This window comes from Cupressus sempervirens, chromosome 7 (assembly GCF_028749045.1).
Source record: "Cupressus sempervirens isolate cs-2001-9-10 chromosome 7, ASM2874904v1, whole genome shotgun sequence".
Classification (NCBI taxonomy): domain Eukaryota; kingdom Viridiplantae; phylum Streptophyta; class Pinopsida; order Cupressales; family Cupressaceae; genus Cupressus; species Cupressus sempervirens.
The window spans coordinates 751,860,573-751,932,661 of NC_143124.1; the positions used below are offsets into that span (position 1 = coordinate 751,860,573).

General features: G+C 34.5%; 1 protein-coding gene across 1 annotated transcript; it reads right to left on the bottom strand.

The window, feature by feature from the left end:
- Nucleotides 1-30,585: 30,585 nt before the first annotated feature.
- Nucleotides 30,586-32,942, bottom strand: LOC149549443 (uncharacterized). Its single transcript, XM_089792820.1, has one exon. It carries the CDS (start codon nt 31,633-31,635, stop codon nt 31,063-31,065), a length of 573 nt encoding a protein of 190 aa, XP_089648946.1. The 5' UTR covers nt 31,636-32,942; the 3' UTR covers nt 30,586-31,062.
- Nucleotides 32,943-72,089: the final 39,147 nt, after the last annotated feature.

Here is a 72,089-nt window from a genome sequence, read left to right on the forward strand (position 1 = left end):
AAATCCCTTTACACCAAGGAAACACATATATTCGAGAATTCCCCTTGTATTTTTTATTAGTTCTATGCTAATTATTTTAGTTGGGCCATTTCTCGTGGCCCTCACTTTTATACTATTCCCCTCACTCAAGTTAAATATAAACTTGATCTAACACATTTGAGACTTTATCGAATGGGGAGAAATTAAGACCTTCTTTAGGGCAAACATATGAGGCACCGTTGACCAAATTGTGGGGTACCATACCCTACAATTTTGGGGTACCCTACACTTGAACTTCACATAATGAGGACCGTTTGTATGATTAGGCTACCGTTTACATAAATGTTAGAAAGGGAAAAGATATTTTTGCCCGACAAACATTACCTTCCTCAAAATTAAATATTGAGGCTTTTAATATTGTTATTAAGAAAATGCAATGCTTAGTTATTTTATAATAAAAAATATTTTCATTAGTACTATTATATCAATGATTTCTTTATTATTTTGAGCAATTTAGATAAATTAAGTGGTATGAAGGTTTTAAAGAACTAATTTGAAGAAACTAAGTGTTATTATGAATAATAAATATTGTATAAGATAAAAGATATATTCAATAATAACAATCATAATAATAAGTTGAAGACTTTTTGAAATTGATGGTCAACATTCAATGTATGTATTTTTATTCACAATGTAATATTTGACTTGGAGTTGGTTATTATTAGTTCCTACCATGGCAGGATATTGCATCCATTAGATGCCATATTAGTTGCTATAACTTTTTAACTAGCCAATGAGAGTCAAGAATTTTTAACACATATGTCTATCAACTATAGTTTGAAATTTTTCATCTATTTAAATGATTTAAACAAAATAATTTATCTCTTCTTTGATTGGCTTAGAGCAAAAATAGTAGGGAGTAAAATTAATTTTCTTCATAGAAAATTAGCATATTTTGTACACTCTACTTTTCATACATTAATTATATCTTATGTCATCTTTGCATTAATTATTCATACAAATCTTCTTTTGCCATAGAAAATCATTTTTACAACTATTGTAAACATAAAGTAATTATATCAATGGCATGACATGTTGACTATTTTCTTTATATAAGAAATAAAACTTAAATCTTAATATTTTTCAATATAGTTTTTATTTTATTTTTAGTATTTTATATTATTATGTTCAATTTTACTTTTTGAATTATTGATTGTGAACTAGAATACTTATATAAATATTTAATCACAATCATTTAATATAAATATATGAGATTTTATTATATTCATAATTATTTATTTATTAAAGTTTATTTAAGAACATTATAAAAACTCGAATTTGGTGCTAATATACTGGGGCACCATCTTATCTCAAGCTAGATTTTCTATCTAATGCCAGTAAGCTATTTTACGCTCTTCAAACCATAGCAAGTAATTATCAATGTTTCAATGGGAACATTGCTTCTTCTATTTTGTTTAACCTAAAAATTCAAATGGCAGGAACTATGACACTTGCGTCACTTGTTATGTATTATGTAATGTTATTCTTGTAATTTGATTTAAGGTGATAGCATGTGTATTTAACATTATTTATAATTGACAAGATGATGGTGTACTCTATAAGAATATGTTATAGAAAATATTTTTGTTGTATTTTTATATTTTAAAAAAAAAAATCATAAGTATTATGATATTAATAATTTCTTTATTCTCTTGAGCGATATCAAATTTAGATAAATTAAGTGGTTATGAAGGTTTTAAACAAATGATTTGAAGAAACTAAGTGTTAATATGAATAAATGTTTTATAAGATAAAGATATATTTAATAATAATAATAATAAGTTCAAGACTTCTTCTTGAAATTGAAAGTCAACATTCAATGTATATCTTTTTATTCACAATGTAATATTTGACTTGGAGTTGGTTATTCTGTAATGTTATTCTTGTAATTTGAATTAATGTGATATCATGTGTATTTAACATTATCTAAATTGACAAGATGATGGTGTAATCTACAAGAATATTATATAGAAAATATTTTTGTTGTGTTTTTATAATAGTTATATCATATAGAATTATTTATAAGATGATAGGACTATTAAAAGTGTATTTAAACATGTTATAAGAGGAATAAGGATTTTAATATAATAAAATTTGAAATAAATTGCAATTGAGAGAAGAAAATGTTAATCTCATATTGGTTTTGACATATGAGTGACAATGTACTTAAGTCATTTACTTAGTTCATATTGAACAAGTAATACATATCGAGTATAACTTGTCAGATAGTATATGTCAAGCGACGAATATCTAGTGTGAGACGAGTAACTAGTAAGTGTCGAGTTACTCAAGTGCTGAGAAAATGATATGTGTCAAACTATTTAGATGCCGAGTGATCAGTCGATGTTGAGTCATTCAGAAGCCGAGTTATAGAATTGAAATTGTAGTTGATGTCGAGCATCAAGGACTTCAAGCATCGAGTTACATAGTTTTGACATAGTTGTTTGTAATGGCACAAACTTCTATGTAAACTATTTTTAGGCTGACTTAAGGATTGATTTATGATCTTTGTTGATAAGAATGAATCTTAATTGTGAATCTGTATGCATTACATGCAACCAATCAAAAAAAGGGAAGGTTTAAGCAGTAATATGGGTGAATCACTACCATTGATTCATACCTAACCCTAAGTCATCTAGGTCTTCTTAAGGAAGACAAACCCTAAGCTTTCTATGGAATGCTAAGAAAAATTAAAGTGAGTTTTCATGTGCAAATAGAGCATTCATGGTGATTAAGGTGTTGTGAATTGAATTACATTGCAAAATCGGTTAAAGGAGGACAAAGGAAAGGAATCAGAGGATAGCAGAGATACATCTGATCAAAAAGGATCAAGTACATATCAGTATAGATTTGATCTAACATCAAGCAATAGAGTGCTTACCACAGGATCATTGCTGAGACATTCTAATAGGTGAATCAATTAAATCTCTTAATAGGGTATTCTTAATAGGCTATTGTAAATCCTTTAACAGGGTGCTTACTTCATTGTAAGTTAAAGTCCTTTTACCAAACACACTTTTAGCAGGGTGTTTGAATCCTTTAACAAGGTAAGATCTAACAATCTTGTAAGCCTTTAACAAGGAAGACCTTTCATAGGGTAGATCATGTTTCATGGTCAAATATTGTAACATTCATTAGATACATTTTATTACTGCATTAGTGAAGATTTGTGGGTGTTATCCCCAACCTAGTTCTATCTTTTTCTTGGAGGGTTTCTAGGTAACCAAATATCTTGTGGCATACATGTGTTGAATATTTCACTTTCATGCTATGGATGTATATGTTTATTTTGGTATTTCAGTTTATATGCATAGATTTGGAGATGGATGTGTGGTGAATAGTTTTACAAGTTGAAGCTTTTAAGTGTTGATTCACCACCCCACCCCCCTCCCTGAGTTTACTTCCCTATTGTATTTCCAACAATTGGTATAAGAGTTGAGCTCTCTAAAAGTAAAGCTTTACATCTTTGAGGAAAGATCTTGGAGATGGAAGTCTACATATTGAGAAAGACTATTCAGAATCAAAAGATTGAAATACAACTTGCCTTACATTAGCTGAATGAAGCAAGAAATGATTTGAAGATATCACTAAAAAGAAGGAAGGAAATTGCTATTGAAGAGAATGACACACAATACCAAGAGATTGACACTATTGAATTGTTTATTAATGGAAACACAAAAGAATTTGATGTAGCAGTTGTAGATCTAATGAAAAAGAATGGAATCCTAACTGAAGAAGCTAGAAATCTAAAGAGAGAAGAAGAAGTCCAATCAATATTGCTATGTGAGGTGACCGAGCAGAAAAAGAAAGTTGAAGACAACAAAGACATGATTGAAAATGACAAAAGGATTTTGACCAACATACTGGAAAAGAAAAAATTAGAGATAACTAGGATTCCTAACGTGCAATTGGAAACTTTGGGTCAAATGATGATTGTTAATCATGAACTAAATGCAAAGCATATTGAGATCACAACACTAAAGTTGCAGAATGAGCAATTGAAAAATGATCTGAAAAAAGAAAAGGAGTTTGCTGATAGTTTTAACAAACCTAGTAAAGCCATCAAATACTTTGAACAATTTATGAGATCCCCTAGATCCAACAATGATACTTCTAGATTGGGACACACTAGTACTAAAAAAGAAGAATCATCAAAAAGTGGTGAAGAAAGAAGTAACAAAGGTAAGAACTCCAAAACTACTTGTCATAATTGTGGTAAGATAGGTCATATTGCTAATGTTTGCAGGAGCAAGATTGCAAATCAAAATCTTAAGCAAAAGTTCATGGGTCATTGTTATGAATGCAACAAACAAGGACATCAAGCACATGAATGTAGAACCAAGACCATAAGCACACAAAGATTTGAAGGATACTATTATAACTATCAGAAGTATGGACATAGAGCATATGAGTGCAAATCCAAGCCTAAATGGTCATCAAACAAGAAAACAAAGGTAAAGCACAATGATAGCTCTTATAATTGAGATTATAATACAAGGCATAGTTGTCACTACTATCAAGAGTATGGACATGTTACTGGAAATTACATAATAACACATTTTAGAAGTGTTTACAATAGATGGTTAAGTCAAACCACATGTTTTAGTTGTTTGAAAACTAGTCACATAAGCAGAAATTGTCTAAGAAGGTCAAAGGCACCAAGTAGTGAGTTCAACAAAGGTAAAGGATAGGTGGATGTTGAGAATGTCAGAAATGAGATGAACAAAACATGGAAGAGAAAGGAAGATTGCAGCACATAAAGTTCATAATGGATCACTTCACCCAATGGGTCAGGTGATCACACCTCCTCCAATTAAGCAATCAAGAGGTATGTGGGACTGATATCTAAAAGATATACTATACATCAATTCCAAGGATTTAGCTATGAAAAGATTACATATGCATGAATAAAGATGCAAGGTGTTGTTAAAAATCTAGAAGAAATTTTTAAGTTTTGCTAGTTTTCATGTTACTGTCGAGAATGAAAAGTTTCACTATGGTTGCCAAGTGAAATGTTAGTCCATGTCGAGCCATCAAAGTTGTTAGTGTTGATCGAGATCGTAATGGTTTCCAAGTGGAATAGGAACTTCATGGAATTCAAGTGAGTCAAAGTATTTATTGAAGTTGAGCTTACAACAGTGTAAGCACTAAGCATTAAATGCAAGGTTTTGAGATCTCTATGATCAATTTCTACTCATTTGACATCATTTGAATTTGAAGAAGAGCACAAAGAGTGAAAGACAAAATTGAAAGAGATTATACTAGCATTTGCAAGCTGAATTCAATAATCTCTTGACACCATCACAGTAGATTCACAGAGGTATTTATCTTGAGTCGAGCTACGTAGTTTTGATTTTTGCAAACCCTAGTTTGCATTATGGCATCTAGTTCTTAAGTTTCTAATGTTAAAGAGGGTAAAGAAGTTTTGAATGTGTAATTGATAAGTAATGAGATCAAACAACCAAACTTTAGAGCCATAACTGATATCACTTACAAGCAAGATCCGTCTAATGTGTTGTCAATGATACCACTCAGAATTTTGATGATTCAAGACATAAGATGTTGTTATACATGAAAATTTTGTAGCATAGGAGACATAGAAATTAGGGAAACCTATGAAAAATTATGTGAAAATGGATCATTGAAAGATGAATTCAAAATTGTAGAGAGGAAGGGGTTGATCTGTGCCCTAGATTTCCCCAATGTTTTCAAGATTGAATGGATTAAGATAGTCCTAAGTAGAATTCACGATAATTCTATATGGTTGGATAATGGACAAGTGAAGATCACCAAGAAAATTTTACATAGAGTAATAGGGTATCCAACACTTGGCTGACCTAAAACAATGAGAAGTGAATCTAAAGAGGTCATTGAGAAGAATATAAGGACAATGTGGAACAAATGAGGGATGACAATTGATACTATTTCAGATCCCCTACTTTCATTTGTAGTGAGGATAATAGCACATAAATTCTATCAATCTAGTAGGCTTAATAGTGTACCATGTATTGTTAATGACATGGACTATAAGATAGTCATGAAGGATCATGCCTATGACCTTGCTGAGTTGTAGATGCAATAATTGTCAAAAAATTTGGGAGCTATAAGGAAGACCAAAAGTGCACAATGTAAATTTTCCTCAATTCTTGTATGTATGTTCTTTTATGTACAGAATACATTCCCCACATTTGGTAAAGTGTTATGGAAAAAAAATAGATCTATTGCAGTGCAGATAGGAGAGTTTATTGAGCAACTTGGGAATAATTTTGAGTCAGTTATGACCAGCTATTTCAAGGACTTCAAACAATCAATGAAGAAGAGATTGAGGATACCAGTTTCACTAGTTGAGAAACATTTCAATGGTGTTTTCTTTCTAGTTGATATAGATTTTACATATGTTCAAGCTATTGTTCCAAGGGTTAGGTGGCTAACACCACTAGGCTATGAAATCAATGTTCATGAAGCCTTTGTAGCAATAACAACATTACTTGTAGAAGATATAGATGCTAAGGCTACTACCTTTGGAAACTATGATGTGGCTAAATCTAAGGTAACAATGGATTTGAAGATTGCCTCAGTCATTAGGAAGAAGAACAAATTTGTGAAGAAATTAAAAGAAAAATTTGGTGAAGGAATAGATGTAGAAGAAGAAGAGGAGGAAGAAGATGAACAAGAAGAGGATATGCTAGCTCAAGCACCATAGGCCTTAACTCAAGGTCAAGGAGAAGATCAAGCAAAAGAAGTGGAAATTGAAGAAAGTGTCAAGCAAGAAGAATCCAATGAAGCACCTGAGAAAAAGAAGAGGAAAGTTAAGACACCAACTACTAGAAAACTAAAGCAGGTTGCAAAACATAGGCCTATAGTTCTATCTACAAGAGCAAGCACAAGGGCTACTACAAAGAAGGCTCAAGAAGTAGTCAAGCCAAAAGAGAAGAGGGCTATACTAGTTAGAAATGAAGAGGAACCTGAGAAGAGACCAAGGAGAAAATATGTTTCTCTAGTTGAATCTGATGACAACAACCAATTTCAAGTGGTAAGCCATAGTCCTTCTTCAAATATAGACAATATATGTGAGAATATAAAGAAAAATGTTGATTTATCTGGCCTCTCACATATTTAATTTGATACACTTGGAAAAGTTGAGATGAACCAAGTAGAGGAGTTGATTTATGCCATGATGGAAAATTTTAAACAAACTCCAATTGAGATTGCCAACTCTCTACCAAAGGAATTATCTGATAGAGTTGAGCAAAAGTGGCAATATAGTCTAAACATAGAAAGATAGATCAAAGAGACTAAACTTACCAGAGTGATGTTAGAAATGGATAGAGAGACAATAGCCAAGGCATTGAAGAAGCATACTAGAAAATTTGCACCAAAATATAGGGCATTCAACATATTGCAGAACAAGATTGAGGATGTTATACAAAAGACCACTTTGATTTGGAAATCACTATATGGTTTGACAACACCCAAGGAAATAATGTAGACACCTATTAAGGTAGGTAAGGACAAAGAAGAGAAACAATAGGTAACTAGGGTAATCATAGTTGATACTAAGCTAGTTACACAAGAGGAAGACACTGAAACAAATATAGATACACAGGCACCAGTTGAGGATGAGCAACCAATAGAACAAAGTGTACCAGATACACTAGTGTCAAGTGCCAGTCCTACACATGAAATGTGTTGACAATTAGCTAATAGTGATATGTAATTATTTTCATTTATGGAAACACATGATGTACATGTTCACAGGAAACCTCAGAAATAAAGGTACTTAGTGTTTGGTAATCAAAAAATTGTCTATGTATAGAATTTGGTTTACAGTAGTGTAGTGTTTTGTATTTTACATCTTGCTAACGCCATATTATGACTACCAAAATTACATGGAGATAGTATACATGTTGGTGAAGACATGTATAACCTTGGAAGTTTGTACAAACTGTACATAATAGAGATAATCATGTTTTGATGAAGCTGAAAAGTAGAATTGAAGGAAACAATTGTTTTTTTAATAAAACAATTACTTGTCCAATTAGGGCCAAAATCCTAGATGTTTAATCTAACTTGGAAAAGTAAATTTTGGTCTTAGCTGACCCAACAGTAATTTGTGTAAAGGCATAGTATTTATGCAAAGGACTTCTTGTGATAAGAAGTGTGTTATCTTGTAAGATTGTATAATTATGAATTACGAATTGTGGTGAGAAAACTTTTGTGAAAGTGATATATACGAAGTTTTATATGAGCTATTTAGTGATCTGAGATCAAGCCAAAGATCAAAGATCAAACAAGGAAGGAAAATAATAGTAAATTACTTGTTTAAGTAGTGAGCTCTTCTTGTAGTTGAAATTACATATTTGGGCAGTGGGCTCTTCTTGCATACTTTATACCACAACTCCTAAAAAGGTTGGAATCTCCTAATAGGGATTCAAAGTCTCCTAATAGGGACCACTTATATTGAATTTTCTCATTGACTCCTAACAGGGTCCATCCTCTAACACAAAACTTATATATCAGTATACTATCTAGTAGGTATCATCCCCACCAGGGTTTTCCCTTGGCTAGGGTTTACCTAGTTAACAAAATATGGTGTTATGAGTTATCTTTGTGCATTTTTACTATTACTATTCAGCATTACTTTATTGCTTTATTATTCTTGGTTTAAGTAATTAATAATATCCAATTGGCAACTAAAGTTTGTAGATTACTGATTGACCCCCCCTCCCCAGTAATCCCTATTTCTAACAATTGGTATCAGAGCTTAGTTACTTTGAAGAGGCTCAGCAGCTTAAGTAAGATCCCTAAGGATATGGAATAGTTGATGAAAAACCTTGAAGAAACTCTTAAACAAATTGATCTCCTTATTAAAGAAAGAGATAAGCTGAAGGATAGATATGAAGACTCCAAAGTATATATTGGTCAATTGAAGGAAAATATTGAACATCTCAAATCAAAGCTTGAATCTATAGAATCTAGAGGGAGTGATGATGATTATTCAAAACTAAAGATAGAGTATAAGATCTTGAAGCATGAGTTGAAGATTACAAATCTAAAGTTGACTTTGACAAATGATCCTAGCAAAGTTGAATCTGATTTGAAGAATGAAAATGTAGATCTGATAGCAAGTTTGGTAAAGAAAACATCTAAGATTGGAACATTGAAAGAAGATCATGAAGGACTCCATAAGTACAATACTATTGTGAAAGGTGAATTGACATAGTGCAAACAACAGCTTGAGAAGCTTCATTCTAGCAAAGAAAAACTTGATGATTCAATGTCAATACAGAGACCAACTTATGATAAGATTGGTCTTGGTTACCTAATTAACACGTTTGCAAAGAAACTTGAGTTTAGATCATATCTGAAAGAAAAAGACAAATCTAATGATAAGATTAAATCCAGTCAATCTTTTGAAAAACAAGGAAGTTGAAATTGTGGATGAATCAAAGCAAGTGAAAACTCCTAAGGTAACCAGGTATGAATTTAGAGGTAAGTTATTTTTATGTAATGAAATAGGTCATATGAAAAGAGATTGTACAAATAAGTCATTTAATCATGGTAAGGACATTTATTGTCATATTTTTCATGGTATGGGTCATAATGCAATTGATTGTAGGAAACTTAAGTATGATAATGATAGAAGAAATAGTAGAATGTATAGAAATATTAACCCTACAGATAGAAAAAGATCTAATGAAAGAACATCAAGAGAAGGAAGATCTTATGAAGATAGAAGACAGATCATGTGTTATAAGTGTAACAATTTAGGAAATATTGTTTGAAATTGTCATGCACCTGATGATCAGCGGAATCCTAGAAGCAGAGCACCTATATGTCAATTATGCAACAACTTTGGACACATAGTGAAGTACAATAAAATGGATAGAAACTTTGGAGATAGAAGGGACAAAGGAAGAAACTTCAGGAACATAAGGAATGATAGAAGGAACCAGGAAAGGAACTCTAGAATTAGCAGAGACAATGAAGAACAAAGAAACATTATGAGTGAACTTTGAGAAGAACTTAGTGAAGCATTTTTGAAAGGAAGAAATATCTCAAAAGAAAAGATAGATGATCATGGGACAGGAAGATTGAATTCAGTTGTTGAGTTTGATTCAATTAAGTTGAATTAAGCTTGTTCACAGCATTAGAATTTGAGAACTTCAGTCAAAAGCCACATTAGAGGTAGTGAAGTTTGGAAAAGGTGTATTTAGTTATGTTTAGATGGTACCTAAGCTCACTTGTAATTTGGAGCTCATCTAAACAAGTTACGAAGGAATTTAGAGTTACTAGTATTACAGTAAAGGTTGATTCTGTAACAGAATATGAAAAGTATGTTTTTGAAAATAATTTCGTGATGCAAAGACTTGAGGATGTTTATCATGATGAAAGGGCACTATAGTAAACCTCAAGAGATATCTAAAGATTGGATAGGTGATTCTGTATAGTTATTTGATTGCAAAACATAACTGACAAATTTTTCATATTTGCAAAGTACACAATTAATGCAAGTTCAAGTTGATGGAATAAACAGAGTACAAAATTGATTTTCACCTCATTATGAACACAAACAAAGTGAAGAGCATTCAAAAGAGACTTATCAAAGCGATTTTGTAGAAAACTCTATTTTTTGAAAGAGGTATTTTATCATTTTCTCTACAAATTTGTTCAGTAAAAGTTCATAATTGATAAGATCATGGATACTTTAGTAGTACACAGTGTTGAGAATGAGGATAGACCTAAGATTAAGATAGTTTCCATAGAACCTAATGAAGGAAACCCTATCTTAGCATTGTCTATCACTCTGAACAATGTATTTTATCTTTAGGATGTAGAAAGTTATTTGAATAGCAAGTTTGAGTCGATTGTTAGTGAATTCATGAACAAAGATATGGAATTGGTTTTCATCTACGACATGACTGTAAAGCCTAGATTTGAACATGTAAGGGAATTAAACTTGTTTAAGTATCATTTCCACCATGAGTTAAACACAAATGAATGGACTCAAATCACACTGAGTAGGATATATGATGGTAAACTGTGGATGCAAGATAATGTAGTTGACATTTTTGCCAACCTTATTCATGAGGTAATTGGTCTTAGCAAACAAGGCAGTGTACCTATAGGTGATAAAATGGTCAAGAAGAAAGTTGAAAGTTATACTAAGGCAATGTACAATGGTAAGGATGTGGTGATCATCACCATCAAGAAAGATGATGTGAGATTTATAAGTAGAATTATTGCTTATTCTATTTGTGCAAGTTCAAAGATTGATGAACTTTCAACAAGATTCATATATGCAGCATATAAGATATGTATAGAGAAAGAACAAGTGAATTTGAGTGAAATACTGAGAAAGCAACTCCTAGAAAACCTAGTAAAGATTAAGAGAACAAAGAATGGTGTGTTTAGGTTCCAATCATTGATAAATCACATATTCTTTCATGTACTTAAGAGATTTCCTTACTTATCATTCATAGACATAATGAGTAGTGAAAAATGTGCAATGGACAAGATTCTAAAGGTATGCAAAAGGCATCATGTAGACAAGATATTGGACAATGGCAACCTAATAATGAGGACATTTTAGAATGAGATGAAACAGAGATTTAGAATTGCACCTGTGATTGTGGATAGATTCAAGGAAGACATTTGTATATTAGTTGATACAGATCATACATATATTCAAGCAATGGAACTTTGGGAGATATTTCTTGATCCCTTAAGCTATGAATTGAATGATGATGTAGCAGTTGGTTACAGTGATTTGTTACTAAATTCAGATAGAGATAAAGTAGAGTATAGATTTGGCACATATGATAAGATCACATAGCAAGCTCATCAAGAAACCTTGGAGAAGGCATCACATAGGAAGGTTGAATCTATAATGAAGAAGGCACTATCAAAGGCCAGAATGATAGAGAGTGAATCTGAGGCTATAAGATAGACGATGAAGCAAGGTGTACTAAACATTCAGCCCTTGTTAGTATCAGTTGCTGAGACATTTTTGGAATAGAGCATTCTGTATGCAACACTTTCCAATGTTCAACCCAGTAAACCAAACAGAAAGTCTAAAAGATTGGTGGAAGCAGTGTCTACAAAGACAAAGAGAGTCAAATAGTTGGCCAATAGACTAGGAAAGAGACAGAAAACATTTTTGACAATTGAATTAACTGATGAAGAGGATAAGCAACATGAAACTAAGCAAGCAGAAAAGGTGACTCCACCTAAGCAAGTAGTAGGCAAAGCTTGGCAACCTTGGAAGCCAAAGATTGAAAATATTAATATAGCTATTGCAAATGAAGGTAATTTTGTTCAAATGAACAAGTTTTATGATTTGTACAACAATTTTGAGAAAGATCAGATAGATATGTCTACTGTGAGATATATTGTATCAAATAATCTAAAATTAAAGGATCTTGAGAACATTATAAACCAAAAAATCTATGAGAGACTCATTGAGAAGAAGGCTCTTTCAAGGGAAGAAGACCTTAAACTTTGGTAGTCTATGCTAAGGAATATTTGAAAGACTAATGACGAAGATGAAATTAAGAGACTGTTGAATAACCTCGCTCCATACTTGAGGAAATTGATGTCATTCCTATTTATGATTGGTGAAAAGGATAAGTTAAGAAGTGAGACTACGGAAGAAATTAGTCAAATGTTTATAGAGATATCATCTCCTCTAGCTTCTAGATCCTTGGAAGTGTCAAGAAGTGGTGACACCATGCAGATTGATCAACCCAATGTTACCATTAACATTGATGATACCAATCTATTTGGTGTTTCTGAACCAAATGAACTAGACACCAAAGATATTAAGGATAAGTTGAGATAGATTGAGGAACAAAAGATGCTACTAGAAGAAGAAAAGAAGAAAATAGAGGAAGCCAAGAAGAAATTTCTTGAGGAAGATAAGAAAAGAAAGGAAGAAGAAGAAAAGAGAAGAGTTGTAGAAGAAGAGAGGAAAAATAAAATTGAGGAAGAAGAGAAGAAAACATTGGAGGAAAAGAGAGAAAGAGAGGAAAAGGAAAATAAAAAAGAAGAAGAGAGAAAAGCAAAAGAAGCAGTGAAGAAATAGAGGGAGGATGAGACTAAACCATCTAGTTCATCTACTCTTCTCTCTCTTACTAGGTTGGCTATTGATGATGATGATCAAATAGATTTGATTTCATCCTTATCTAAACTTATACAAAAGAATAAAATGGTGAAAATATTACAGAGAACATTAATGGAAGTGACAGGCAGACTACACAGTACATTGGCAGTTCAGCACAAAACTAGATCGACATCTAGACCCAGAGGCACACAAGACATGTAGGAAACCTACTATGTAAGTAGGCAAGTGTCATCGCACGAATCATGCTAGAGTTACCCTAATAGTCTCTCAAGACCCCAGCCCCCTAGTGATCCCTATGTGGCCACTAGTATCCTCTTGTACTAACAAGGTATACTATAGATGCAAAGTCGCAACCAAGCATTCTCTCTACTCTCATCCAGTCTGTACTAGCACTTGAGGCATGGGAAAGAACATGCAAAGACTCTTATTAGGTTCATTTTATTCTCATTTAGTGTAGTGTTTTCACTTATTAAACAACTTACAATGGGTTACCTTGGGAAACACTTAAGGTCCCGACCCCCATTACAAGCCACTTCCCGACATTATATATAGATAACCTACCCTAGGCTCATAAAAGCACAAATCAAATAGTCATATAAAATCACCTTAGTCCTATAAAAATGACTGGAAAGCATCAAAAGATAATACATAATAATCACATTAGTTCTCTACGAGCAACTAGAAAGCATCCCAAAAATAATCCTGATCAAAGACTCATAATGGTTAAGTCAAATATGTCATAACATGACATCAGCAAGAACAAATCATACCAAACACCTTAGTCCTATAAAAGAAACTGCAAAGCAATCCAAATATAATTGATCGAAGACTCCAAAATGGTTAAGTCAAGTAGGTCATACATTTACCTCAGCATCACACAAGAACACTAGAAAGCAATAAAAATCAATAGATCAACACACATCACAAAGCATACCAAACACATTACCATGGTTGAGTATAAAAAAATCAAGATCAAATCATCATATCATCACAACTACAGAACTCTCAAGCCTCTGGTAACATCCTAAGACTGGTCAACACTCTAGTCAACCTAAACCTAAAACATAGACAACACACAAATATCAAAGTGTAGGTTTCATAGTTTGGTTTGATTTGAAAACACGTTGTTGAGTTAATAGTAAGGTTTCAGTTTTCATTTTCTCAAAGTATTATAATTACTAAGGTTTTCGAATAATAAAATTTCCTTAGTATTACAAACCATTTTCATATATCTGAACCATATAAACACATCCAAGTTTATAAAAGAAAACATTAATTCTCCCAAATAAATTTCTTTATTTTTAATTTACTTTAGAATTATATTTAAATAATAAAGTAATAAATAAAATTTTCAAATAATTAAATTTCAAATTTTAACAATACTTATTAAAATTATTAATAATAATAATTATCAATTATTACCATAATAATTTTAAATTAATTAAAATTTGAAAAAACTTTCCCAAAAAGGAAACCTACTAAAAATAAAAACTTTCAAAAGTAGAAACTTGCTAAAAATAGAAACTTTTCAAATGGAAACCTACTAAAAATAGAGACTTTCTAAAAATAGAAACTTGCTAAAAATCGAGACTTTCTTAAAAATAGAAACCCACTAAAAATAGACTTTCTAAAAATAGAAACCTACTAAAAATAGAAACTTTCCCAAAATAGCCATGATATAGAAATTCAAACTGACCAGTCAAATTCTATAAATTGAAATTTGTTTACTTTTTAGAACCCAAAACCCGATTAACAATTCCATTTACAAAACCTCAACTTAACAATAAGGGTTTCAATTTAACTCTTTCATAAATGTATTCAAGAACATAGAAAATAAATCTTAAAACGAGGGTTTTCTAGTTTCCAATTTGTATACAGATGTTTCCTGAGAATAATGAAGAACCAAATCCACACGCAAGGTTTTTCAATCATTAAATTGCTTACATAAGTTCCTAAAAATGAAGAACAATAACTATGCAAAACAAGGGTCTCAACCCAGAAGAATTCTGAAAACAAAAACATAACAGACACGAAGAAGACAAGAATTCAAAGAACGGAAAACCACTGTACAAATAAACCACGAGATCCTACTTAGATCTGATGCTAAAACAACAATCACGCGAAGCATGCAAAAATAATCCCCTTTCTCTAAAAACTTCCTTCTTCGAAATTCCTCCTCCAAAACCTGTGTAATTGCATAATGAGCTCTAGATCTCTGCTAAAGAGTTATCCCTTAATTTGGGGCTATGATTGTGCAATCATGTGAAGGAACTCGTTGATCAATTACTGTTTATTACTTGTTATCTTTTACCTTTTCATGCACAAACTTTTAAATATTTAATTAAAATATCTTTATTAAATTAATTAGCTTTCTCTTTTTAATTTAGTTTATTATATTTTAATTTCATGGATATGCTTTATGCAATTTAATTAAAATAAACTTTATTAAATAATTGTTTGTTCTCTCTTTAACTAATTTATTATATTTTAATTTCATGCATAAGCTTTATGCAATTGAATTAAAATAAACTTTATTATATAATTGCTTACTCTCTCTAGTTAATTATGAGATGTTTTAATAATATATTTATTAATTCAACTAATAATATTATTTAGAGTTTACTATTTAAAATAAAACTCTTAAATAATAATTATTAATTTAAATAAATATAAAACACCATAATTAGAATTATAACTTTATCTTTTTCATGCACATTTATTGAATTATAAAATAACTTTATTTAATTTTCACTTGGCTTCTCTTTTTAATTAATTTATTAAATTTAATCTCATGCACACATCATGCAATCATAAAACCTTTGATAAATTAATTAATTTTTTCACTTCTTAAATTGTTTTCAAACGTTTATTTGATAAAATATTTATTAACTTAAACAATAATATTATTTAGCATTTATTTAAAAATGAACTCTAAATATATTATTATTAAATTAAATAAATATTATTACGTTCTAAATTTATTCTTATAACTTTCATCTTTAAATTGTAATTCTTTTTATTTATTTAATTTCCAAATTAATTAAATATAATTAAATATTAAAATATCATAATAGTTTTCCATTAAATTAAATCATTAATTTAATCTTTTAATTAGACTTAATTAATAGGAAATTTCACCAAAGACTCATAAAATAAAATATGAAAAACCCATCATAGCAAAACACATACAAAATTAAACTAAAGGGTTATAATCAGGAATTAACATCATTTGACGCATTTAGAGGGTAGTCAACTCAAATAATTATCCTAATTTTATAGGAGAAATGGCTTAAAGGTTTAGGATTTGGACTTAAGAATTTATCTCCCCTCTCTTACCATTGAGATAATGCAATAAGGTACGCTCATCCTAGCAATTCAGGAAAGTCAATACTTGGTACCTGCAATCTACATAAAATCCAGGCATGTACAAACACAATAATCTAAACTAAATAGGCAATGGTGGGAAGTAGTGCATCATGTAGATCTCGACTAGTAAGTGACTACGACTCCCTTCCTTAACCACATCACAAATGCCATACATAAAGAAAACATACACGCACACCATACACATGTAGTATGGGATAAGTATCCATAAGAAAACGCATATGATAATTCATCTAACTAATCATCATCAATTACTTAAATCACTGCATAATCATCATGCATACATGAAATATAGAGTACCAAGTAATCTCATCATAAATCAATTGAATCTAAAACGGTATCTGATAATCTCTAAACAATGCTACTAATCATTAAGCATAAAACTGGCCTAAAATAGTTTGGCAATGATAATAAAAATGCGAACTAGGGGTAGGCACTACACCCATAGGAATATCATTAGCATTCATGCTTGCAACCAATCTTCTAACACTTATTCCATTTATTCCTTTCATAAACTTCCTAAAGTTTTCATCCAAGAATTTCAAAACAACATAGGTTCTCAAATGTCCTTGACTAATTTATTGGATTGTAAATAAGGTCCAAGGAAGAAAGTGGCTGAATTTATTGGTAAATTTAATTAATTGCATGCTCAGATTTCTTATCCTATGCCTAAAATTAATATTCAACATATGTTTACTTTTTACTAACAAAAAGATATTAGAGACAAGATTATTCTTACTAAATTTTCCATTGGTTCTCAACTCTATGTATAATTTCATCATTATCAATTACAAGTGATCTTTTTTAAGAGAACGACTCCAATGGTTCATGTATCTATTGATGAGAGTGATATTGTAGCTAAAAAAAAGTTTCAGGAACCTAATAATTATGTCAAGATTAACAAATCCACAAATATAGTAGATGGACAAGTAGTTATTGCATCTAAAGAAATCTTTGCTCATTCCTCTATTTCTTAGATGAAATATAAGTTTACTCTTCTCTATGAATATTTAGATTCCATTATGGGGGATTTAGTATATGCTAATATTATTACACTCCATCCTGTTAGACAATTCTTCCTTCTACACATCAAGTCCATACTTTGATTCCAAATCCTTTTGTCAATAACATCATCAACTTGACCATGATATTATTAAGTGTTTTACATTGAAACATAAGATTAGAGATTTCATTGAATCCAATGCTTTTTCTATTTATTTAATGTGCTTCCAAGTCATTTTTAGGAGAGATCATCGGTGTTGATAGAGCCAACACAACCAATCAACTTGGGAACAACGAAACACCCTCATATGATACACATTGCACAATCTTTACCTACAGAAGAAAAAGAGGAATTTATTGCCTTCTTTCAAGAAAAAAAGATTAATTTTGCATGGACTTACTCAGATATGCCAAGCTTAGATCTTGACCTCATAATGCATCATTTATCTATTGCACCGAGAGTAAAACTTGTCAAACAAAAGCTCAAGAAAATGCATCCTCATGTGGCATTACTTGTTAAAGTTGAACTAGAAAAGCTTTTAAAAGTTGGTTTCATCTGTGCTATCAATTATGCTAAGTAGATCTCAAGCATTGTTCCAGTCTCCAAACATGATAAGTTTCTCCAGGTTTGTACAGATTTTTGAGATCTAAACTTAGCATGTCTAAAGGATAAATTTCCACTACCAATATTAATATGATAGAGGATATGATAGTAGGATATGAAATGTACTCACTCATGGACAATTTTTCTAGTTATAATCAAATTAAAATTGCACAGGAAGACCAAGAGAAAACTACTTTTACTTGTACATGGGATACTTTCTATTGGAACATGATGTCATTTGGTCTAAAAAATGCTAGTGCCTCATATCAAAGGGCAGTTACAATAATCTTCCATGATATGATGCATAAAACAATGGAGGATTATGTCAATGACACCTTGGTCAAGAGTACACAGCGCAACACTCATCTTCAATATTTGGGACCAATCCTAGATCCTATGGCAAAATTCATACTCTATCTCAGGTCCATGAAATGGGATCCGAAGTATCTTGTAGATGTCCTCTGGTGTGATGGTTATCTCTCCTAGTGGAAAATGGAATGTGTTTGTCTCTGAATGGAAACATTCAACAAGTGTTGTCAACAATCTGCAATTCACCCCTAGATCAGGGATATCACATACAAGCAATAAACTAAGAGTGCCAATATGTGCCCGCTCTACAACATCTAGCTACATAATCATTACTCCTATGGCTAGATAATGTGATCTAAAAGAAATGTCTGGAAACATAACCTGCAAACATGAAAATATAACACGATCAATATCTGTCATCTGAAACACCATACTACTCTCAATGTGTTAAAACATACTGCATATAGACAACAAATACTGACGACAATACGAAATGACTACTAAAAATCATATTTTTGACAAACTACTCATGCAAACAATGCTAGAATCTCATGTGAGATTTCACATTCTCACGCGAGGATGTAGATTCTCGCGCAAAGAAATGATTCGCTCGTGCAAGGAAACCCAACTTTCTACACAAGAAAGTGCCTTAGTGGCACTTCCTTGCATGAGTTTCCCTAGTGGCTTGCATGAAAAACTAGTTTCTTGCATGAGGATGTCAATGATAGTGATTAAAAACACTTAAAAACATGCAAAAAAAAATCAAAATACGTCATTTAAAATGCAATGAAGGATTTTCGACTACTCATCGTGTTAGAATCTGAAAAGATTAATAACCCAGAAAACTAGTGCAAAGAGTAAATATCTAAACTATGAATGCAAATGATACAAAATCAAAATAGCATCATAGAGTTAGTCTCCAAGAGAGTAATGCAAATGCTAGAAGCAAAATAGCATTAAGAGGATGCAAATACAAGCCAGGTAGCATGCTTATATAGGCTAGGAAGAGGGAGGAGGTGGCAACACCAACCAATGAGGAGCAACCATCTATCGGACTAAAGATAGCAAAGTATCTTCCCAAGATAGCTAATGGATGCTCACATGTAGGAAGGTGACACCTCACAACCATTCACCTAATAAGACATGCTTTATTAACCTAAGCGAGATTATTAAAAAGTGTAGGAAAAACCTAGCAAAATAGGAAAAATAAAAAACTACACTAACACCCCCCCATAAGCAAAGCTTAGGTGGATGTAGAAATGGGTCCCGGCAAGTCAAGCCTGATGAGGTACCCATGTACATAAGATTTCTCAAAAGAGAGAGAAAAGAGAACCCCCCACGAAAAAGTCAGGACTCCGAGTGAGAGGAAGAGGCCCCCCCAAAAGATGAAGCATCTCGCACCCCCAGCAAAGCTCGCAAATGAAGGAACTTGCTCTCAGTGAAGGGTTTGGTGAAGATATCAGCAACTTGCTCGGAAGTCGAACAATAGCGAAGGTCAATGACATGACCATGGATGAGCTCCTGGATGTAGTGCATGTGGACCTCTATGTGTTTGGTCCGTTGATGATGAACTGGATTCCGTGAGATCTGAATGGTACTTTGGTTGTCACAAAATATGACTGATGGCTGTCTGATCTGGATACCAAACTCAATGAGAAGATGTTGAATCCAAATGGCCTCAATGGTGGCATTTGCAGCCCCCCGATACTCAGCCTCAGTAGAAGACAGAGCAATAGCAGACTGCTTTTTGCTCGACCAACAAACAGGACCTGACCCAAGTGAGAAGCTATACCCTGAAGTAGACTTGCAATCCTCAGAATCACCTGCCCAATCTGAATCTGTGTAGCCCACCAAATCAAGCTCAATACCTGCTGCGTAGTGAATCCCACAACTATGAGAACCCTGAATGTAGTGAAGGATCCGCTTGGTTGCTTTCCAGTTTAACTCATGGGGCTCTTGCATGAATTGAGAGACCATGCCTACAACATAGAAGATGTCAGGTCTCGTATGAGTTAGATAAATGAGACTCCCAACAAGTTGGCGGTACAAAGTGCCATCAACAAGAGGAGAAGAACATTGAGCCTCAAGTTTGACTCCAGAAAGGAAGGGAGTCAGAGCAGGCTTACAATCAGCCATATGAAACCTCGAGAGTAAATCTAGAGCATACTTGGATTGTGTGATGGTGATCCCAGAAGGAGACTGAAGGATCTCAATCCCAAGAAAGTAATGCAACAAGCCCAAGTCAGTCATCAAAAAACTGTCCTGAAGGGCCACTTTGACAGCCTTAATGGCAGGTGAAGAACTTCCTGTGATCAGCAAGTCATCAACATACAAAACCAAAAATAGAAGTGAATCACCCTGTTGCACAATGTACACATTAGGATCAGAATGGCACCGAGTGAACCCAACTGATAGAAGGAAGGAGTCCATCTTGGCATACCAGGCCCGAGGAGCCTGTTTGAGGCCATAGAGAGACTTTCGAAGACGACACACAAGTGAAGAATCCTGAAGGAAGCCCTGTGGCTGCTCCATGTAGATCTCCTCATGAAGGTCACCATGAAGAAAAGCACTCTTCACATCCATCTGATGTACTTCCCAATGATTTGTTGCAGCAATGGAAAGAACAATTCGAATGGAATTCATTCGAGCAATTGGCGCAAAAGTCTAAGAGTAGTCAATCGCAGGAACCTGGGAGAATCCTTTGGCGACCAAGCGAGCCTTGTGTTTGTCAACTGACCCATCTGCTGCAAATTTTGTCCGATAGATCCACTTACATCGAACAAGTTTTCTTCCTTTAGGAAGAGGGACAAGATCCCAAGTGTGGTTCCTCATCAAGGAACTATACTCTTCCTACATAGTTGTATCCCACTCAGAAATACCAGAAGCCTCATGAAAGGACTGTGGATCTGAGGCAGTAGCAATGAAGACATGTGGAGCATCCTGGAATTGTGAACGAGTTCGCCTGGTGTCTAATGGATCCCCAACCCAATCACCTGCAGACTGCAAGGTCTGTCTAGCCCAAAGTGGGCAAGCAGATGGAGAATCTAAAGGGGAATCATTAACCTCTGAATGATGACTAGGAGAGGAAGGAGGTGAGTTCTCTGAATCACTTTCTGCATCAGAAGTAGAGGTAGAAGACTGTTCAGGTGAATCTGACTCATCAGAAGATCTGTCATGTATTCCAAGTGACTCTAATGTCAAGGTAGAAGGAGTTGGAGAAGTGATAGAAAGTGAGCTTGAAGATCCCTCCTCAAACTGAACACTCCTCTCAATGAATAACTCATGTGTAGTAGGGTGGAGCAACCGATAACCCTTCACACCATCAAGATAACCTACAATTATGCAAGGTCTACTTTGCAGATCCAAGGCCTTCTCTGTAGGAATGTGGGCCCATGCAGGGGAGCCAAAAACTTGAAAGTGCTCAACTGATGGTTTCCGATCGCTCCAAGCTTCAAAAGGAGTAACTCCCTTCAAGGCTCGATGAGGAACACGGTTCTGGATATAACAAGCACAGTTAATGGCTTATGCCCATTACTGTGGTGGAAGAGATCTAGAGTGAATCATACAGTTTTCCATTTTTCTTCAAGGATCTATTCTTCCATTCTGCAACACCATTTTGCTGAGGATTGTATGGAACTGAATGCTGTAAATCAATCCCCTCTGAAGTGCAAAATCTTTCAAACCGATGGTTGACATACTCACCACCATTGTCTGTGCGCAAAACCTTGATGACTTTCCCAGATTTCTTTTCTACAAAATTTTTGAATTCTTGAAAATGATCAAATACCTCTGACTTCTGTTTGAGAAAGTACACCCATGTATATCGAGAAAGGTCATCAATGAATGTGAGGACATATCGGGCCCTGCTAAAGGAAGGATGTTGAAATGGACCAGCCAAATCACTGTGAACTAACTCTAGTATCTGTGAAGCTCTCCATGCCTTACTTTTGTCAAACTTTTCCTTAGGATGCTTACCAAGAATGCAACCTTGGCAAACACCTCCTGAGAATTGAACCGAAGGCAACCCTGTGACCATGCTCTGCTGGTTGAGCTGATGCAAATAGCGGAAGTTAAGATGGCCAAACCGCTCATGCCATAATTTACTCACATCATTAGAGTGAGTGAGAAAAACAGATGAAGGAGGATCAGGAACAAAGTGAGAAAATAGATAGAGTCGTGACTGATGATCTGCTCTCCCAACTGCAACTACAGAATCATTATGCAACTCACGTATCTCCACTGAATCAGGAGTGAACTCAACCTGCTTGCCTAAACCTGTGTGAGTGATTTGGTATATTGATAGGAGATTAGTTGATAATGAGGGTACACAAAGAACATCATGGAATGTGTCATCCCCCACATCAACAGACCCTCTCCCACACACCTCAATAGGAGTGTCATCACCCATCAAAATAGAAGGCATAGTACATGGCTCCAAGGATGCAAGTTCTTCCTTAGATGAAGCCATGTGGTGTGAAGCACCCGAATCAAGAACCCAAGTGGATGGTGAGGAAGCAACTGCAACAAGAGCTTTGCCCTTTCCTTTCCCCTTGTTGTTTTCTTTTGCCTTGTTAGACTCTTAATTAGAACTTTGTTTGATAGACTCAGGAACACTAATATTATTCTTCTCAAGAATGTATGTCAAGTGATCAATTTGTTTCTTCAAACATTTATGTTCATCATGACCGGGTCTTTTACAATAGGAACATTTAACTTTTTCTTTCTTAGGCTTATCGCCCTTAGAGGATGAGGTATCAATAGTTGCTTTTGAAGCAATTGGTATCTGATCCTTCTTTTCCTCATTATTATTTTATTTCTCATCCTTACTATTGTTGTTACTACTTTGTCTTTTTTGTTCTTTTGTGCCTTGGTTGGTTGCTAAGGCACGTGACTTAGAGGACTTAAGAGTGCCCATCTAGATTAGCTTGTCCTGTTCTCGAGTGAGATTGACAGCAAAATCATCTAGAGATGGCATGGTGAATTGAGTACCAAGTGCACCCTTAGTAGCATAGAAGGTAGAGACATACACAAAATATTCTGAACTTAGCTTAGAGAGAATACTGAGAATCAGTTGTTCATCTTTCTTTTCAATTCCACATTGTTTTAACTGCAGCCTTAGTGATTTCAATTTGGTGAAGAAATCTTGGATTGTGTTGAAATTGCCTGGACTCAAACTAATTAATTTATTTTCCAACATATGACCCCTCATTGAATCTTGTGTGCCAAATAATGTTTCTAGCTTTGTCCATACTTCATTTGGTGTATCCAAAGACTCAATGTGAAATAGCAAGTCAGGAGAAATAGAAAAACACAATGTTCCATATGCCTCATCACATTTGTTAAATCACTTAGGCTTGTCTTCATCTTTAGCAGGTTCAGTTTCAAGTCCCATAGTTATCCTATTTAATCTAGCTTTCCTTAAGTGAATTATCATGTGTGATTTCCACTCAAAGTAATTGTATGGAGTTAGGATGGGCATATTTGTTTGATCCATGATGAAGGAATGCAAAGAAATGCTAAAAAGAAGAGAACCCAGCCATGACAATGCCCCCCCCTGCCCCACCCCCTTTTTATTCAATCAAAGAACCCCCCCCCCCCCAAAGAAATATGATTTGGCACTTTATTTTAGTGCATTTACAACTACCACTAGAAAGAGATACTTAGTGGTCTTGATTTCAATGCATTACAAACCCTCATGAAGAGCATATGCTAAAAGTGAAACTTGGGCACAATAATTAAGGAAAAAAATAGCACCACTGCAATCTACTCGAAAAATCATGCACTTTCAAAAAAAGAATCGCCTCGATACGAGGTCGTATGAGAAAGTTATGATCCTCCGAAGTTTCCAAAATGAGAACTGTGCACAATCACGGCTGAGAATCTGTAATTTCTAAAGAATTCATGCATGAAAATTAAAAAAAACTCCACTAGTGGATAGAGCACAAAAAAATAGCCAAGTTCATAATAAGAATCATTAAAATCGGAGTCCGTATGAGCAAGAACGAGACATTTGAAAATTGCATTCAAATCTGCGACTGCCAACGGAGAGGGGTATGGTTGTAGCTTTGCATGCTCGATTCTGAAAAATATACAGCTTGCATGCAAAATCTAAAAGATACCCAGATGGTTTTTCAGGGCTGCAAACAAAATCCAGCAAGTGTTTTTCTTGCTGATGTACAGAAGATGTTGCTGTAGTGTAAATCAGATGCCTTTAACAGTAAAAAACGGCTCCAAAAATCAAAAAATGACCCCAGCAACCAAAATATGACATGAAAATGTTGGATCAGCTTCTTAAGTCCATCAATGGCATGCTGGAACCTGCAAAATTGATTGAAAACTTCAAATATGCAAGTTGGTTATCAGATTTGAGATTGAAACCCCAAAGAAAAACTGTTTTTGTCAAAACTTTTCTAATTCTCAAGATCATCTAAAGATGCAAGAGAAGAGCATACTTCGTTTTTCAAAAAACTACAATAAAGTTTATTTGCCCCCCTCGAATCTCTCAAATAAGGAAACTAAAATCTACTCTTGCACATAGAAAAGCTCTGATACCATGTTAGAATCTGAAAAGATTAATAACCCAGAAAACTAGTGCAAAGAGTAAATATCTAAACTATGAATGCAAATGATACAAAATCAAAATAGCATCATAGAGTTAGTCTCCAAGAGAGTAATGCAAATGCTGGAAGCAAAATAGCATTAAGAGGATGCAAAAATAAGAGATGCAAATACAAGCCAGGTAGCATGCTTATATAGGCTAGGAAGAGGGAGGAGGTGGCAACACCAACCAATGAGGAGCAACCATCTATCGGACTAAAGATAGCAAAGTATCTTCCCAAGATAGCTAATGGATGCTCACATGTAGGAAGGTGACACCTCACAACCATTCACCTAATAAGACATGCTTTATTAACCTAAGCGAGATTATTAAAAAGTGTAGGAAAAACCTAGCAAAATAGGAAAAATAAAAAACTACACTAACACATCGGAGGTCCATAGTCTGATGGTCGGTTGTGTAGCCTAGAATGCTCAAAATGATGACTCTACACTAGGACTACCGTTTTTACCTCAGAGCTCTTCTCTTCACAAAAAGACAATGTACAAATGAATTGAAAATGACCTTTTGGGCCCTTATATAGGTTTTGACCTAAATTTTCAAAGTGCTCCAATTGATGTGAGAATTACCTTGTCAGCTAATTTGGCTGCTCTAAACTTATTTTCAGGATCAAACTCAAAATATGACACACTTAAACAACTAAAAAACATAGTTTAAAATTTTGGGATCAACGCGATTGAATGCTTGTGCAATTCTACTTACTAATACTTAGTGAATTTGACAATATTTTAAAATAACACATTACTTCGACTTTTTCAATTTTTTTAGAAAAGTCAACTCTAGTCAAATCTAGTCAGCATGGTCAACCAAACCTTCAAAATGCTTCAAATCAATTTCATTCTAATGTGTCATCTTTCAACTTTGTTCTCGAGGGGGCAAGATGATGATTACATCATTGAACATCTTTGAATCTTTCAAATATGACTTCAAATCTAAATATCATGTCATATTCGTTAGGGGCATCTTTGTTCCCCCTATCTGGCATCATATGCTATTCAACTGATCAATCTTACAACAATCCTTGTCATAGTTCGATGGACAAGTATTGGGGCATTCTAACCTTGACTCTTGAGGATTAAGCCTCTTTCTGAGGATAATTCCATGACTCATGAAATTAGGTCTTGTTAACTTTTTATGGATCAGTATTCAGGTGTCTTATCTGGACTCTAGAGAATTAAGCTTCGTTTTAGAGATAATTCTTAACTCTTTCTTTCAATCATTATTTAATGGACATGTATCAGGGCAATCTAACCTTGACTCATGAGGATAATCTCATGAATCATGATTAATCTTGTCATCTTTTAATGGATAGGTATTGGGGCAATCTAACCTTGACTCTTGAGAATTGAATCTCATTCTGGAAACAATTGTGTGAAGTTTGATAATCTTTGTTCTTTCATATTGGTATCTAGGTGTTCTATTAGGATTCCCTAAGGCTAAGCTTTGTTTTAGAGATAACCTTAAAAATCTCAACAATTGGTCTTTGTGTCATCAATCTCGGAACCAATCTCAACTCTTGGTCTATATTCTTAGACTTCAGATTTCTTTGAATCAACGTGTTGCTCACACATTTATTCAAAGAGGGGCAAATATAATACCCCTAATTGGCACATTGATATTCTGAACCAATTTTGGCTTATCAATACTACTTAAAAGTCTTATTGTACTAGGCAATTCTCATTTTGATAATCTCTACTTGACCTAAGTGTCAAATGCAAAAAATCATTAATATGTATTAATCACTTACTTAATTCTTAAATATTAATTGAATTAGCTAAATTAAACCTATTAATTTAATTAATTTAATTATAAGTCCTAAGTACTTTAATTAAATTTAATCTACCCCTTTAGCTAATACTCGTAAAGAAGGAATTAAAATACTTTGGTTTAATTAAATATATGCCATGCTTATTGAAACTAATTATTTATTTAATTAGAATATATTATTATGACCACATGTTTGAATGGATCAATATCCTTTCCTATTCCATCTCACATGAAAAAGGAATTAATAATACCGATTAGTTCAAATATGTCCTCATAAAATTTCAAACTGATTAATTAATTAATTAGAAAATATGATTATGAGCACATATTTGAATGGATCATTTTTATCTCCTATTTCCTCTCATTCAACTCCATCGAAAACATAGGACTCAATATTATCTTCAATTAGGACCATACACTCAAATTGATCTTGACCATGGATCAAATTCTTGAAATCTATATAAGAAACTTTCAACCTCTCATTTTTGGAGGATGCACATGAAAAGTATTGAACTTACGCTAATTTGATTACTCAAGTGCTTTGCATTCGAATTTTCTCTTGCTTTCATATGCCCAACATTTATATTAAAATGCATTCATCTAGTTATTACTTTATTGTTCTTAGATTAATTTCAATTCCATCTAGATTAATCTTTATATATTTGCATTCGAAAAACATCAAAAACATAGATTAGATTGCATTTGCATGCTTTCAAATCCTTCATACTAGTTTGGTTTAGTTGTTGATCTCTTAATTCTAAGAGTGAATAGCAAACCTCCTCTAGTTAGAAGGCAAAAGATCACTTAGTTTAGTCATACCGAATGGACAATCTCATGTTCATTTCGGAATGTTTTTGACATGTAAAGATCACATTGAAGTGTGTGTGGATTTAGAGGCCCATAATTAGCATTCACAACTAGCACCCCTTGGAAGAGGTAGGCGCTCTAAGATCATCCTCATCATTCATCTCACGTTGTAGCATGTTACTTTCTAAGTATTCATTTCAATGACGATAATAGAAAGTAATTATTTTTCTTCTTACAATTATTTATTTATTTCTCTATTGTGTTGTGTGTGTTTTGGCTAGTAAGGGGAGTATCCTTCATCACCTCAACAACTTGATCTTGATTTATAATGGATCTTATTTTACTACGATTTGGACTTTTCTCTTGACATAATCTAATTGTTTAGGCAATGATATGCGTTTTTATACAATGATAGGATTTTATTTTCAAAATGAATTAGAATTTCACATTACAAAAATGGACTTTAGATATAAAATTCATGGTTCATCTTGATGCATGGTTGAAGACGTTATCATGGGGTATTTTTTAGTGGGTGGGATTTTTTTTTTACATTGGAGCTTGATCATTAGTCTTTGTATAAATTCCTTAAAAGTAATTTATTCGATGTGTATTTGGATTAGGATGGACTAGATGATAATTGGAGGATGAACCATTAGAATATGAACTAGAGATTAGAATATACTCTTGGTTTGTTGATGAGAATGAGGATTTCGATATGCACAAGAGAGAGAAATTTGGAGTATGTTTTAATGGTGTGGGAGGTGAAGTATGGAAGGTAGGCTTAACTTGTCAAATGTAGAAGATTTAACGGATGCTTGAACTTTCTAAAAGGAAGGTTTCAAATATAAATATGACAACCTTATCCAATATTCTAATTGAAAAAGAGATAGACAAGACATATAATCTAAATAAATGTTATGAGTAAATGGATTTTAATAACATTGACATGACAAGATAAAAACTTGAAGAACATTGATTACTAAAACTCTTAAATGATTGAGGAAAAACTTTTGAAACTAATGTCATGAACACAATACTAATTAATATCTTAACATCCAATTAAGTATATAAATATTAGATATCACTAAAAATACTAAAATGATTAATAAATCATTTCGTAAGAAAGAATAATATATCATTTAATATAAAATTAAAATAAAAACTAAAACGATACTAAAATGATTAATAAATCATTTCGTAAGAAAGAATAATATATCATTTAATATAAAATAAAAATAAAAACTAAAACGGTACAAACAAAAATAAAAGATCATCAAATTTGTACTAAAACATAATAATTCCCAAAATCATACCCAAAGACGCACTCCTATCATAAGGAGGGCTTCGCCATTATAGATGGGCCCATTTTAGACACCCTAGTCACAATGTGAGCTAGTAATCCAATGTACACACGAATGCTAAGCATTGGGTAGCAAATTATATCATCCATGATTATACTTTACAACTCAATGAAGTAGATATATGACTCATTTGGAATTGACTCCATCTCAAAGTAAAAGTTCTCCTTATTATTATCATGACCAAGGCACACTCGTGCACATGAAATTTGTGAAGGGAAGTTAGTGGAGAAAGCATTCACAAAACATGGAATCTTGTCATCACTCAATGGTCCCCTCCACACTTCTATATGGAAGTGCCTTATGAGTAAACCATTAAAAACATATAATATTATCCACTTAAACACTATCCACTAAGCTAATTGATTGCAAAAAGTTAAGCCCATTTTTTCGTACATTATTATTGTTGATTTTATAATGATTTTAATAAGAACTCAATCAAAAAGCTTTTAATTTCTTTCATTCCTATATATTTAAAATATAGAAGTGTGGTAAGTTCAACTGATTGGTGATAATTATTGATAATGGTACATTGATTCATTAAGATTAAAAACATGATATTGATGTGTAGAAGAATAGTTGGAGAGAGAGTCAATAAGTCAAATAGAACAATACTTGATAGTAATAAGTAAGATGGCATTTATTAAAATTCAAGACATGATATTGACACCTATTGCAATGTTAATAGAGAAACAACTTGAATTGATTAAATATATCAATATAAGATATCAATTTTAAAAGGGACAACTAGAACTATATAAGATGGTTAAGATGGTTTTATAGCTATATAAGATGGTTGAAATGGTTATAAAAAAGGAAAAACCAACAAAATCACTCTAACTAATTACTCCTCTATCAATGGAAATACTATCAATATAAACTTCGAATTTCAAAATAATATAATTTGACTAAATTCATTTTATCATGTTATAATAATTATCATTTCAATGACAAGATGGCAATATCTATCTAATTCAACTGTTTTGATTGTAAAAAGAAAGTATGAACAAGTAATCCTAAAATTATTGGACGGGCCACCCTTGATTATTGGGGGCTATTGTCTTGATTCATTTCATCTGAGGAAACTCTTGTGGGAGACCACAAACATTCATCACATAAACATTATTATTGGATAAGAAACGTCCATGTTCACAGTTAGAAAAGGTATGGTACGTCATTTCGTTGGCATGATTTCATCAAAGAAATTTCTCTTTTGTATTCTGATTTTTTAATCAAAGCAGGTGAAGGAAATGCATCCAGATCAACACAGAGAAACAGAATTCTCAGTTTTTTAATATAGAATTTGACCGCAGATGTTGCAGTTAATTATATTATATTTTCATGGAGCAATGCAGAGAGAAGAATCCATGAGTTATGAATGGCCGACATAAATATTCTACATCAGGATGCAAAGAAAACTTTAAAAAAAAGGAAAAATCAATCTGCAAAACGTATCCTTCGCTATCATTAATACCAAGATCTGCCTTGAATGGCTACAACCATGACGAGAAGAAAACTAACTTGCAGTTGTTGCAGAAAGATCCAACAGAATTCATCTCATAACAACTTTGAAAAATTGCTTATAATAGTGGCTGCTGTTACCATAGTATTTATTGATATCCGACAAAAAGAAAAAATGGTGTAGCAGAGACTCCCTCTTCTCTGAAAAACTCTCCTACAAATCTGAGATTCATATTTACAGAAACTGCCTATACATAACACAGGACATAGTGATAAATAAAATGAAGAAGAAAACAGATTGCTCTAGGTTTTCCTTCTGGCCCCATATTGGGTACTCAAAATGATTCCTCCAAATAATATAATTGAGATCTTACACACCACATACCAACACCATAGTGCATGATTTTAGACTCTCACCAATGGATCTCTTCTTATGAACAATAATTTATCTGAAATGACTGATGCCCAATTTTGCCAATTGGGGTAAATGTGGACAAGCCCACCAAGTGGATACTGTAATAGATTATTTGATGCCCAATTTGGATAAAATTTTCACTTCTCATATAACATAAAGATGATCTTTCTACCATATTCAGAGAGAAGCAACCTCAGAAATACTCTCAAGATGGGGTCTCCAAACACCCACTCTGCTGTTCTTCCTGCTGTGCCTCCCTGATCTCTGAGCCTTCTCAGACAACACATCTGCCAAGTATTGTTCTGAGATAACCAATTTGGTGACATCCCCACATTGCTTGATTCTGATTGAGGGCTCTGACCCATCAGGGGCTACAGCTGAGGCAGATTGCTCCCTCCTGCTTCTCCTTCCTGAAGCCCTTTTGCTTCCATGTGACCCAGACTTCATGTGACCCTGACCATTGATCTTGGCATCCTTGTCCTTGTAATTCTGAAGGCACGAAGTGGGTATGAGGAAATATATATTCCCTCTCTCAAGCTCTGCATCAGGGGGCAGGACAATGATCCTGTGAACTATTCCTTGGCAGCTGGACTTTCTGACTACATGCTTGGGATGAGCCTTCATAACCTCCCCTGCCTTCACAGTCTTGCTGAATTCCTCCACATGCCCATTCACATGAACCACTCTAACAACATCAAGTGCACCACAAGGAAGCATACATGCAATGCAGCATCTCAAAGAGTTTCCCATCTCTACACCCACCTCACAAAAAATACAATCTCTTGTCCTCTAATCCTTTATAATCTAGACTTACTCGTTCAAAAATCCGTGTCTCCTGTATACCCACCTCAATTAACTAATCTCTCCTCTTCTAATCTCTACAATCTACACTTGCTGATCCAAAAAAAACCCAATGTTTTCTATATATCCAGCTCAAACCCCCAATCTCTCCTCTAATCTCATACATTCTACACTTGCCAATTCAAAAGAAACAATGGTTCCTCCATACCCAGCTCAATAAACCAATCTGTCCTCCTCTAATCTCCTACAATCTACACTTAATGATCCCCAAAAAGCAATGTTTCATCTATACCCACCTGATAAAACCAATCTCATCTCCTCTAAACCACTATAATCTACCCCACTGATTCAAAACAGCCATGTTTCCTCCATACCCACCTTAGAAACTAAACTCTGCTCCTCTAATCTACTACAAGCCACACTTAATGATCCAAAAAATGCGATGTTTCCTCTATACCCACCTCAAAAAACCAATCTCATCTCCTCTAAACCACTGTAATCTGCCCCCACTGATTCAAAAAAACCACGTTTCCTCTATACCCACCTCAAGAAACCAATCTCTTCTACACTTCCGATTGAAAAAAGCCTTGTTCTCTTTGTACTCAGCTCAAGCAAACGGCATTTCCCTCACTACAAACCCTCACTTCAGGAAACAAAACAAACAATTTTGATCAGAAAGGGCTTCACAATCCTCTTGTATGCTTGAAAACAGCAAGTTCAAGGCCAAAGTCGGTAATGTATCCTTCTTAGGGACCCCACATGTATACTCCATGTGCAAGAGCATGCCCTTCCTTATTCATTGAGCTCCACCCCATTTGAACTGTTTTGGCCCCGTTATCCCGGTCACTACCCTTCAATATTTCTCATCATCATGATTGGAATTTGGGTCCCTCTCTTCTCTCTTCAATTATCTGGCCACTCTGGTTGTTGGGTAGGTTTGAAATGAAGGAATTTAAGAGCCCCATGCTGTCAAAAAGAGAAAAAACTATTCAATTTTATGTGTTGGACTAACGAAAGACAGCCATTAACCTAGTCTAGGACCTGTGAAACCCTAGATTAAAAAAATGGCTCCTGCAATTCCTTTTTTCCCCAATCTTGTCACCTTTCCCACCGTACTCGAGATTTGGTATAGTCCACATGAATCTCTAACAGCTTATCCAAGAATATAACTCTAAAGAGAATATATTTTTTCTTACTCTGACACTGTTTTTACGTAAAAAATATTCAGGCACACACGTGCTTCTCCATCCGTGCTCTCTTTGGTACACAGTAGAAGGAAAGCCATTAAATAAAAAAGAAGTTTCACATGCTTCCACTTCCGCGAAAGTGGCTAGGCCTAGAGTTTATAAATATTTAGTGAAGGTACAAGCATTAGGTACAACTACTTGTGCTACTCTGTTCTCTTTTGTCCTCTTCCATCACCATATTTTCATTTGCTAACTAATCTAGCAAATTTAATATTTGGACAATTCTCGAGTGAGTTTGAATTTGGGTTCATAAACTTGGGGCGCAGCCATCCTTCCTACATATTGAACCATTGACTAAATTAAAAAAAAATGAAAACACAATGAAATTTTTTTAGCATTTGATCTTCATGATCTATATATTTTGTGATAAAAAATAATACAGTTTTTGGAAAAAATTTGTTATATTTTTGTGAATCTAAAAAAGAATCATGTTTGACCTTTCTTTTTCTTTTTTTTTTGTCTCTGTCTTTGGTGCATTTTCTCTAAGATTAGCTAGTGTCATAAACTTGTGGCCAAGGAACTTGGGCTCATAAACTTGTGGGTAAATATTTATAATCTTTGTTTATTTTGGGGACTATTTGGACAATTATAAGGTGAGTTTGAATTTGGCTTCATAAACTTGTGGCTAAAGAACTTGGGCTCATAAACTTGTGGCTAGGAACTTGGGCTCAAAAACTTGTGGGTAGAGATTTATAATCTTTGTTTTGTTTTGAGGAATATTTTTCATATATAAAGTTAATTTTAGTTATCTTATAAAGAATGTGAGCTTTTGGCCAAATCCTTCAACTAAGAGTCAAAGATTGAGGGGTATTCATTCTACCAAATTCGAGTGAGACATAATCTTGGCCTCGTGCCTTATAATGTGGGAGCCTTGCACCAAGGGTCCACTACAAGATATGTATCATTTTCAAATAAAATATTTTGGCTTGTTACAAAGGACAATTTAATAAGCATTTATGTATCAATAGTTGTAGTTCTGTTCATCTATTATGTTAGGTATTAGTCCTTGATATGTTTGTTCTTGGAAATGTATAAAAATATTTACAAATATTTAATAACAAGGTGGAATTTCAAATAATTGATAAAATCGATTTTGAATTTTTATTATTACATTTCAAGTGAAATCAAATATAGCATTGAAAGATTAATGTCAAATATAGATGTTGAAGGATTAATGTTCAATTAATTGAACAAAATTTCATTTGCAAGCCAATTTAATATTATGCAATTCTAGGGTGAGTTTGAACTTGGGCTCACAAACTTGTGGCTAAAGATTTTTCTTTTCTTTTTGGGTGTTGGAGGATTTTTCATCTACAAAGTCAATTTTAGTTATCTTATGAAGAACATATGCTTTAGGTCAAAACTCTTCAACTAAAAGGCGAGGATTCGAGGGCATTCATTCCTCCAAATTAGAGTGGGACATAATCTTGGTCTCAGGCCTTATAATGCAGGAGCCTTACACCAAGGGCCCTCTACAAGATATGTATCACTTTCAAATGAAATAGTTTGGCTCATAAAGGATGATTTAATAAGTATGTATGTGTAAGTGGTTGTAGTTTTATTAATCTATTATGTTAGGTATTAGTCCTTGATATGTTTGTACTTGCAAATGGACTAAAGAATTTACAAATAATTAGTAACAAGGTGAAATTTTAAATAATTGATAATATAGATTTTTAATTTTTATTGTTGTATTTCAAGTAAAATCAAACGTAACATTGAAGGATTAAGGTTCAATTGATTAAGAGCATGAGCTCATAACATAGCGATTGCTACAAGCCCTTGTGACAGGGAGGTTCAATGTTTGAACCTCAGGAATTGCACTGAAGCTAGATGGAACATGTTGAGCATGAGATTCAAAGGAAATCATTAGTCAACATAAGTGCATGGCTAAAATCCCATAGAAAGTGCACTCAGAGTCAACTGCAAAAGTTGGGGATGGGAGTCAAAAGGAGTTGTTGTTCAACATAACAGACATGGGATTCAGAAAGAATCATTGATCAGGAAGTGTGATGTACCAAAATGTTGTTGATAGAGATGAAGATAACAATGTTCATATTGATCTAATTGCCAAACCCTCACTAGACTAGGAGTGCTCATAGATCTTGTGCCAAACCCACATTGGGTGTGTCTCTTGCACCCCTCAAGCTTGATGTCCCTACTAGGATTTTATTCTCATGGGTGTTAGCCCTCATTTTCAATAGGCCTTTTTATCCAAATTGTGTTGCCAAATTGTTCTAAACCTTTGAGTAATATGGATTAATTATAGTATGTTTTTATCCCCTGGCAAAACCTTTATTTTGGAATTTATTATCTATGCCAAGCACCTAGGGTTTCTCTAAGATTTTCATAAAAATGTTTTACCCTAGGAAAAACCTTGTTTTTAGGCCCCTACCCTTCAAATTTTAAATTTTCAAATGCTTCAAAAAGTGGTCCTTTATGTTATATCTTTTATCTTCTAATAAAGGCTCATATGTTTTAAATATGCAACCATGCGAATGGTTAGTCGCACGGTCGAGGCTACTTATTAAACTGCAGCAGTAAATGGTGTGACCTAACAAAGTCAAGTTTTCCATTCGATCATTGAGTCATAGCAGGTTGGTGGTTAAGTTTCCACATGACCGCAACCAAGCAAAGCAGTTAGGGTGGACTCGATCTCACAATCACCTTAGAAAAATGTTTTCTCAAAATGTGGCAGTGATTGGGAGATTGCTTTAATTGCACAGTCAGGAACTTGGTTAATAAAGGTTTGTGGTTAGCTGCAACTATGTGATAAGATCTTAAGGGCTTGCATACAGTCAATGATCATGCAGTCATCAGAGTTAGATAGAGACCATGGGTTAAGGTGGCAAAGGTACGACATGCAACCACATGGGTTGAACTTGATAGCCTAGCAGTCTAGTGTCAAGGTGATGAGGCATAAAGATAGTTTCTAATTGGTTAGAGGCTAATGGCATGGATGGCAAGCTGAAATATTTTAAGACTCTTAGATTAAAGATCATCTAAGGGTTATCACTTTGTCATTATATAAATTTGGAGGTGTTTTAATTATGGTGAGATAATGACAGTATGACACATGGTGATGGCCCACTTTCAAAAGGATTGATATTGTTCACATGGTCATGAGGTAGGCTAAAGAGTTAAGTTCTTTGACCATGAAATGGCAAAAGGTTTAAAGAAATGTTGAATCGAGTAGTCGCAATGTTAGCTAACTAGTAAGAGAGGTAATTGGCAACCCGACGATCATTGTTATAAAGAGACATAAGATGCTTGTTTGCCCAGTCACATCATCAAAAGGGATAAGAACTGTTTAATCAGCAACCTGATGAAAATAGTTAGAAGGGCTTGATCGCTTGGTTGTGCAATCAATAAATATGAAAGGAAGTTTGACCGCGACCATGCGATGTAGTAAAAGTTAAAGTTGAATGTAAGGGTCGCTAGGTCACAAGGGAAAAGTTTTAAAATAGATAACCATGTGTGATGTCATGACTTCATGAATTGAAGGTGATCTCAGGGTTGTTGATGTTAAGTTTAGATGCTAACATGAGGTAGCAACCACGCGATTGAAGCAAAATAAAGGATCAAAACCCGTGATCGCTTAGTCCCACAGTTAGTCATCAACAAGAGAGGATAGATTGCAAAGCAGTGAAAGGAAGTAAAATGTTGTGGTCCCCAAGTCGTGGGCAAGAAATGTTAATTGAAAAATGAATATTGGAAGCCCCATTATGATTTTAAAGATTATGTCTTGTCAAAAGGTGCATAAAAGAATTAAAAGGATGGTTGTACATGTCATGGCTCTGCACTTTTGCAAATTTTGATATTTCCCACACAAGTTGACATTAAGAGACATAAATGATCCTCTATTATTTTTATCTCCATTAAAAGGTTGATGTAACAAGCTCCTCAGTTACAATATTTTGCATAAGTCAAAGATAGGAATTTGAGCACCAAGAATTTGTAGAAATTTTCAAAATTCTCAAAGCCAGTATTGACAAATATTATTCCAAAATCTTTAGTTGCAAAGACCATGGCACAAGAGGAAGGAAAGATGATAGCACAAGTCTAGGCCATAGAGCAGGCAAAGCCAAAATTGGCAACTTTATATGTAGAGGAGGGGTGTATTTTCTCCTAGGGTCCTCACATGCTAAAACTTTGAATGCCCATGTCTTTAGAGATGTATATTTCTTTTGCAGGGATGCCATTGTGCTTGAGACAAATGAGAGTGAGTTATCTTAGTATTTTAATCAAAATAGGTATGCAAAGTCTCCAATCTATAACCCATGGATCAGAAACATGGAAACATTGGTAATGCCAGAGATGATAGTTAATGTTGATTTGGTGAAAGCACTAATCAGGTCTTATAATCTAACAACCAAGGCCTTTCATAGAAAAGATGAGTGTCCTTTGCAAATTGGATAAGGAGACCTTTGGTGAAGTCTTTGACCTAGGAGGACCTCTCATGAAAAAAATTGAGAAAGAGAAAATGAATGAGTCCTTCAAGAGTTCTAAGAGTTTCTACACTACTGTCATGAGGAGACACATTCCCAAATAAAAAAAGGAAAAGGGAGAGTTGCCTAAGAAGGTAGGGAAACTAATGCCATTAGAATTATTCTACAAATATTTCAAATATACCATCTTTGGGATTGAAAAGGTACTAGGAGTTGATGGCACCATGAATGCCCTAGGTTATGAATATATCATGGCATTGGATATCCAGGATCCAAATCATAATGCATGTTATGATTTTGTGGAATACATCATTAATAGGATGCATGAGGAAATTGAGGCAGCTCAAAAGGGAGACATGGGAAACTTTAGGTTTTTCCATTATTCATTGTTGATGCACATCATTCTTTTCAAGAACATAGGGCACATCAATCTAGATTTTATCGAGGCTACTGAGGAGAATGGAGAAACCCTACGTGTGCAATTATGGACTCGCTTCTAGCAAAGGTTTTATCCCTATGATAGTACTATTACTTTATATAATGATTTTGTATTTCCAATCATGAATATGTTAATGGATATAAAGGAAAGAGTACCTAAGGGGTAAGAATGTTAATTAGACCATCTGCCTACCCAAATGAGGATAAGGTACTTAGCCATAATTGGGCTAGTTTTTTTTTATTTGAAAACTTTTCAATTATAAGTGTATTTGGTTGTCCTCAACCTCCCCACGCATTACCTAGACATGTCCCTAAAAGATTAGGCTAGTTAGAATTCTTCTAGCAAATACTATTGATGAACAGAGAGTATCTAGGCCCTACTATCAAGAAAAGCTCTTTTTTAGCCAGGAACACAAAGATAGGTGATTTTTTGATAGAGAAGGATGCCATAGAAGAAATAGATCAGTGTTTAACTGAATCCAAACTTTCTACTACCCAAGCTAGGACCTATGATCCAATTGATTTGGTGAGGACTACTCTTAAAAAAATGAGGAAGTACACTCTTCCTAACAACAAACCAATTTGGGAAGAAGATTGCATCATGAACTACCTACAAATAGAGGTGTGTAGGGAGAGGACTTAGAATTGGAAAATGATAATGAAGATAGAAGAAGCCATGAAGGTTGTAGACCCATCATTCAAGGGTTTCCACCATGATGTGCCACACCTTGATAGGTATAATAAGTGCCTGGATAATTTTGATGAACTAATGACTCAAGTTACAAAATTTAGAGATAGAGCAGAAACCCACCTCCTCAATAGGAGGATGTTATAATTGTAGAGGTTGAAGATGATCAACTAGAGATCTCTTCATGGCTAAGGGAAAAAAGAAACAAAAGATAATTCATATCACTGATAAGATCAGAGGAAAGGTAGTGCAAATTATGCCTTAGGGATCAAAATTCTTTGATACAATTAGACACAATTTTCTAATTAAACAAGTAGGTGAGCAAGAGAAGATCCCCAACATGACTGAATTATAAATTCAAATGTTGGATGAAAGAATAATTTAGGTAGAAGAGTTCACAAAGGATGACCAATTTGTGAATTTAAGTCATTCCTTTATAAAGTGAAACAGAATGAAGTTGCCCTGTAGTTGCAACTTGGGGATTCACCCAAGAAAATTGAAAAATGCAAATGTTACAAAATTATGATCCCAATAGTGAGAATCTCACGGTTGAGGAGGCAAGAGAATTAGTAACAAGAAGTGGAATGTTGCTCTTTCTTGGTTGGGAACTTAGTTCCTCTTTCATGTTGGATCAGATTGGGAAAAAAGAAAGATCAGTCTCTTTTGAAGAGACTAATATCATTGGTGAGCTGCAAGGCTCTAAATTTAACATAGACAATGAAATAATGACAATATGGAGCATGGCTCCAGATGATAATAAACCATCTCTCATGGAAATAAAGGAGTCCCCCCAAGGAAATGTAATTTTTGGAATGTTTCCACTATATCTAGTGACCAAATCCACAATTTGGTGAATACAACATCATTAATGGGGAAGACAAAAATGGATACATTGAAAGAACAATTGTACACAACTGCATGTCCATTGATGCTAGGCAAAAATATAAAGAATGGTTCAAGAGGACTTATGTCCTAGAGAAGAATATTGCTGGCATAGAAGAAGAAATAAGGAGCTTAAAGGTTGTAACTAGACCTATTAGTCAGGTAAAGGATAGTGAAACTCAAACTGAAGTTTAGATTGTAGTTGAAGGGGAGGCCCAACATATGGATATTGATGAGTGGGATGGTGCTAAGGAGGTGGAAATAAAGACAATGCAGAATTTCCTCTTGCACAAAATTGGTGTCCTACAGATTCTTTCACAAGTTGTGCACAGTAGCTACATAAGCTTGCAAGGAGCTGAATACAAATGCTCAGAGGCATTAGACCTTTTATCCCCTATATTCACAACTTGGAGGTCGTATGCTCAATTTTTTGATAATTTGGTCCCTCTACTACCCTAGAAAAAGGACTTACCCAAGATGGTAATAATTAATACTAGAAATTTGATAAATATGGTAAGGGAGTTGCATGGTTTCTTCACAGGGAAGTTGCAATTAATCCAAGGAAAAATGAAGTTGATTGTTGTGGGATACCAAATTTTATTCCTGGTATTATAGATAGTAATGAAGATCTTAAGGATTGGCAGGAATGGTCTTCTTCATTTGAAGATATTTTGAGACATCTGAGGTTTTTGGTATATTGTAACAATGAAATAGATATAAGTGTTGCATATGATTTAATTGATTTTCTTTTTAGATAGAATCAAATATGATTAAAGTCTTAGGAGAAGTAAAAGTTGTAACTGATTCTAAGTGGAATAAATGTGTATAGGAATTAAATGCAGTTAGGGATGCTACTTGACTGGAAATAGAATCAGATTTGGTCATATGGGAATTAATAGTAGACATCAAGGCTCTACTGTCCGAGGAGGATTGATTAGATAGAGACAACTATGAGGTTTCTACAAGAAGACAGAAGGAGATGGAAGAGGACAAAATAGTTAAAGCAGAGTCTTTAGCCATAAATGACATCTACTTTTTGCACCCACTTTCCTATCTATTTTCCAACTACAAAGAATGTATTAATGAAATATCTCAAAGGTTTTTACCTTTTATTTTTGACTGAATAGTTTTTTGACACCCGCCCTCCCATCTAAAGCTTGTTACAATCCTCTATATAAGGATTCCTAGGATGAGCATTGGTGGTCAGTAATCTATAGAATTTTCATGTTTTATGCCTTTTACAATCCATCTAATTTTTTTAATTATATGAATGTAATCAATTATGTATTCTTTAGAATATAGTGAATACCAAGTATTAGTTGTCTAGTTCTGAGTTATACTTTGAATTTTACCAGTTTGTATTCATTTTTTCAAAGGGAAATCAATACAAAAAAGGAAAATCTTGTAGATTTGTGTCTTTGAGTTTTGTCTTCTTTATATACATGTGATCTTGAGGTTGAAATGAACAAGTTTCTTTCAGTTTAATTCAATTTGAATGAATTGTATATCTCTTATTGATTGTTGTTAGCTCAAAGAATTAAGTAATTGCTTTTTGTAAGTGACATGGTTTAGAGTTATGAGAAGGATATGATAAGAACAAAATTCAGAGCTCACTGTTGACATATTTTATTACAAGTTAATTAAATAGGTATGAGCTGTTGATTTTGACTCTATATAACAATGTATAAGATATTGGTCACTAATTTTTAAATTATAAATTGATGATTCATATAGTTAATGAACACACAAATTAAAAACAATCATTTAACCATTTCATGTAATGAAGAACTAAATTCATTGGTCATTATTTACATCTTCTTAGTTATAGTTAGCTATTGCAATAGGGAAGTTATATGTAAATTATAGAAGAACATTGACCACATTCTACAATAGGGGATTGTCTTGAAAAGAAGAGTATCATAGAAATAGTAATATCAATCCCTAAGGTTTTCCCACCTTGGCCCTGTAAAACCTAAAGTGAAGGGAGTCATAGTGATTCTATTGAAGTTGGTCCAGAGCTAGGATAAACCCAATTGAGTATAGGTTTTAGCTATTCCTTAGACTTGGTATTTGTCTTGTGCACCCTAGTATTAGGTTCAAAGAAACCTAACATGTTCCTTCCCAGTAAGAACTCCAACAAAATGATGATTCTGTTGGGGAGTTGTGTGAAGAATATTGTCATATCTACCAATACCTTGTCTATAGAGTAAGGATTCTATTACCCAGTGTGTAAATCTTAAGGACTTATTAGTTTGACTCATTGTGTCAATTTTGTTTCTAAGTTTTTCTTGCATTATCGTTGCCCATTTAAAAAAAAAATTCCCTTAAAAGGGTGGCAACTCAAGTCTGAGGTTTTGTAGCTAGTGATATATATATATATATATATATATATATATATATATATATATATATATATATATATATATATATATATATATATATATATATATATATATATATATATATATATATATATATATATGCAATGGTAGATAAGAAGAAAAATATATGTGCTTTTACAAAGGACCACCCATAAATACCATTGTACATAAAATTACCTCTTGTGGGTAGAAAGAATCAAAATAAGAAAAAAACAGACCCTAATCCTAATTGGATTCCTAGGGGTAGTGTGTTAGCCCATTCACAATATTACCATGTGGCTAAAAAAGAGTCACCTTCCAAAAGTTCTAAGTCTGAGCATACTATGCTACTAGGGGAAACATTCACCACTACATTTAGAGAGGGTATGGTATTTCAAGATAAAAATGTGTCTCCTATAGGGGATATCCCTGTATATGCAGAATGTGGCCTCAGACTTCACACACACATTTCAACACAGTCCTTGTATGAGGATTCATCTGAGAATGAACATGAGATTGTTCACCCAAGAGGAGTCCTACAAGATGACCTGTTGCCTTCTATTTAGAAGGATTTTGCATGTTTATGCTCTCAGATTTGAGGTGCAAGCAACCAAACCATTCTAGAATGAAGGGTTTAAATGCAATTAAGTCTATATGAGTGTGCAAGTAATCTAAACGAGATATGCATTTAATCTAAGAACATATAAAGTAAGATTAACTAGATGTATGCATATTAAATCTAAATGACATTCAATCTAGGAAAATGAAAGCTTATGAAAGATAATGAACTTAAATGAGTGCACAATTTAGCAGAGATTTGATAGCGATTCAATTCAACCTCTTCAATGAGGAATTATGAGTCTCTCAAATAGAATTTTTGGAATCCATAAATAGTTAGGATCAACCTTGATGAACAGTTAGGATTAGTAGAAGATTTGTGCAAGTGGAGTTAATTGTTTTAGATCTGAGTGTGATGAGTAGTTAATAGACTTCACACACACACTTCAACATGGTCCTTGTATGAGGATTCATCCTGGAATGAACATGAGATTGTTCACCCAAGAGGAGTCTTGCAAGATGACCTCTTGCCTTCTATCTAGAAGGGTTTTTCCTGTTTATGCTCTCAGATTTGAGGTGCAGGCAACCAGACCATTCTAGAATGAAGGGTTTAAATGCAATTAAGTCTATATGAGTGTGCAAGTAATCTAAATGAGATATGCATTTAATCTAAGAACATATAAAGTAAGATTAATTAGATGTATGCATATTAAATCTAAATGACATTCAATCTAAGAAAATGAAAGCTTATGACAGATAATGAACTTAAATGAGTGCACAATTCACCAGAGATTTGATAGCGATTCAATTCAGCCTCTTCAATGAGGAATTATGAGTCTCTTAAATAGAATTCCTAGAATCCATCAATGTTCAGGATCAACCTTGATGAATGGTTAGGATTAGACAGAAGATTTAGTTAAGATGGAAACTTCCTTGTGTAGGTGGAGTTAACTATTTCAAATCTGAGTGTGATGAGTAGTTAACTGAACTTGTCATGGGCGTGAGATCAAGTTAACTAGATTGATTCCAATTCAAGAGATAGTTCACTCAAAGTTTCCATTTAGAATTGAAGAGAGGATTTTGAAGATATTATTTAATTTAATAAGTGAGACATGACCTCATAAATGCCTTTTTCATTTAATTGAATAATCTAATTCAATTAATTAAAGTGGGCACAATATTAAATTAAATATTTTAATTCCCTAGTACATTAGGCTTAGGATATAATTTAATTTAATTAAAGTATAAATACTTAGAATTAAATTAAATCTTAATCAGTAGGTTTAATGTGACTAATATGAGTCAATACTTTAGGAATTAAAGAAATAACATGATTAATGCAGATTTAGGGTTATCTACATTTGACAATCAAGTCAAGTAGTGAATATCATAATAAGAATTTCCTAGTGGAAAAAGACTTCAAAATTGATCAGAATAGACTAGAATTGGTGATCATGGCAATGAGCCAATTTTGGGGTATTACATTTTGCCCCTCTTTGAATGAATGTGTGAGTAGTATGTTTGATTCAAAGAAAATTAGAAAGCATGAAGCGGGGATCAAGAAATGAGATTGGTTCCACAATTGATGATACGAAGACCAATTGATAAGCTTTTAAGGACCATCTCTAGAACAGAGCTTAAGCTAAGGAATCCAAGTAGAGCACCTAGATACCTAAATTGATAAGCATTTTAAAGATTTCCTTCAGAATGAAATTTAACCTTTAAGGATCTAGATAGAACATCTAGATACCTGAGATTGATATTATTTTAAAGATTATCTCTAGAATGGAGCTTAACCTTTAAGGATCCAGATAGAACATCTAGATACCTGAGATTGATAACATTTAAAAGATTATCTCTAGAACGGAGCTTAATCTTTAAGGATCTACATAGAACACCTAGATACCTAAAAGTAATAAAAGACAACAAGATCAAATTATGAGTCATAGAACCATCCCCAGAATGAGGCTTGATCCTCAGGAGTCAAGGTTTAGATTGTCCCGATACCTGTCCATCGAACTCTGATACAAACTGCTATAAAGTGTGATCAACTGATGACAAGATGAAATAGATGACAAAGATGTCAAATAGAGGGGAACAAGATGCCCCTAGTGATGAGATTCCCCAAATGGTGACGACATAAGATGGGAACAAGATGCCCTGAGCATAAAAGATTCAGATTGATTTAGCATTGGTTTTGAAAGATTCAATGATGCAATCATCCTGCCCCCTCAGGAACGAAATCGAAAGATGACACACCAGAAATATGATGTAAGTAGTATGTTGAGAGATATAGAAGAAATACGAGATTCCACAAAATATAGGAGAGATCAGAACGATCAAAAGAACATTTGGAGTCAATTCGACATGATTTGAAGGTCTTGAAGACCAAGTTTGACCATAGTTGATTGGAGTTGACTTTTTCCAGATTTGAGATGAAATTTGAAGAAATTTGAGTTGAAAAGATTCAAAGATTCACCAAGTATCAACAAAAATTTGGACTGCACAAGCGTTCGATCATATCAGTCCCAAAATTTTAAAATGCATTTTTGAACCACTTAAGTGTGTCAAATTTTGAATTTGATCCCGAAAATTGGGTTCAGAGCAGCCAAAGTAGCCAAGAGGGTCATTAATTGATCATTTGTATAGTCATGAAGAACATGGCGCTTTTAAGAAGCTGACAATCCCTCATCACAAAGGATGCAAGTAGATCTGTAATTGAACCATGTGCTCATGCAGTGTAACCCTATGCTAGATGCAACCCTAAGCTAGATGCGACCTTAAACTAGATGCAACCCTAGGTCTAGTTACCAAGCTTCGACAATTATCATCACTGAGCATAGAACAACATCCCATATGCCATACAATTTCCACTAACATTGCAATCATGGAAATATGAATAGGACATATGTTATAGGTTTGTCGTGATTAAATGTAAGCATTCGAGGCACAAGAAGCCAAAATGACCACAACATTCATCCTTTTTGATGTAGCAAGTTAACATAAGCATCAAAACATAAATGTTAGGATGACCAAAATGTTGCTTGCATGGCAGACACACCAAACACACAAGAGATCTAGTTGATGCGAAGTATTCGGTAAGTATTCTATCTACAACGACCCTTACGTTTGTAACCTAAGATAGAAGTGTGCTAGATATACTTGCAGTGAACCATACATTCACTTAGCAAGACGAGTATCAATATTTACTATAGCATAAAGAGTTCACTCCAACAGACAAGGAGAAGAACCAACGTGATTGAGGTATCCGTATAAGAGGATTTGAGGTACACCTGACCATCCAATATGAGATGGAGGCTCTTATAGTGGACACCCCTCTTATAGGAATATGTCAATTGATTGGTACTAAATCGTAGACAGAAAGCAAAGAAAAGATCATGCCCCTAGCCATTACTTCTCTAGTCAGAAATGACATCATCGAGTTGCTCAAGGAGACATGATAAAGTAAAAACAAAACAAACAAACAAAATGCTCAACATATCTAAACAAGTATGTCATTTTGAGTTCAATGTTTGTCATGGGATTGATGTCAAGTGTCAGTGTCCAAAAAATGGATGAAAGAAATCTCTTTAGTAGAGTGACAATAGTAGGTAGACGTAGCTAGAATGATTGGTGACTAAGGTCAAGGAGGAATCTTTGAGGTGAAGAACCTAAGAGGACTGGGTGATAGTAGACAGACACAGCTAGGATGACTAGTGACTAACACAAGAGAAATATTTTCTAAAGGAATCTCAAAATTTGACACGAGCAATAGTAGGCAAACACAGCTGAAACAACTAGTGACTATTGCGAAAGAGATTCTATGAGGAGAATCTTGACAAAAAGTGACACTAGCGATAGTAGGCAGACACGGGTGAAACAACTGGTGACTGTTGTGAAAGAGATTCTATGAGAATCTTGACAAAAAGTGACACTAGCGATAGTAGGCACACACAGCTGAAACAACTAGTGACTGTTGCAAAAGAGATTCTATGAGGAGAATCTCAAAAAGAGTGTCAATGGCAATAGTAGGCAGACACAACCAAAATGACTGGTGACTGTCGCAAAAGAGATTCGATGAGGAGAATCTTGAAAAGAGTGTCACTGGCGATAGTAGGTAGACACAACTAGAATGATTGGTGACTGTCGCAAAAGAGATTCTACAACACTGAAGGGGAATGCCCCCAAGTTGTGACAAGACTCAATCCATGGATACATGAGTGGAAAGCAGGGAAAGCAATAAAGCATTTGTATAGGAAGCAAGAAGATGTGTTGCAAGATGGAGCATTGGGATCAAGAGGCACATGTTTACCCTAATGTCTGTTTCTAGGTTTTCACCAATGGCACTTTTCTTGTTTTCCATTATTTCTGTATTTTTCTCTTTTTGATTTTTTTTGTATTTTTTTGGAATTTTTCAATTTTTTTGGTATTACCAAGGTGCCTATTGCTAGGTTTTCACCAGGGTAACAATTTTTTCAGGACTTTTTGCAATTTTTAGATTTTTTCAGGACTTTTTCAAAATTTTAGAACTTTTTAGAGATTACTAGCTCTCAAGAAGGATTACCTAGATTTTTTTCTAGTGTCTAGCAAGGTGTAGGATGAGATGTAGTAGCAAGCTGGTGGATAAGTGGAGATGGATAGGCAAGGAGTATGAAGCAGTGAATGTTACCCTCAAGGAAAGTCTTCACAAGATTACCCAAGCTAGGAAAAAAGATATAACAATATAAGCTCATGGTGTAATGAAGGGTGTCACATAAGTAATCCAAGAAAATGACCATGTCAAGAGATTGCTAAGAATTGAGTTTTCTTCTTTCTTTCATTGATCAAGACCAAAGGGTTTACTAAATAGGATAGCAAAGTTTGTTATGGAGGTTATGAGTGAATGACTTTGGGAATGAGGACATCTAAAGGATAAGAAAGATCATGATAGGATGTCATGGATGGAAGAATTGTGCATGACACCTATTTACTAGGTTTTCATCATGGTACTTGTCGAAGGTGCCACAAGAAGTGGTTTTCACCATAGGATGAATTTACTTATCTTTACTTTTGCTACCAAGGTGCTTGTTTCCAAGTTTTCACTGAGGCACATTTTTTCTTTTTTCTTTTTTTTAGATTTTTGGAATTTTTTGGAAAGAATTCAAGCCTTTCTCAAGTTATATAGCATGCCTATAAGAAAGATAAGTAATGATAAGCCAAGGCCATAGCAAGGTACACTTAAAGATGTTGATAGGTTAATGGAAGAGAGATAGTAGAAAAGATATATGGAGGATAATGTTTTAGGCTATGGATGAGATAAATGGGATGGAAGGATAAAAGGTGGAGGATAGAAGGTGGAGTGGATAGGGTATTGAAAGGGATATGCAAGGGGAGAAGAAAAAGTGGGAAAGATCAACATTGACACACACCTTGAAGGGTAGTGGAATGATGGAGGAAATATGGATGAAATATTATGAGGTTTAGATGTATGAGGTGGTGGAATAATTTTGGAGAGGGGTGGAGTGGAATGTTTTGAAACCTTTTTAGGAAGATGTTGTGAAGAAGATGGAGTGGAAGCCTTTGGAAGCTTAAATGTCAACTTTGATTTGTTTTCAATATTCAAGTGCTTCAAAAGAGACTTGGGAATCCATATAGCTTTTGATTTTTCATTAGATGCTTTGGAATGCATTTCTTCAATAATAGATTTAAGAACCCATAGTTTCCTTGGTTGAGCTCTTTGAATAGTGGACCTTTGCGGTCTCTTTTGTGATTTTTCCTTCTTAAAATTTATATGTCAATTAGAGGAGACATAGTGAACTTTTGAGGATGGATTCATGCACTTGTGTTTGAGTTGATCATCCAAACTGCTTCCAAAGGACTTGGGATTTATGGATGAATGCGGCGAATATGACTGGTTTAGATGGAAAGGTGGATGTGAAGAGTTCAAGTATGTGCATCTTTGTTGATCTTGGGGTAGGGTAGGAGGAACATGTAATAAGCTAAGAGTGGAAGTAGGCGATAGAGGAACATAAGGTCCCAATATGGATGGAAGGTTTGAAGGTTTTAGCTTAGATTGATAGGGACCAAGGATAGATTTAGAAAATGTGAATGGACCATGAGTATGGATATCAACATCTTTAGAGTGAGCAATATGACCAAAGCCATCAATAGATTTATGAGTAACTATTATAGGAGCAATACCTTTGACAGGAGTATTTAAAGCTTGAGAATAGTTTTGAAGTGAATGTAGTGAGGTAGAACAAGAGGGTGAGGGAAAAATTTTCTCTTCAAAATGAATTTTAGGTATCATAGGAAAAGTATCCTTCTCTTGGTCTTTAATGATCTCCTTAAGGATGGTGGAAGGAATATCTTGATCTTTCTTAGTAGAGGTGCATGACATGGGAGATGGAGGACTAGGTGGCTCTTGAGATGGAGGCACGAGATCTTGGAAGATTTGAAAGGGGATGAAGGAATCTTGGTCTTGATCAATACTTGTTTCTTCATCATTTAAGTAGTCCTCTTGACATGAAACCGATTTTGAGGATGAGGGAGTATCTAAATCTATATTTGAATTTTTTTCTAGAGTTTGCATAATAGGCTCTTGAAGTTCAGAAGGAAAATTACTTGGAGTGGGCTTCATAGGCATAGCAGGGCATGAAGAAGTATGATTTGTGAAGGTAGTGAAAAGACTTGCAGTCCAATATCTATTGGCTTGAGTTTCTTTCAAAGAAAATCCTTGAGGGTACATATAGTCAACAAGGGGAGTAGTGAGTTCTTTGTTTGGTGAATATGTGTTGGAAAGATTGGACACTTTAGAAGGAGGTTGTATGTTGGAAGAGATAAGTGTCACATTTAAACCATTACTAGACTTGGTTTCATGATGTTGATCCTTCTTGAGAGTATAATCTATAGTAGAACTCAGATTTTTGAATTATGTCATTGTCAAAGAGATCTTGGATCTTATTTTTCAGCTCCTTACAATGTGAAGTTTTATGTAAATTATGTCTATGATAAGCACAATAGTTACTCATAAAGGAAACTACCGCCAAAGTGACCTTAGGTAACACCATGAGTTTCTTTTGAAGAAGTTCTTCCAAAGTTGATTCATAAGATCTTCCGAAAGGGGTGAAATCACACTTTGGTTTAGGTTCCCAAGGTTTTTCTTCAAAGATATTTCTAGATTTCTTGGGTGTTTGTGAAGTGTTCTTAGATATCTTGGATTTAATACCACAAGAATTTGATTTTTGGTTGTCATAGGAGGAAGGGAAATTTTTTCTCAAGGAGAATTTGTTCGATGATGTTTCATCTTCCTCCTTCAGTCTTTGAAGTTGAGCACTCATTGATTGGATTTGTTGCTTCATGTTTGCAATAAGTAGCTCTTCTTCCTCACTAGGAACATTGGATTTAACACATTTGTTGTTAGCCATTTTGATGTACTATGTTTCAAGTAGTGACAGCCAAGTTTTAGAACATAAGTCAAGTTGCCACAGTCATAGACAATGACGAAAAGTAAAAGCTTAGACAAGGACCACACTAGAACATAGTCTCAATGGGACAAGATAAGAGTGATGTATACTAAGGCATGAATAGTTTCATTTGAAGGCTAGAATAGCCAAAGGTTATGGCTATCATAATGCAGAGTGTGACAAGCACTAAAGAAAAAGAATCAATGATAACTAAAATACAAGGCTAATGAAAGTATGGATCACAAATCTTTAGCTAAGCAAAATGCTACTATTTGGGACTATCTACAAATAGAAAAGAGGTAAAGTATTGCAAGAAATAGAATATATTTAGAGCGTAGATAGCTCTGAAAAACCAATTTGATAGTTTTGAAGACTCAAAACAACAATTTAAACTCGTACAAAGAGTTGCATAGAACCACACAAAAACATGGTAGGACTTGCAAGAAAAATAAAATCTAGACAATAGGATAAGACTACAAGATCTCGTGCAAAGATTTGCATAAGCTCACAAGAAAACTTGGACAGGGCCATGCGAAGAAATGATAGGACAAAAGCAACTCGCGTGAAATTTTGAAAACTATGTGCAAAAATGGAGACTAGACTGACAACTGAACTAGATTTTGAAGAGACTTTGAAGATTTTAGATTGTTAATAATTTTGGCAGATTTTAGATAGATACTAAGGTTGATTTTCAAGTGTTTAAACAACATTTGGTTTTGAACATGGCAAGTGTTTTCAACAAGACATGGGAAGTAAGCAGTAGTCAAATACAATCCAACTGAGGGCAAAGCAACTTAGAGGGATAGGGGGAGTCTTGACATTCAGTTTGTTTATGCAAGTTTGGACATGTTTAAGACTTGATAACAAACATGCTCTATCCCTAAAACCAAAAATGGTAGAGAAGGAAAAACCTTTGTCCCAAATCTTATGTGCATGTGTGTACCTCACATAGCCGTGTCACCCCCTAGAGGGCATCTGTGTTTTTGGCATATTCAAAGGACTCAATAGTATACACTGAATGAGTTCCTTTATAATAGGGGACAAGCATGTATACCACCTTCCAATGTCTAGTAGCATTCCTATGGTGAGTTCTACAAGAAAGATTCTTCCCTCTCCTTACACAACGATTATGCCTCCTTTCGAAGGTGAATTGGGTAGCTTCTAACTACAAGGTTTTTACTTGGCTTCTATTCAAATTAATCCTCAGTGGTTCTATAAGTAGAGGTTAGAATAGCAGCCCACACCAGCATCTAAGAGTGCACACACTTGGTTAGCAAGATTGGGGTTGGCGCCGATCAGTGCAGTAGACAGAGCTTCCCCTTGATAAGCGATATCAAGAATCAAGGGAAAGAAATTAATCTGGCTTTGGAGTCTTTTTCTCTACAAAGCATCTTGATTATAGTGAGTTGGAATCTTTGGCTAAAGGAGTGTGCTTACTTGGGTTGTTCCCAGAGGTTGGATCACTTCGGCAGGCCCTCTAAAGGATTGATTTAGATTGGTGGTTCGGTCGCAAGGGTTAAAGTTTCTGATTTCCCTTAATGGGAAAGAGCATACTCCTCTACCTTACTTTCTCACCCAAACACATAGAACAGGTTAATTACTGACTTAGCTTAATCAATCTAGACTTATTTTTCCTAAATATTTTGATTCCCTTGAAGGGAAACCATCATCTCATCATAGAAAAGAATTAGTACTAGAGAACCACTAAGCTGCTTGCCTTCTTTAGAATGTCATCTTTCAGAAGTGTCTAGGTTTCTAATTCACCCTTGGTCATGACCTCCAAGTGTTGAAGAGCATAATCCCCTCTTCTTTTGTCTTGCACCCTAGGAAGTTCACAAGCCCTAATTAGACTATGTTATGAAAGTAGGAAAAAGACACATTGTTTTAGTGGGTTTTAAGAGTAGTCTTCGACAATCATATCTTTGAGAACATCCTGCAAAAACAAAGTCAGTTCATGTTTGGAGAGTTTGTATAAGGAGTCTTCATCAAATGTCCTACAAACAACTATTAGGCTGCAGAAAACTAAAAAAACCAAAATAAAGATGCTTTAGAGAAAACACGCTAGTCAAATGGAAGCTTAACTATGGGAAAATAAAATTTAACTTTTTTTGTTCTTTTTTATACCATAAAATAGCTTAGAAAAAGTCAAAACCTATGAAAACATCAAAAGTCAAAATTCATTTCATACTCTTTTTTTTTTAAATATAAATTTTATAATAAATTATTTTATCTAGAAAACTATATTTTATATTTCTGTTGCAAAATTTTGCGCAAAATCATGCACAAACCTATGCGAGATCATGCATAGACTCGCGCGAGATTGTGCACAGATCCGCATGAGATCTTTCACCAACCTATACAAGAAAATGAGGTGCCACATGAAGACTTGCACAATAGGGCACTTTTTTGCATGAGAAAGTGGAGAGTAGTGTGCGAGACTCTCAAATCTTTACGTGAAAATGAAATTTCTCGTGCGAAAATTCAGAAATCTGTATGGACTAGTATGACAGAGTAATGAAAATGACAAAAATTTAGATGAATGAGGCCAGAAAAAAAAAATTTTGAGCCCCATGGTGGGCGCCAGAAATGTATATGTAGAATGTGGCCTCAGACTTCACACACACACACACTTCAACACAGTCCTTGTATGAGGATTCATCCTGGAATGAACATGAGATTGTTCACCCAAGAGCAGTCCTGCAAGACGACTTGTTTCCTTCTATCTAGAATGATTTTTCTTGTTTATGCTCTCAGATTTGAGGTGCAGGCAACCAGACCATTCTAGAATGAAGGGTTTAAATGCAATTAAGTCTATATGAGTGTGCAAGTAATCTAAATGAGATATGCATTTAATCTAAGAACATATAAAGTAAGATTAACTAGATGTATGCATATCAAATCTAAATGACATTCAATCTAGGAAAATGAAAGCTTATGAAAGATAATGAACTTAAATGAGTGTACAATTCACCAGAGATTCGATAGCGATTCAATTCAACCTCTTCAATGAGGAATTATGAGTCTCTTAAATAGAATTCTTGGAATCCATCAACGGTTAGGATCAACCTTGATGAATGGTTAGGATTAGATAGAAGATTAAGTTAAGATGGAAACTTCCTTGTGCAGGTGGAGTTAATTGTTTCAGATCTGAGTGTGATGAGTAGTTAACTGAACTTGTCATGGGTGTGAGATCAAGTTAACTAGATTGATTCCAATTCAAGAGATAGTTCACTCAGAGTTTCCATTTAGAACTGAAGAGAGGATTTTGAAGATATTATTTAATTTAATAAGTGAGACATGACCTCATAAATGCCTTTTTCATTTAATTGAATAATCTAATTCAATTAATTAAAGTGGGCACAATATTAAATTAAATATTTTAATTCCCTAATACATTGGCCTTAGGATATAGTTTAATTTAATTAAAGTATAAATACTTAGAATTAAATTAAATCTTAATCAGTAGGTTTAATGTGACTAATATGAGTCAATACTTTAGGAATTAAAGAAATAGCATGATTAATGTAGATTTAGGGTTATCTACATTTGACAATCAAGTCAAGTAGTGAATATTAGAATAAGAATTGCCTAGTGGAATAAGACTTCAGAATTGATCAGAATAGACTAGAATTGGTGATCATGGTAATGAGCCAATTTTGGGATATTACAATCCCTTGTAGATCAGATCTAGTGAATGAAATGAATCACAGTTGAGTTTTTAGAGAAAATATGGATGCCAGTTTTAATCTTAGAAAAGGACCATATGTGGCTAATCTTATAGATCTAGATGACTCAGTAGGTTTTGAGGCCACTACTACAGACCCTAAAGATTTATTCCCACAACTAATCCTTCTTAGGCAAAGGGTTGCAAAAGATAAGGCCAAACACATTCATTTGGAAACAGGGAAAGAACATATTACCTTGAATACTCTTATTGAAAGAGATAACTTACTTAGGAGGATGGCTTCCTTACAAGACCAAAACAAAAGAATATAGGAGAAGTCTTCTAAACTACACTCATATATTTTTGGAGATGTAGAAGTTCTAAGTTCCAAGGTCCAAGAGTAGGAACACCTTCTTAAAGAGAAAGACGGGCCTATTATTACAAAAGTTCAACCTTATAGACCTATTGAACCTAGTTTTTTAGATCTGATTGTGAAAGACCATGATAAGGGAAAGCAAAAGGTTGTTGTAGTAAAAATCAATGAGCCCCAAGTTCTTCCTAGTAAACCTACAAGCCTTACCATGTCTAAACTTGACCTAGATCTAGAAAATGCTAAGGAGGATAGGGAGGATCTAGCAAAGGAACTTGAGAAACTAGAAAATGAAGCCCATGCAGCTAAAACTAAGAGAAAGATATAATTTATTAAAGCTAACTGGGCTTTGGCATCTTCCCCTGACCCATATTAATAAGTTATCCCATCTATTCCCATTTTTGGAGCTATAGTAACTAACCAAAATTTATCTTAGTTAGCCCTTACCATTTATGCTACCACTAGTCAAATCCGAGTTATCCAACAAGCCCAACAACCACATATTCCTATCCAAAGTTGGGCTACTGGAGCAAGCACATCTAATACCATTGTTCCTTAGAGAAGACCCAACTATTTAGAACAATATAAGAAGATGTCCTTTCTAGGTATTCCCAATTTTCCCTATCCTATCTCTAATGACCTGAGAAATAAAGTTGTCAAATTCTTAGGCAATAATGCCATAATTGGTAAGGACCACTTGAGAAAATTATTGACTTGATCAATGACTGAGGTGGAGCATAAAGATGTAGTAATGAAGTTTTTTGTTCATTCACTAATAGAGGATGCAAGAGATTGGTTTAGAAGACTACTTGATAACAGTATCAGCTCATGGAATGACTTGGAGAGGCTATTCAAGGAACAATTTAGTGATAAGCCCAATGCTAGTTTCATGCTGAATGAATTTAACAATATTAGGAAAAACCCTAATGACTCCACATTTGACTTTAATGTGAGATTTCAGAAAGGAATGTATAAATTGTTCCAAGAAATGACGATGGGTGAGGATGTATGTCTCACAACTTATTTCAATGCCTTTGATAGTAAGATGGCATCTAACCTAAGGGATAAAGATCCTAAAACTTTGAGGGAGGCTTATACAGTTGTTGTGAATATTGAAAATAATAGAAGGGCTTCTAATAAGTTGGGAAGAAGGGATGACCCAAAGTTGTTCAATCCAAAAGGAAACAAGAAGGACTGTGAAAGGCTTGTAGTAGGTAGGAAGCCAAAAAAAGATACAATGGGGCAAGTTCTAAGCTTACTAAGGAAAATGAATCCACCAACCTACCAAGCAAACAAGCCAAATATTGCTAAGAATACCCCTTTCAACAATAATTTTAATAGGGCACCTAGGATGTAGAATTACCCTTATACTACATAATGGAAGGATGGGAAGCCCATCTAAACCCTACTCAAAGTAGCAAGGACAAAGGTACACCAGATCCATTATAGAGAAACATTGTGAACATGTCTGATGATATGCCATGGTGTATGGTATGCCAATCCTCTCACTCCTTTGAATATTGTGCAGTTGCTTAATCACTTGCAGCAAATCAACAGACCTAAAATGGAGAGGAGGAAGAAGAAGAAAATCATGAGGATGTGACTCACAATATGGTAAACCTTTGTGACAACATAGAGGAATATGACATTAAGGAATCTGAGATTGATGTTTTGGACCAGAGAAATATATATCAAATGCATCATCAACAGGTATTTTCAGAAAATGAAGATCATTATGAGAATCTATATGTAGTGTATTGATAGGAGTAGATTACATAAATCTAAGAAAACCATCTAAGAAGGATATTGATAGAACTATTGTAGAGATGGTTGCTCAGATCAATAACACTTACAATATGAGAAATCAAAATATTAAAAATGCTCCAACTAAGCCAGTTGGTATTTTCATTAAGGATATTGTTGCTAAGACAATTGTTGAAAATAAGGACACTCGTGAGACATCCAAGGTTAAGGATAACAAAAGTAAGAGGTGGGAGCCAAAGAAAAAGGTGCAGTTTCAAGGAGTTGAAACTATAAGGCAAGTGTGCAAGAAAAGAAACTAGAATCTAATACCATAAAGAAAAAGGAGGTTCTTGTTGTTTAAACATCTACAAACACAGGTATTTCTATAATGCCTACAAATTATGATCCTATTGACATGATTTCAATGCTATCAAAAATTACTGTCAAAGTTCTCTTATTAGAAAAGTTTAGGATAGAGGAGCATACAAGTCAGGCTTTATCTTAGTTGGAAGGGATAGGAAACAATAAAGTTGCCACACAAGAACCAACAATCTTATCATCTGACACATCAGTTATAGTAAAGGATAAGTAGGATAAAGAGGTCATGTCCCAAATACCACAAATGTGTTTGGATAATTCTTCTATGGCATATTTGTAGGACATTGATCCTTTTTTCCTCAGTCTTCTTATAAATGGTAGAACTCTCAGGAACTAAATGATTGACTCTAGTGCATCTAAAAATATCATGCCTTTTAAGGTCATGGAGGCCATTGGTTTAAAGGTAGATGCCAAATAGGTAGATGTAGAGCAATGGATGCTAGAGAAGTACCAATCATAGGTACTATCAATGCTTTACCTTTTAAACTTGCTACTCACCCTAATGTAGAGATTTTTATGATTTTCCTTATGGTTGATATTCCCCCCCACTATGTAATGTTTCTCTCTAGGAAGTGCAGTGCTGCGATGGGAGGTAGCTTGTAGTGTGACTTATCATACACTACCTTCCATGTAGGGGAAAATGCTATCAAAGTGGAAAGGAAACCAAGCATGACACATATATTTGAAGAAAATACATATAACGATATGACATGTTTCCTAGATACTAGGGTAAACACCTTTAGAAGAGTACTAGATTTTCATGAAATTGAGAAACTTCCCCTAGACATAGCATAAGAGGTCACCAATTATGCAAAATCTCAAGGCCTTTGGACCATGTTTTTTTATGGTGCTGATTCTAAAGAAGGCTCAAGTGCTGGAGTTGTGTTTATATCTCCAGAAAGGAATACATTCAGGTATTCATTTACTTTAAACTTGTCATGCACAAATAAAATTGCATAATATGAGGCACTGCTATTAGGATCAACAGTGACACCCAGTCATAAAATCAAAAGGTTTTATGTTATTGGTGACTCTGAACTGATTGTGTCTCAGATCAAGGTGATGTATTCATCCAAGAACAAAAGGATAAAATAGTATAGGAATGTTGTTTAGGACTAGATAGAATCATTTGATGCCTTTGGTATTTCTTGGAAGGATATAAATAATAACAAGATGGCTAATCTATTGGCCAATATAGCCATCAAGCTAGATGACATGTCATTTTCCAGTGTGTCTAAAATTGAAGTAAAGAATAGGCCATCTATTCCTGACAATGTGGAAAGTTGGCAAGTTTTTGAAGATGAGGACATGTTAAATTTCCCCCTAAATGAAAATAAATACCATGGCCAAGAAATGGACTATAGTACTTGGATATAAACAATAGATGGAAAGGAGAAAATTTTTGGTCGAGATATTTTGTAGTTAAAGACCAATAAGGTACTTAAGGGACTAGTTGTCTTGGAGAATGAATTTGATAATCAAGACAGAGTGTAGCCAGAGGTTAGAAATCAGAAGCTACAAGAGCTTGAAGAAGTCAATCTAAGCACTGATGAAGCTCCCAAGAAGGTATAAATTGGAAAAACCCTATCCCCTAAAATTAGGAAAATGTTGATAAATCTGTTAAGAAGATTTAGACATGTTTTTGCATGATCATATGACCTTAAAGCTTATAGGCAAGATTTGTTCCAGCATGTGATGCCTCTTAAGGATTTGTGTGAAGAAAATAGGTAAAATTCTACAACAATCTCCTAGCCAAGGTCAGTCTCACTTCGAGATTTTATTAGCAACATAGGGTCAGTTAGCAACATTGCAAGCTCAAGATGAAAACATTAGGGCTACACTAATCATCATCCAGTCCATGTTAACCCCTCAAATGGAGATATTACACAAGGAACTAGCCTATGCAAAGACATTTTTGAAGAAAGATCCCTATCTTTATACACATGAAGGCTTAGTCATCCTTGCTCCTGAGTTAGACATACAGATCAGATCTCTAGAGGTAGCATGTGACAACTGGGATGCATCACTAAAAATAATAATGGAGGTGCATCAATATTTCTTGGAAAAACACACAATTTGTGTACAACCCATGATATAAGTGTCAAAAAGGGGAGACAATACATGAAAGGAGAGAATACATTTTGGGGGAGACCAAATAGAAACAAAGTCTATAGTATAGAACTAGGAATAGAGTGATCTACTCACTGGGAGTATTCAATTTTAGAATCAGAATAGAATAATCAACTCAGGGGGAGTTAAATAATTTTGAGTAATATGTTTTGCAAAACTTTGAAGTTTTTGAAGTTTTGTATGCAAGTACTAAATGGATATTATCCAAGTTATGCTCAATAGATAAGGATATTCATGCATGACCAAGTGTTTTTCCCACTCATGTCAAGGGGGGATATTGTTAATCTCAGATTGGTTTTGACATATGAGTGAAAACACACTTAAGTCATTTGCTTAATTTATGTTGAACAAGTAGTGTATGTCGAGCGTAAGTTGTCAAATATATAGTATGTGTCAATCAACTAGTAAGTGTCAAGTCACCCAAGTGTCGAGTAGATAGTAGATGCCATGTTATTCAGATGTTGAGTGATTAGTGGATGCCAAGTCATTTAGAGGTCAAGTTATAGCATTAAAGATACAGTGGATGCCAAGCATCAGGCACTTCAAGTGCTGAGTAAACAATTTTTGACATAGTTGTTTGTAATAGCACAAACTTCTATGTAAACCATTTTTGAGCTAAATTAAGGATTATTTTGCGATTCTAGATGATAAGGATGAATCTATATTGTAGATCCCTATGCAGTACATACAACCAATCAGTTGAAGGGATGTTTTAAGCAGCAAACTAGGTGAATCATAATCATTGATTCATACCTAACACTAATTCACCTAGGTCTTCTCAAGGAGGAAAAACCCTAAAAGATTTAAGTGTGGAATGCAAGAAGAGTGAATTTTTCATGTGGAAACAGAGCATTCATGGTGGCTAAGGAGTTTTGAATTGAGATACATTGTAGAATATTATTTAGAGGAGAATGGAGGAAAGGACTTAGAGGATAGAAGTGATACATTTGATTAGAGAGGATCAAGTACACATTTGTAAAGAGGTGATCTTTTATCTAGTAGTAGAGTGCTAACTAAAGGTTCATTATTGATACATTCTAGCGAGTAAATCAATTAAATCTCTTAACACAGTAGTCCTATTTTGTTGTTGTATATACTTTAATAGGGTGCTTACTTCATTTTAAGTTAAAGTCCTTTAATCAGGCACACTTCTAATATGATGTTGAAATCCTTTAATAGGGTAAGATCTAACAATCTTGTAAGCCTTTAATAGGGTAGATCATAGTTTATGATCAAACATTGTAGCCTTCATTGGATACACTTTATTAATGTAGTACTGAAGATTTGTGCGTGTCATCCCCACCCAATTTTTACCTTCTAGGTAACCAAATATCTTATGTCATACGTGTGTTAAATGTTATTTTTTTATGTTGTGGATGAATATATTTAGCTAGCTATTTTAGTTTACATGCAAATTGTGAGATGGACATGTGGTGAATGAATTTATGGTTAAAGTTTTGAAGGATTGATTCACCCCCCCTCTTAGAGTGCACTTTGCTAAGTGTATTTCCAAAAAAAGATAGCTCCAAAACTAGTAGTATTCAAGTACCAAGGGGCATCAAGGAAATCTTAGTTTCAAGATGGTCATGCTGAGATTAGAGACACATAACTCAGGCATATAGACTAGAATGCATTCATTATAATTTTTAATAAACCTAAAGAATGATCTACAATGGTGTCAACACTTATCTGTTTAGGCTTTGTTAACACTAGATCACATCCAACATCTATCCAATCTTCAAAACTCATAATGACTCTTGCAAAAAAATATGTAACTGAAGAGAAGGTCATCAAAAGTGTTATAAGAGAGATAGTCCTAGACCTCTGACCCAAAAATGTCAAGAAGGTATTTTATCTTCTCAGGGCTGACCAATACTTGAAGATAACCTATGAAAAAGTAGAGAGATGGTATCAGGAGAATGAAAAGAAGATAGAGAAATAATTCAATCCTCTTTCTTGATTGATTGAACACTAGTAGGCCAGATTTGAGAAAGTGGACATGATAAGAGGGTATATGAAGGAAGATATTGGATATGCAATTGTTCTTTTGAATAAGGTTATGGGACTTCCTATAGTCAAAAATCTTCAAACCTGGATGGTCCATTTTATAGAAACCATCAAGATGGAAAAGATGTTGATTGATTGGGCTACTATCCTTAGTGATAACTTACATGAGTAACTTTTAGCCGTAAAAGTTTATCCATGATTCTACATGATATCATATATGATGTATTTATTGGTGGCAAAAACCATAGACTAACTAGGCCTCTATAGGAAAGGGAGCATGCAAGATGCCAATGCTTGGCTCTATGTGGTATATCCATAATTGGTCAAGAAGAAACTCTAAGAGAAGAGTGTGGAATAAGGGTGGTGAATGATGGTTTTATCTTCGTAATCATCAAATTCATAGAAGGTGATTATGAAAAAAGCATGTTAGTAGAAGCAGTGGCTAGAATCACAGAGATCAGTGCTTACTCCATTTAGTTTGAAATATTCACCTATCTTAGGGTAGCCAACAATCTAGAAAACTTGAAGAAGCTCCCAGGATATCCATCTGATAGGCTAATCTTGCTGGAGATTGTGTGCCAACTCACTTCTGCATACGAGAGAGTGTAAAAACAACATAAGAAGACATGGGTATGGCCCATCACAATCAACACTTTCAAAGTGAACAAAAAGCAAGAAATTTCCACCTTTGATTCTGTTGGTAAACAAATTTTTCTTTCGATTTAACTCTTAGATGCCCAAATTTGTGACCAATATCTAGTTACAACAATTGGAAAGTTTCTTGTAAAAAGACTAACCTTCCTCTGAATTATTAGATATCACTCCCTATTGCAGTATGATTTACAATGAATTATGTTTATTTCTAAATTTAAGATAGGCTATGTTCTTAACCCTAGAATAGGAGAGGTAAACTAAGATAGGCATAAACAAGAACTAACTTAGGCAAGAAATGGTATTTTAAGATTGATTAAGTTTGTGAATTCACACATCTTATGGACCCACAAGGCTTAAGGATTCAATAATGCATACTAACTAATACTAAGGTGATTCAATAGGAAATTAACTACATAGAAAGAAAGGTTAACTTGAAGGAAAACACAAAAAGGATTTCTCTTGAACCTATGATGACAATATTATCATATTTATTTTGTTGCCTCAAAATAGGGGAATGAAGCTCTATTTGTTCCTTGTTTTAATTTAGATGGAAGAGAAAACATACAATCAACACAAAGTAGAATGGAATAGAAAGTAATTAATACAAAATACCATTCAATTGTCTCTACAACATCAAGTATTTCACACCAAATATTAGTCGACCTTTTATTAATCTTTCATTCTAGTACATATAGGATTTTGAGATGATCATTACAAAGGAATTTAAATCATTTCATATCTTCAAAAATGACAAATGGCAAGGATCCAGTTTGTTCATTATAATCATTACATCAAAATATGAAAGAATCAGAATATGAATCACTTCACCTTCTTTCCCTTTTCTAATTTTGACCTATAGGCCTTAATGACAACAATAATTGGAATTAATTCATCATGCCTATGTACATGTACATTAGTATATCTTAAGAGCCATTTAGAATCCTCTCTTGCCAAATCTTTGACAACACTAAACCGGTCTTGTATTTCCTCCATGGCCAGGTGCACACATCCACCAAGTTTTTGGAGCTCAAGAACTCTATTCTAGTGACTGAAAGATATCCCTGTGAGACTATCTATGTAATTAGAGAAGTTTTTTTGCATGACGGCTACTCCACTTATTCCCTTTCCTTGTCCACTAGTCTATGAGTCTATATGTAGGCCTCTTAGGAGTTCATAGTCTCTATCCTAATCCTTCTTCACTTTAGCTTCAATTTCCTTAAGCCCTTCCTCTACTACCATAATCATCTCAAACTTGAAGTGCATGCTCTGAAGCCACTCAAATAAAGGTTCATCTCCTTTAGGTAAAATCTTTGCTTTGATGTCTTCCTTAGTCTTCATATGGGTAATCATCTTTAGCAAAGAGACACAATCTTCACATTTAACCTTTTCTGCTACTGATGTAACTCTATTAGCTAAAATGTTGTATTTCTCTATTCCAACCTCAATATAGCATTTCCAATCTTTTCTATAATAGCGAGTCCCTCCCGTTTGAGTTTCTTGCTCCATTCTTTACCAATTTTTTAGAAGTGTTTATCTTCTTGGAGCTTGGATAGGGAATTGTTCAATTAAACAAACTCATGGGACTTCCTATAGTCAGACATCTTCAAACTTGGATGATCCATTTTATAGAAACCATTAGGATGGAAAAGATGTCGATTGATTGGGCTACTATCCTTAGTGATATCTTACATGAGCAACTTTTAGCCATAAAAGTTGATCCATGATTCTACATGATATCATATATGGTGTATTTACTGGCAGCAAGAACCATAGACTACCTAGGCCTCTACAAGAAAGGGAGCATGCAAGATGCCAATGCTTGGCTCTATGTGGTATATCCACAATTGGTCAAGAATAAACTCTAAGAGAAGAGTGTCAAATACAGGGTGGTGAATGATGGTTTTATCTTTGTAATCATCAAATTTATAGAAGGTGATTATGAAAAAGCACATTAGTAGAAGCAGTGGCCAGAATCATAGAGATCAGTGCTTACTCCATTTAGTTTAAAATATTCACCTATCTTAGGGTAGTTGAAACCCTAGAAAACCCAAAGAAGTTCCCAGGATATCCATCTAACAGGCTAATCTTGCTGGAGATTGTGTGCCAACTCACTTTTGCATATGAGAGAGTGTGGAAACAACATAAGTAGCCATGGGTATGGCCCATCACAATCAGCACTTTCAAGGTGAACAAAAGAGTAAGATATTTCCACCTTTTATTTTTTTGGTAAACAAATTGTTCTTTCGATTTAACTCTTAGATACCCAAATTTGTGAGCAATATCTAGTTATAACAGTTAGAAAGTCGCGTCTAAAAAGGCTAACCTTCCTCTGAATTCTTAGGTATAGCTTCCTATTGTAGTATGATTTGCAATGAAATATGTTTATTTCTAAATTTAAGACGGGGTATGTTCTTAACCCGAGAATAGGAGAGGTAAACCAAGATAGGCCTAAACAAGAACTAACTTAGGCAAGAAATGGTATTTTAAGATTGATTAAGTTTGTGAATTCACACATCTTATGGACCCCCAAGGCTTAAGGATTTGGTAATGCATACTAACTAATACTAAGGTGATTCAACAGAAAATTAACTACATAGAAAGGAAGGTTAACTTGAAGGAAAACACAAAATGGATTTCTCTTGAACCTATGATGACAATATTATCATATTTAGTTCGCTGCCTCATAATAGGGGAATGAAACTCTATTCATTCCTTGGTTTAATTCATATGGAAGAGAAAACATACAATTAACACAAAGCAAAATGGAATAGAAAATAATTGACACAAAATACCATTCAATTGTTTCTACAACATCAAGTATTTCACACCAAAAATTAGCCGACCTTTTATTAATCTTTCATTCTAGTACATATAGGATTATGAGATGATCGTTAAAAAGGAATTTAAATTGTTTCATACCTTCAAAAATGACAAATGGCAAGGAGCCAATTTGTCCATTATAATCATTACATCATAATATGAAATAAGTGAAATATGAATCACTTTGCCTTCTTTCCCTTTTCTAATTTTGACCTATATGCCTTACCAACAACAATAATTGGAATCAATTCCTCATGCCTATGTACATGTACATTAGTATATCTTAAGATCCATTTAGAATGCTCTCTTGCCAAATATTTGACAACATTAAACTAGTCTTATATTTCGTCCATGGCCACATGCACACATCCACCAAGTTTCCTAGAGCTTAGAAACTCTATTCTGGTGACCAAAAGATATCCCTGTCAAACTATCTATGTAATTAGAGAAGTTTGTTTGCATGATGGCTACTCCAGTTATTCCCTTTCCTTGTCCACTAGTCTATGAGTCTGTATGTAGGCCTCTTAGGAGTTCATAGTCTCTATCTTGATCCTTCTTCACTTTAGCTTCAGTTTCCTTAAGCCCTTCCTCTACTACCATGATCATCTTAGACTTGAACTGCATGATCTGAAGGTACTCAAATAAAGATTCATTTCCTTTAGGTAAAATCTTTGCTTCGATGGCTTCCTTAGTCTTCATATAGGTAATCATCTTTATAAAAGAGATACAATCTTCAATTTTAACCTTTTCTACTACCAAGGTAGCTCTATTAGCTAAAATGTTGCGTTTCTCTATTTCTAGCCTCAGTATAGCATTGTCAATATGTTCTATGATAGTGAGTCCCTCCAGTTTGAGTTTCTCGCTCCATTCTCTACCAATTTTTTTGAAGTGTTTATCTTCTTGGAGTTGGGAGATGAGTTCTTGGACATTGGTACTAGTAGGATCACTAGTGATAAGAATTCCAAAGATGCTTGCCAATAGGGTGACCAATTGCTTGATGGATCCGTTTAGTTCTTGGATTTATATCTTCATTCTGACCTTTGATAATTTGAGGCTTTTGTCTTGTCCCTCTATTACCTCATTTGTTGACTTCCATAAGCTAATCTTAGTGTCATGTTTGGCCTCCTCGAGATCTATAGAGTGTAAGGCAAAGTCATCTGTAGAAAAATCTTTGATTCTTTCTTCTTTGGTAGGCTTTGCAATCTCCATTATTAGATGCCTTGTTTCAAGATCTTGTCCAAGGATGGACAAGGTCTTATGCTTCTTGACCTTGCTGAGTGTTGATCTAGAGTGGATAGAAAGAGATAAGGTATCTTTTTTGTTGGCTCCTCCATATTTCCTCTTTCTCTTTCTATCTAGGGTGTCCTCCATCCATGAATCTATCCCTATCACCTTGGAGGTAGTCTTGAGAGAGTCTATGCTGAACATCTTTCTCTTGACTAGGGTGATTGCTTTCATGACCATAGAGAAAAGATTTTTTGGGGCCTATGAAATGAGCTTTGAAGAATCTTGGCCCTTATCCACCTCTGAAGTCTTCTTTATTGCCTCATCAAATTCAATAGACTCACTATCACTACTTCCTCCATCTCCTAAATCCACTACTTACACTTGGGGACTACTCAGTAGGAGAAGTGCGACACTTATAGATGGGACTAGGCGTCTATGATGTGAGAGGGCAAGAGTGATTGCACCATCTTTTGATTCCTCTAGCTTCTTCTTCTTAGCTTCTGAGGGAGTTCCAATCATCAGGAGGGAGCCATCCTGACAAGTCTTAGCCAAGGGAGTACTTTTGTCACGATCACCTCCATTTGATGGTTGAGCAGGTCCTTGGGTAATGGCCAAGGTTACTCCTAATGTGCCACCCTTGGAGGAGGAAGCCACTGAAACTATTGGAGAAGCTTGAGTGAATGTATTTTTGGTTTAACTCCTTCTGGTTATGATCCATTCAACTCATTTACCAGTCCTTTTGATAATCTAGGCCATCATTATATCTAGCTCCTCCCTTGAATCCTCATAAGGTTCTGCGCTTATCATAGTACCTCTTAGCTTGGTCAGATAAGTGTTACTATACATGTTCTAACCATTGTATTCTACTCCTTCTACATCAATATTGATTTTATACATTTTCACTTGCCCAACTATTAGTCTAGTGAAAGCATGATCCTGGATCTTGAATTCATCCTTACAATTGGCCGAGTAGTCTTCAATGGTCGTGATGTGATTGATTATACTTTTGATTTGCAACACCTCCCTTGTATACCCATTTGGATCAAACATGGGCCTTAAGACTTCATATATTTCCAATTTATACTTCATTTTGAACACCTTTAGCATGTTCTTAGCCTTAGAATAGGTGTTACAGGTGAAGGCTCACACCTTCATGGAAAACTCATACCCTTTCTTCCTTAGACTCTAGTTCAACACATTCACTTGAGTAGCTTATTGTACGACCTCAATTAGCATGATCATATCACTAGGATATCTCGGTAGCTTCAAGGGGAAACCATCAAAAGCTATAAGATGTAAATAAGAAAAGGATGAGAATTGGATGAAATAACTTCTGAATTGGCTAATGGCTGCCATGGCTTCAGGACTAAATATTCTTTATGGACATCCTTGAAGCTCCCTACAAATTCTCATAGTGAATGCATAATTAAATTTCACATACTTTGCATAACCATTTTCCAATTGTAGGCTTGGGTAAAACTCATAAGATTTCACATCATCAGGAAAATTTTCCACCCTTGGGAGGCCTGGCCATAATTGTAAAGAAGCTAGCATGTAAATGAAGAAAGAGGACATATAGAATGTGTTGTAGAACTTTGTGGCACGAAGAGCATTGGACAGAATCTCACTTACCTCATAAGCCCAATCAACAAAATTCAAAGCTTCTACCTCACCTTTCAATCTATGTAGAAGGACTAAGATATCAATGATCTTTGGTTTGAGATGAGTCCCAAACAAGGTTTTAGAAACCTTACTCTTGGAACTTTGTGGTTTTTGGAACCATGTCTACATGATTTCCTTTCTCTAGATCATCTTCTTTGCAGAGAACTCAAAAATGGCTCCTTTGAATGTCAAATCTGAGAACTCCTCTCGTTCTAGAACTCGCAGGGAATTCACTGATGAGTCAAGTTTTTCGGATTTTTTTTTAATGATTTTCAAAGTATAGACTTGCATATCTTATGATTTTTATTGTTTTTCATGAACATGATACAGTCTTTTATGTTTATAAGTTTTAACTATATGCATATTTGATGCTTATGAAACCTAAATACAATACTAAATATATATCTAAATTAATGAATGCTATGATAAATCCGGTATATTTCTTCTCTAGGCTTTAAAGGGTAGACCTCTTGCAGTTGTGTGACAAGGCTACATTTAAATAGGAAAAACTTATTATGGTTTATGCCTTGGATTTGTGTTTTGAATTTTGTTGTGTTAACCTTTTGTAGGAAGACTAAGTCAACAAAGGAGCACAAACTAAAGGATGAGTGGGTCTTTCAAGGTAGGTGACTGTTTCAGAGTTCATTTATAGCTTCACTCCTTCCATCACTTTGTGGTTGCTAATTTAGTCCAAGATAGTTTAGTTACTGAGTGTTCCTATATTTTTGAATCATTGAATATGGTTTATCTTCTTGCATAAATGATGTTGTCACTCTTGAAGCTAAAAGTTGTTATGCTATGTAATGGAAGACCTAGTTTCTTAGTGTTCTGTTTTTCCTAGTTTCCTTTAAATAAGCTAGAACTTCTATTGTGAGATAGTTAGATGTTTTTTTTGAGACATTTATGTTATAATTAAGCAATAGAGTAATCATCTTGGTATTCTATATTGTGTCCATGTTTTATTGAATAAATATATGATAGTTCTTCACTTCTATCTCTAAGTTATAATTCATTCACACTTTTGTGGGGGCCCATGCAAAAGGTGAATTCTTTGTTCATGCTTAGGTAGAATTTAGTTAGGTTTCTTTTGAGTTGTTAAGTACTATTGTTCTTGCAGTCACTAGTAGAGAACCATTGACTGTATCTTGTAGCATAGTTTTATTTCTAGAGCATTGTTTATTTAATCTATAAGTTCAGTTTCTAGTATAAGTTTCCTATAGCAACTGCTTTTACCTTAGTAAGTGATGACTAATGAGAAGAACTAAAGCATAAACTTTGCAGTTACTATCTCAAGTTTATGTTCCTAGATTGATACAATAAATGAGTATAGCATGATGTTCTAAGTAGAAACATGATGAATTTTAGCAATAAATCATCATTTAAGGATGTCCAATCCTTGTGTTACTAGGATATTGTTCTAACCAATCATTCACCATAGTTTGCCTATCAATAGAGATCAATATTGTGTCATATGGTAGCACACTTTTCCTTGTGGCTAGGTTGCAATGATTAATACATTCATAGATCAATTCCAAGGCCTAGACTATAATTGGAAAACTAGCTACCTCAACCAACTGACATCCTCGAAGCTTCTCAGTGATGGGATGAACCTACTCTGGCTTTACTTTCTTTTGGAAATCCTACATGTGGACGAAATAGAGAGAGGTATTTGTGAAACTATACAATTGGGACTTGATTCTGTATAACCCATCAAAACATGTAAATCTAGTTGCCATTGTTTTGAGAATGAATTTTGAATTAAGAAAATGAGAAGAATAGCTAATGCAATAGATACTGGCTTTTTGAAAAAGTTATGCACATAAATAGAATAATAGTTCAAGAAAAAGAGTGGTAGTTTATTAAACTATTCATGTTTCCATATATATGGGAGCCTCAATTCATTTGTTGATCTTCATAATTTGTACCACATGCATGGATTATAGGTGAGATCCATTGAAATAGTGAATGTGTGGTTTTAATAGATATCTTAGGATCTTTTCACAGTTTCCATTGGCCCAACGATAACTTTCTATCTCCCCATACTTACTTTACCATTTTCCTTTGAGTTTTGAGAAGTTAGCAATAGAGTACTCTGTGAGAAAATATCCATTAGGTTGAATTGTACTGATTAACTCTTTCTCGTAATGGTTAGATTCTTTCTATTATCATCTTAAGATGTTTTATGCACAAATTGTAGGCTCAATCTACTTACTAGCTTGATATTCTTTAAGATCTGAGAAATTGTCTTCATGGGTTGAAAACCCACCAAGGAGAAGACAATTTTTATTTTTTGCTAGTGCTTCCTTTTTAATTGACCTTTAAACCATTATCCTTTTTGGGTTTGAAAATGTCTAAGTAAGGTGCAAAAATTCTACAGGGATCCACCATTTTTTTCTTTTCCTTCAAAATTACCTTTTGCTAAAAACCAACTTCATGGGTTGAAAACCTGCCAAGGAGAAGTTCATTCTGAGTTTTCCACCAAAAATGATTATGGAAGCCGTGAAAAATGTTGAACATTTTTTGACGTAATAATTGTAAAGAGAGCATGGATTTGCCATAGAATACCTTTCTATTTTCTTATTCTTGATCCATATGTATCATGTGCTGCCCTTCATGAGAAATCGTCTGCATGGGTTAGAAACCCACCAAGGAGAAGATGAATTTTAAATTTCCACAAGCTTCTATTTATATTGATAAAGTGATAGCTCAAAAGTGGACTAAACTTGCACATTATCATTGTATGAGAAACATAAATCTCCATTAGACTAGGCACTAACCTACCTATAAAATTACTTTGACAAAATGGAAAACCACCTGGCTATGAAATGTGGAGAAGGGGAAAATGAGAAACTTGATGGAGACTAATTCCACCTAAGGGGCTTAGGCCTAGACTCAAACACAACTAGGAACTCACTAAAACACGTGCAATCACTTTGACTAATCAGTTAGAGGATAAAAAGTGGGGAAACAAATTCTAAATGGGATCAATATCCCTTGGAAGAGTACAACTCCCCTCACCCCTACTTGGACAACATCGAGATGGTACAACACCTGGTAGGAAAGTAATTCATACATGAGGACGCATTGGAAGATCACTAAATGAATGCAATAGATGATTATGATATCCGACCAAGGAATTATTGTAGGATGACTTTATATCTAGTTGAAAAGTTGCTAAAGGTAAAAATCCCTCTAAAGATTGTGGAAAAGGATATTGAAGATATCTTGGATCCTTTATAGAATAGGGACAAGATTTATGATTGGTTGATAATGAGTGTAGAAATTGGAAGGGATGAGAATGCATATATAAATCATCAGGCTAGGCATATAGTCCAATTGAATGGATCAAGAACCTTTTAGAATGGATCGAGTTCCTAAAGCTATTCTTGTACAAGCTATTGCATGACCAATCAAAGGAAAAGGTGTGTTAGTCATAGTGCCAACCTTCCCTACTCAATCCTTAATAAGGCTAGAAATGATACACCAACATGAAAGTGAGGTTGAGTACTTTAGGGCTGATAAGGCACCAACAGAAGGAAAAGAGTTCCTACAAATGAAAAGGAGCAGATGGCTCAGACACAAGCAGCTCAACAAGAATAGGTATAGCACGAACAAGCTGAGCCTTAAGTACAAGAGCTCATCAAAGAGCTCACACAAGAGATACAAGAGCCTCCACAACTAGAACCAATATAGGAAGACAAGGTAGACAAATAGAGCATGCCACCAATGGCTAGACAAGAGGAAGAAGCCTCCCCCTCAGCTCCCAAAAGGAAAAGGGTTGAATCAACTATGGGTGGGAACATGAAGGAGAAGATCAAAGAAGAAGAATACTATGTCCCCATAAGTGCCCAAGGCAATCCTAGAAGTGGAAGCAAGAAAAGAAGAAGGGGACCAGATTGAATATGTCCCCCTAAGCCAAAGAACTCATTTAGCAAGGGCAATAGATGATGAAAGGATAAGAAGTTCAATAGTGACACCTCCATCTACTCAAAAAGAGCCTATCTAGGTATCATCATTAGGGGATAAACAATAGAAATGGATAGACAATATGGAGGGTTAAGAAAATGATTTTTCAACCTCTCTAACTTTGACTTCATGCTACTGGGCACTGAGATGGTGGGAGAAAAAATAAGAGATACTCCCATGAGTGAAATTGTAGGAGAGGAAAGGAATCAAATCCCACCTCTACCTTAAAGACCTCAGGGCATTCCACCACTACCATCTCAGGGTTTAGCACTTCTAGATAAGGGATCAGTGTTGACTCCACTTCCTTGGGCTATAGAAAAAGATGAACAAATGATAAAAGAATGGGAGCCCCAATAGCTGCATGTCGATGAAGTATCCGAGGAAGGGGAAATACTTAAAGAGCCTAAGAAAAATCTTTAGAATACTAAGGCTAGGACCATAGCCCAACTAGATAAAAAGACTCAAACTATAGATCTTTCTTAATGAGAAAAGACTCCAAAGAGGACTAATAAGGGGAAGGATCTTGTAGTAGAAACAACCTCTTCAATGAAATACATGTCTCCTATGGGCACCACACTGACATGGAAAAAGAAGGAGGTCATGTTTCATCACAAAAGGTAGTTGGACCTAATAGTTGATAAGGGAATGAAGGAATTAGTGAAAGCAATTAGGAAGAGTAAACCACCTATAGTTGATGCACAAACATTGGCCTTCATAATGAAAAACCAAGATTAGGACTTGTTTAGACATATAGCCATTCCTCCTTTGCATGCTAGCACTGGAAAAATGACTCCTAAATACTACCAAATCAAGGAGGTCATGTTGGAAAGACCCATGGTAGACACAACCAAAGTGATGATCACTGTGGGTATGAAAGAGGTGTTCAAATATATGGACTAAGATGAGTCTGAGTTGATAGCACTTTGAAAGAAAAATGAGATATTAAGAGGCTATCTTTATGAAGTTGTGGGCCCTATTGACCTAGATAATCCAAATATCACTCTTGATGTGGAATTATAGAGGAAAGGCATGGAAACAACACCATTGGATCCATTTTTGGAAGCATGTCAGCAATGACATGACAATTTTGAAGAGAAAGGTGTTTAGATAATACAGGGTAACTTGAACCTATTACACCACATCCAGTCAAGTGAAGATAAGTTGGTATCCATAGTGAACCAAGATTTTGGATTATGGATGAAGTACATACCTAGGTAGAAGAGCTAAATACATTGACATCAATAAAAGGTCAAAGGTATCATACATTGATGGAAGTATATATTGCTAAGAAGCTAGACAAGCTCAATGAGTGGATTGAGAAGATATCAACAGGCAATAAAGTCATGGAGGGACTACATGTACATATCCAGAGGATAAGAGATCAAACTCAAGAAAAAAATTTGGAAGTGGAAAGGTACTACAATGTCACTTGCCTTGAGATTTTTGAAGATGGGTCCAAAACCAAACTCATTGCAGTGTAATTAGTAGTCCAACAATTTTGAGAAACTTTCAAATATGCTTCATTAGATTAAGAAATAAGGAAAGCATTCAAGACTAAAGAGGTATTTTTGGAGTTGGACACTAAACTTGAGGACTTTGTGGCAACTTGAATAATTAGTAACTACCAGTAGTTAGTTAAATATAAATATGGGGCTTTGGGTTTCCAAAACCCACCCAAGTAGTAAAGTTCATAGAGACATTCAAGACTAAACATAC

Coding starts and splice junctions, on each gene's coding strand:
- LOC149549443 (XM_089792820.1), bottom strand. CDS start 31,635: ATGGGAAACTCTTTGAGATGCTGCATTGCATGTATGCTTCCTTGTGGT.